This window comes from Lottia gigantea (genome assembly GCF_000327385.1).
Source record: "Lottia gigantea unplaced genomic scaffold LOTGIsca_37, whole genome shotgun sequence".
Lineage (NCBI taxonomy): Eukaryota > Metazoa > Mollusca > Gastropoda > Lottiidae > Lottia > Lottia gigantea.
In genome coordinates, this window is record NW_008709259.1 from 1,266,680 (window position 1) to 1,338,768 (window position 72,089).

At 33.8% G+C, this 72,089-nt stretch overlaps 6 protein-coding genes across 6 annotated transcripts; 4 read left to right on the forward strand and 2 right to left on the reverse strand.

Moving 5' to 3' along the window:
- Positions 1–2,514: 2,514 nt before the first annotated feature.
- Positions 2,515–3,072, reverse strand: LOTGIDRAFT_163012 (hypothetical protein; the record flags this gene model as incomplete). Its single annotated transcript, XM_009059067.1, has 2 exons — positions 2,515–2,939; positions 3,003–3,072. 2 exons carry the CDS (start codon positions 3,070–3,072, stop codon positions 2,515–2,517), a joined length of 495 nt encoding a protein of 164 aa, XP_009057315.1.
- A 1,825-nt stretch (positions 3,073–4,897) lies between these two features.
- Positions 4,898–15,883, forward strand: LOTGIDRAFT_163013 (hypothetical protein; the record flags this gene model as incomplete). The annotated part of the gene is made up of 9 exons (XM_009059068.1): positions 4,898–5,171; positions 5,549–5,695; positions 6,161–6,227; positions 6,341–6,551; positions 6,930–7,057; positions 7,548–7,753; positions 8,134–8,291; positions 14,891–15,093; positions 15,796–15,883. 9 exons carry the CDS (start codon positions 4,898–4,900, stop codon positions 15,881–15,883), a joined length of 1,482 nt encoding a protein of 493 aa, XP_009057316.1.
- Positions 15,884–17,199: 1,316 nt separating this feature from the next.
- Positions 17,200–21,187, forward strand: LOTGIDRAFT_121500 (hypothetical protein; the record flags this gene model as incomplete). Its single annotated transcript, XM_009059069.1, has 7 exons — positions 17,200–17,259; positions 17,995–18,152; positions 18,578–18,681; positions 19,204–19,275; positions 19,563–19,709; positions 20,144–20,386; positions 20,952–21,187. The coding sequence occupies 7 exons, from the start codon at positions 17,200–17,202 to the stop codon at positions 21,185–21,187; spliced, it is 1,020 nt and encodes a 339-aa protein (XP_009057317.1).
- A 2,710-nt stretch (positions 21,188–23,897) lies between these two features.
- Positions 23,898–27,722, forward strand: LOTGIDRAFT_233290 (hypothetical protein). The gene is made up of 6 exons (XM_009059070.1): positions 23,898–23,924; positions 24,984–25,160; positions 25,682–25,961; positions 26,291–26,448; positions 26,786–26,973; positions 27,157–27,722. Exons 2-6 carry the CDS (start codon positions 24,993–24,995, stop codon positions 27,233–27,235), a joined length of 873 nt encoding a protein of 290 aa, XP_009057318.1. The 5' UTR covers positions 23,898–23,924; positions 24,984–24,992; the 3' UTR covers positions 27,236–27,722.
- A 3,902-nt stretch (positions 27,723–31,624) lies between these two features.
- Positions 31,625–32,437, forward strand: LOTGIDRAFT_163017 (hypothetical protein; the record flags this gene model as incomplete). Its single annotated transcript, XM_009059071.1, has 2 exons — positions 31,625–31,699; positions 32,060–32,437. 2 exons carry the CDS (start codon positions 31,625–31,627, stop codon positions 32,435–32,437), a joined length of 453 nt encoding a protein of 150 aa, XP_009057319.1.
- Positions 32,438–35,565: 3,128 nt separating this feature from the next.
- On the reverse strand, positions 35,566–39,349 carry LOTGIDRAFT_163018 (hypothetical protein; the record flags this gene model as incomplete). The annotated part of the gene is made up of 5 exons (XM_009059072.1): positions 35,566–36,350; positions 37,118–37,170; positions 37,470–38,336; positions 39,118–39,232; positions 39,322–39,349. 5 exons carry the CDS (start codon positions 39,347–39,349, stop codon positions 35,566–35,568), a joined length of 1,848 nt encoding a protein of 615 aa, XP_009057320.1.
- Between the last annotated feature and the right edge of the window lie 32,740 nt (positions 39,350–72,089).

Sequence of the window (72,089 nt, forward strand, 5' to 3'; positions counted from 1 at the left end):
ACTGGTTCAATATATCTGAATGGAACATAACTTTTATCTTGTTACTAAATGTCTATCAAATTAACCAACATATACAACTCTAGGAATTCGGCACAATTCCAAAAAGCAACTGTCAAGAAGAGTTAGATTCATGCATCAATAACGAACGTTTTGATCTATCTGATCTAACAAAAATTCATACAGGCTAGACATAACTTCAATTGAATCATTGTATCCCCTCTGACAGCTAATAGAACCTTGATCTTATTCTGAGAAATCGATATTGTATAATAATTTTCAATTTCAGTATGCAAACATTTCCTCAGACTTAGTCACTCGTGAAATTAGCTAAACAAGAAAAGGATAACTGACAACAATGTGCAGAATATTAGCCATTTCGGAACTATACGTGCGCGTGCGCAACATGTTAATTGCCTACGTCCGCCTTTGGATAAACAACGTCGGTCTATGGAAAAGGATCTTATTCAAAGGATTTAATAAATTCACAATCGTCAGACTGCCTTCGACAACGTTCAAAATAATAAATTAGCAACTGTCATTGTAGTAAACCCTTTATATTATATTATTCATCGCTGGCCATGGGCTGCCATGTTAAATCGAGGTTGTTTATCCTAAGGCGGAAAAGGGAAATTAGCGATTAGAGTAGGATCGCCGATTCATTAATATTCAGGTTGTGCAATAGAAAAGACAAAATTTTTAATACGAAGTAAAGCAAAGAAGGTTTTTTTGAATCTTAGACCTGAAATGAAAAGTCATAAGATAATATAGATTAAATCAAGAATTATGACCACCCCAGTCTCCCAACGGTAAAATAATATGTAATGTTATTGTAATATTGCGCGGTGAATTTTAGTTTTTTTCATACATTAATGTCAATACAGGGAGTAATTCCAGTTTTATAAACTTCATTTGGTGATAACTTCAAAAAACTGTCTGATTTTGTTAAGTTTTTCCATCATAATATTAAGTTTTAATTCTGATATAAGACTATGATAAGACATATTTCAAAATATACTAGTTTGACAGATGACAAGGAAGTAAAATTCTGTCATTCATTTTCGTTTCTTCATATCACTTAGCATTGGAATTGATCTCTATTTACGACTTGTGCCTGGCACATGGGCCCTCACATAACACATTCATATAGATTTGATGAAATTTCAAAATTGCATGGAGCAATGACAGTAATTTAGAATTTGTTTTGGAAGCATTTTAAAAATAGCAGTTTTCAGATAAGCATATCCTTTGCAGTATTTCAATTGAACGAAATAATGTTTTTTTCGCTTGATCAGCGGCAATTCCAACCTGCTTTCACAAAGGAGCTTGACAGTAATTTTCACGTCTCTGAGTTGACAATGAGGTTGTTTGAATTTGCCTGATCTCTAATTCATCATTATTACGACATCATAAGTGATTCTATTTTAGTAAGAGTATTAAATATTTCAATTTCCAACGTAGCTCGTATACGGAATATTAAGATACATTCGAACATTTTACTCTATTACTCAATGAATTATAATTGAAACGGGTGACAATGAATGGTAGTCATTAAATTTGTGAGAGGAATAAGTATGATAGGTTGGAAGCCGATTTATGTGTTGAAGATCAATACACCTACTTACCCTCCAAAGTAGTATAAAAGCTGGATTGTTGAATCATCTCCATAGTTTAGGCGACTACTGACTCAACTTCAGCGGAATGGACCGCCTTTCATGACCATTATAACAAGAACAGTGTCAATGGTTACCCCAATACTCAAATAGTTTGCATCCTTCACTTGGTCTGTAGGTTGTAAATAGTCTTAAAGTCGTCACTAAGCTATAATCTAATATAAATTATCGATCTGCAATGAGATATTTGTTGGATAATAAAACGAACTGGGTTCCGATCCTACTTTTTTCTCATGAAATGGTCAATTGAAGGATTAATAACGTGCACACAGAACGCTTTTCAACAGAAAATATACCATAGCCGATGGCTAGTAAAAGGAGGCAAGTAATGTAATAAAAGCCAAGGTTTTAAAATATTTTATTCAGGTTTATTCAGTTCAGATTACTAAGGAATATGTTTCAAACAATAAACTTTCTTGAAACAAGTTGATGCAGGCGTCACACTGTCCAGAAATCCAATCGAAAGTGGATTTTTGAATTTTGTGCAAGATGACCCCGATCAGGATCAGTTTATTAACAGCCGAAGCAAGTACAAAGCCCACAGAAGATGCCCTCACTCTGGAAAAATGGATCCACTTATTCTAAACAATTTTTCTATATGACATTTTACAGGTTTTGATAACGCTCATGAAGTTGCTGTCGGTGCCTGACAAACTCAAAGACGGGTCATACGTTGGCTAAAGAAGTCCTTACTATCGGGCCGATTTTTTACGATCAGATCCTTCAGGGTTTTTTTTGGTGCAATTTTCGGGACAGTGTGACGCAGCTCTGAATAACAGCAAACTAAGCAAAGGTTACAATGTTAATATAATGTAATACATTGATTTAGAAAAGCTATCATGATTTAGGAATTTGCTTCATGGAGCAACAGTCCCATAAACGAATTCTTAGACCCAACATATTTGTAGAAATAGTTCTCCGAATATTGGCCACCAGTCTGAATCCACACATGATTCCCTTTCTTAACCTTACAAATGACAGTTTTGGAAACACTTGTAGAGCCAGCACTACTGTAATCATAGGCAACATCGATAACAAAATTATCTACTCGTAGCTCAGTATAAATATTCTTTTTGCTGGCAGTAAAAAGAGTCCACGAAAATTGGTAAAATCCTGTGACCGGAGCAACAAATATACCATCTCCTCGATTGTAGTTGTTATCGTAATCGTCAATTTCTTCATCAAATACGACTATTGAATTCATATTCAAGGTTTTTGTTCCACTCATCCTTGCAAAGAAGTGGACATTTGGACCGACTTTTACATTTCCTGAAATATAACAGTTTCAAGATAGTATAACGACTTTTTTTATATTATGACGACCTTGCATACCATATGATGTATATCTTGGTGACTGCGTTGGGGTAAAGTGGAGAGAAACTCCAAATTTGTGACGATTCATTGTGGTAGTGGTTAATATTCAATGATTAAGTATATTCTGTCTATAGCTTACCAGACAGTATTTGATCTTAAATTGAAATAATAATTAATAATAGAATAATTAATGAACACTCACCGTTTTGAAGAATATTGCTAATGTTTCCGAGTTGATCCTGAAGTTGGTGAACTTGAGTTTTTAAATTTGCGAGCTCGGTAACATTATCGGACAGCGATCTGGACAAACAAGCCGGTACCAGATATAGTAAGGTAACGAATTGAAAAGTATCCATCTTTCGATATGTTCGGCAAGGTGTAAAATGATAACTGATATTGAGGAATAAATTATAAATATGCTAAGATGAATGAGGGTGTATGAAAATGTTTTGCGGCTCACTGAGATAAAAGTTAGAATTCTTATTCAAGTGACATAAAAGCGTCAAACAGACTACCGAGAAGAACATCTAAAGTCACACCATTAATTAGCCCGACAAATCTAGCCCTATCCTTTCCTGCTTTGGTGTCATATTGGGCACAGGGACAATGTACAATATCGGGCGATGTCTTGATTTGCTCATACAAAGATGGCTTGTATATGGTTATATATGCTCAAGATACAAATTATGCTAAATATGTGACTTTTAGTAGAAGTTCTCAAGAACTAGCGATCTGAAAGTGTCTCGGAGCCATGAACAGTGACTATTTGCCTGGCTCTAAACATGCGGATATCCCGCTCCAAGGAACGGGTGGAGCTAGATTATTGGACTAAAGATTGATATTTTTAGAAAATAAGATTGGTTAATGCTTTGAAAGTGACAAAATTTGCACTTTGTTTTTGTTGAATTGTGGGAAAACCAGACTTAATATGTTAATTCTACGAAGTATCATTAAAACCACGAAAGTTAGTGTAGTGTAGTGTTCTCACTCTTTAATCACTTTTCAATCCATCCTCATATACCCACTTATGGTAAAGAGGTAGGAAATCTCGTAACATGTACCAGTTGGTGATAAATAAACATATCCTGCTTTACTTGTAGTGTTCTGCGAATTATAACGATGATGAATTACATTATATTAATAATGCACAGAGAAAAATATACATAATACTAACAGAACATGTTAAATCTAATATAAAGACGGAAAAAATGTATAGCATAATTTTATATATATAAAAAAAATATAAAACGACGAGTCGTCTTGAAATAAAGGGAAAAATAAATCACACGATAACGTGCAAACAGTAGGAAAAGCTACGTTTCGGGACTAATCCCTGTATCAAGCGAAAATAACAAAAATAGACGAGAAAGGTACTGCCTCTATGACGAACAACACTAATTTTATAGTACACGATAGACACAGTTTAATATAGGATATTTAATGCATATTGAACAAAATAAAATGAAAAATAAGAAAAAAACAAAACAACTTCAACGTTTTAATTTTCTTTTCTCAAAGCAAGAATGAATATAATTGCAGACCATCCTTGCATTTGTTCCTAAGAGGTGTTTTGGAACCCATGTCCGTCTGTCGTTCTCCTCCCCACGTTATTGATTTGTTTTCTGACTACAGAATTCTTCATAGTTTTTTTTTATAATACACGTTCGTCTTTTAAATTACTGGGTCAATTTTTACCCCTTTCGAAGAGTCTAATAAGATTTTGGCACTGTATTTCAGATATGCTGTCGATGACCTATATTCTCATCGATTGATCTATTAAACATTTGAAATTAATTTCATTATTTGAATCCCAGTATGTCAATTTCTATTATTTAAACCATGTTCCAGCTGATCAGTGTTAGTTAGTCTGTCGCAAACGCAAGATGTTCGTTGTGATTATTATATTGGTGCTAATGGTAGTTGGATCTAGATCATCTGTTCCAAACGCTTACTTTCAAGAAAGGGAAAGATTTATTGCTCAGGAAAGATGCCAGAGGACCGGAAATGACATAACATTGACTGAACGAGAGATTCGGGTAAACGAAAAGTTTATGAAAGAAAAGTTCCGAGTTACTGAAAGTTCCAGGCTCAATAACACCATATTCCCACCAGCACTGAATTTCTTTAAAACCAAGCCACTAATTGATGCCTCATCCATCTTTCACATGATCCGAGATATGCCGAAAGGTACGTTTTTCTTTTTATTTTTCATTGTTCAAAAGATATATTATAACAAAACTCGAATTTCGTAATATGTAATTTTACTGATACTCATATTGACGTTATCCACTTTTATTTTGTTCATTGTAATGTTAAAACTTTGTCTCTAAACTTGTGTATCAATGACACTGATAGAATCAATTTGCACCATTCAAATTTTCAGTTAAATGGTTCCCTAATTATCGAAATGCTTAATGTCGTCACTATCACAAAAGCTGCTGCTGATATCGAAGGGCGTTTGTGATAGTGACGTCATAAAACACCTAGATATAGTTTTCCTCACACACACAAAAACAACTTAAAAAATCTCTAAATATCCATTAGATATATAAGTATTTGTTTAGGTGCTGCCTTGCATGTCCACAGTATGTCAATAGTATCTACGGACTGGTTGGTTTACAATATTACATACAGGCCGCATTGTTACATGTGCCGAAATTCTGATGGGAAATACAAATTTCGTTTCTTTGATACTGCTCCGGAAAACTCAGGTTTGTTATTTTTTTAGTGACGACATACATTCGATTAAATTTTATTTGACTCTCTAACGTTAAAAACTAAATAAGGTCCACCAAAAGAGTGTCTCTCTTCTTGGTGCTTATGGAAAATGAGAATATTATAATGTAAAGGATGCCAAAAGAAAAAGGCTATTGCGAAATTCATATCCAGGACCTAGACGGTATAGAGTTTGATCCCTGTAAGGATAATAACCTCAAATAATACACTGAAATATTCCAAGCTGGTCGGCAGGATGACATTGACAAAAACGTCGCTTGGATGGGACAATAAATCTACGTTGCAGACTGAACTGTAACGATCTCTCGATATATAGAAATCGAGCGGTCCTGGCAAAACTGTATGTTGTTGCCCTTTCATTAGCCCAAAACCCAGTTAAATCACATGAAGACTTAAGCGTCACATGTTAGATATTAAACTTCTATGTGATTACATTACAGATTGTCCGTGGATCTCAATAGCTCAATCACGTCGTGAATCAAGGAATGTTAAAGCATTCGATCAAAGGTACAGTAAACAAATTTTCATGAATTTTTTTTTCTAAAATGAATGTAAACCTATTCTATCATAGTCAGTGAAGCAATTTCCCCCGAAGATTCGTCGTCATTTTCTTCTTACAGCCTCTATGACAAATTTTCGGTCGTGATTAGCGATCCAGAGATACAGCATGTTACAGTCAATGATGTATGGGATGATTTTGTAGAAGCTTTTACTATGATAGATGGTCTGATTCAGCACGCACCTGTTTTCCGAGATTATATTTGGGAGGCCATGAAACAATTCCAGGAAGACAATGTACAATATCTAGAAATAAGAGCTGATTTACCACATGTACGTAAATATTAGGTTGTTCTAGAAATAAGTTCAGCCTTCCTGGGTTGTTAACTCTCTGTCAGTGACGTTTGTCTGAAGGGTTGAAGGGGGTGAAATCGTGTACTTGCTGATTATAAAATTATCATTAAGACACAAGTCATATTCTGTATCGATGCCCTTAATAATTCTAAAATAGATTTTTTCTGTATTTTGAGCCCGTTTTCTCTGTGAGTAATGTGCCTCCTGAAGAAGGAATTGAAATGGACATATGCTTACTTCTTCAAAAGTACTGGTGTCATAAAGTCATAAGTCACATTCCTTATAGATGCCCTGTAAATATTCTAAAATTGAATTTATTTTTCGTGGTGAATATAAAAGTTTTCATTTCGTTGTTAGCTATATGAACTTGATGGAAGAACTCACCCCAGACATTACGGTATGCAGATTTATCAGGAGCAGCTCAATTCTTATCGTGCTGAAAATCCCGACTTCAATGGTATCAAAGTTATTTTGGCTGGAAACAGGTATATTAATTATGAGATAAATACAGTTTTAATTGTGAATGTGTCCTTGATTGAACATATTTATTTTTGCATTTGATCAAGAAAAGAAAGTAAGTAACAAGATTAACAACCTAGGTTCACTTAAAATCCTTCTACCAGCTGATCCTTGGTCAAACCTCCCGGATTATCAGTACTTGTTTACAGTTGAGTCGACTTGAAACAAGAGAAAAGAAGTCTTCTTCCAATTCACCAGACTTTCACACGCCGACTGAGATTAGAACCCATTAACACCATTTGTGCAACATAACCAAACAAATTACACCATGTAAAGTTTTTTTGGGTTTGAGACACATTTAGACTGGTATAGTGATAATGAACATAAATTAAAACTCATTAATCTTAAATGTCATTCTAAGCATGTTATTTAACATGAGCAACAATGACGTCTTCCGAATCTATTGGTGATACATCCTCACGTAAAGTCGACGTGAAAGTTACTTTTCTCCTTCAGACATTTATCAACAAGTGAAATACGTGAAGATGTGGAGTTAGCCATATCATTGATAGTTGCTTACCCCGATTTGATGGCAGGCTATGATCTGATATTTCAAGAAGGCAAGAGCAACCCTCATGTTTATTATATCAACGAACTGATGCTACCAAGTTCCTATAGTCCACCTATTGATCTACGATTTTTCTTTCACTCAGGAGAAACGAGTAAGATTTTTCTCTCATTACCTACGTTCCAAACCCCTTTGCGTTTAACTGCTTTACATTCACATACTCAAATCGTCCAAGGTGAAATGTTTAATCTTCAGTCCAAGACATAGCGGATCAATTGATGATTTTCACGTAACTTTTCAGAAGTTAAAAAACTTGAGACGGAAGTTTGCATATATAAAATGTAATTTCATTAACTTTATGTTTTTATGTAAGACCTTCAATATTGTTTTTAGAACTCACTTAAAAATAATCCGATAATTTAGAAGTGTCATTTATTATTTTCGTCAATTGCTCTTGCTCGTGAACACATAGATGTATATCTAATAAATTCATCTTAAATGGGGTATTCTATTTCTTATACACCTGAACAATAGATTGGCAAGGTACATCGATTGACGAGAACCTGATAGATGCTGTCCTGTTAAATTCTACGAGAATTGGACATGGTTTCGCTGTCACAAAGCATCCTAATGTTTTGAAAATGGTTAAAGACCGAGATATAGCTATTGAACTGAATCCAATATCGAATCAGGTCTGTGAAATCTAATCTCTTTGGTCTCTATCAACAGTTATTGCTAGCATCGTTATTGCACTTCGCCACTTAATTACTTTGACTGAAAGCGTATTGGATATGGGCGTTTATATAATCTAAAAAAGAGCTATGGTAGTGAACATTGCTTGGTTAAGAATCCAAACTACCACTTGCACCGTCAGCCATTTTCTTTCAAATCGACGGTCTTGAGGTGTAAATACAAAAGCCTTCAGCACATAACTATTTCGTGATACTGACTTCAAGACATTGCCAGTAAATTTCCAATAATTTGGAAACAATGCAAACGAAAATATGAAGAATACCCCTAGCATGAGTATTTTTATCATTGTACTTTAGATTGTCAAGGTCAAGAAGAATTGTGCATTATTTTGATTTCACTCTAACATTGGTATATAGCATAGCATAGTCGGATTGGAAATTAGTATGATACAAAAATAGGCTTGATAATTCCTGAAGATTCAATAACCTTAAACATATGCTATAACAGGTTTTACACTTGGTGCATGATTTAAGAAACCATCCTGGTACGTTCCTGATAGCACAAAACTATCCAGTGGTAATAAGCTCGGATGCTCCAGCTGTTTGGGACGCAACACCATTATCTCATGACTTCTATGAGACATTTATGGCATTGTGTGGTCAAGACGATGATATTAGAATAATTAAACAACTAGCGCTTAACTCCATAAAGTAAGTATTTAAGGTTTTTTTTTTGTAGTGGAATATGAACTTTGATTGGGATTAAAATCTGTGGTATCTAATCGCTTAGATATCGACAACCATGTGAACTATCCTACTAGATCATTGCATAGGAATATTAAACATAGCCGAATATCTTTTCTTGTTTTCTTTGCTGATATTTTAGGACTAATGACATCACAAATCAGTATTTATGTGAAACAAAACTCAAATTCATCTGAAGTTAAATAAAGTCGTATAAGGCTTCTATTCCCTTATGACATAGTGGCTGACTTCGTAATTGGTACCTTATGCATTGTACATCTGGATGTTCATTTCGTGGTTTTACAGTGTCTTACTAAACATGCGATCCATGATGGATGATCTAAGGAAATCATTCTTAAAATCATGCAAATAATGTAGCCAAAGTGTTTATAACGGAGCATTTGATTGGTTTTTAGATGACCTAGAACACCTAGATCTGCATTCCAATCAGACTGATATTTTATGTTTCAGATACAGTGTTATGTCGACTGAAGAAAAGGCGCTGGCTGTAGAAATATTTAACCAGAGTTGGCTTAGATTCATCAACAAATATGCATAAAATAGCATATCCACAGAATAAAAATTCATTTTCCATTTAATTGTTGAGTAATCCAAAAATACAAAAATGGATTTTAAAAATGATAAATCAAGTGTGTCTTCTTTATTAGTCTTTGCTGAAGATCCACATATGAAACGCTATAACTCACGACTACTGATCGTAATAATTTTTACGAAGTTCCTTCAAATGCAACTTTTTATGCTGTTATTATTCCAAAATCTTTTTGACAGGGAAGTCCAGTTGTAAAAACCCCCTGTTTCATTTCCAGTAAAAGCTGAGCTGCGGTACAAAAGTCGTCAGTTGAAAATTTAGACAAAAGTCAAAATGGCTACTGCTGAATTTTGTATATGATGATTTGGTTGTAAGGTTATGCAAATATTTTATCATCCATAAAGTTGTGTCTTGATATGTTTATTTGTATGCATTGTATACTGAGTCCTCCCTTCACAATACTTTCGTGGACATTTTGGTGCGTGTTGTTTTTTGGACTAAGCGACTCTTGATAGTAGATTATCGTCAGCGAACCAATTGACGCATAACCTTTACGACCATTCCAACTCATGGTCTTGATCGGTGTCTTGGTTTCCCGACATCCCCCAACTCCTCCGCCTCTCCGACAAGTCATTTTGAGTCTTGATATTCACGAATTGGAAAACACGAAAATCTAAAAAGAAATAACACGGAGCGCTTACTATAATTAACGATTAAACTCGACATAGTGGGGTGGTTAAATTTTGCTATCTTCACACTTACGATAATTATAGTCACAAAATTTTATGTTGAAAAATGAAAAGATTATTTATTGTTTCGTTTCATCATACATATTAAGAACATTCCAATTTTTTATTGCAGCAAGCGTCAAGAAAACGAATGTCAAGGCTCAAAATGACTTGTCGGAGTGGTGGAGGAGTCGGAGGATGTCGGAGAAACCAAGACATTGGGTCTTGATCCTTTCTGATCAATAACCAAGGCCAAGAGAAAATGTTTAAACCGAGAGTGGATTGAATTCTTTATCCAGTTTCTTTGTATTTTTAAGGCGTCGTTATAGGTTATATCATGAACAGAATATCAACTACAGAACTTCAACTGAAACATTACCTGGTCTTATCTCTTTTGATGTTACTCGGAGGATGGGGAACCTATTCCATCATTCAAAATCTTGGTCTTGATGCACTTTAGTCTTTTAAATTACTAGGTTAATTTTTTTACCCCTTTCGAAGAGTCCAATAAGATTTTGGCACTGTATTTCAGATATGCTGTCGATGACATATATTATTCTCATCGCTTGATCTATTAAACATTTGAAATTAATTTCGTTATTTGAATCCCAGTATGTCAATATCCGTTCAAAAGGTCAAAAATATACAAATTACAGTTTCTATTATTTTAACCATATTCCAGCTGATCAGTGTTAGTTAGTCTGTCGCAAACGCAAGATGTTCGTTGTGAATATTATATTGGTGCTAATGGTAGTTGGATCTAGATCGTCTGTTCCAAACGCTTACTTTCAAGAAAGGGAAAGATTTATTGCTCAGGAAAGATGCCAGAGGACCGGAAATGACATAACATTGACTGAACGAGAGATTCGTGTAAACGAAAAGTTTATGAAAGAAAAGTTCCGAGTTACTGAAAGTTCCAGGCTCAATAACACCATATTCCCACCAGCACTGAATTTCTTTAAAACCAAGCCACTGATTGATGCCTCATCCATCTTTCACATGATCCGGGATATGCCCAAAGGTACGTTTTTCTTTTTACTTTTCATTGTTCAAAAGATACAAAACAAAACTCGAATTTCGTAATATGTAATTTTACTGATACTCATATAAAAGCTGCTGATGATATCGAAGGGCGTTTGTGATAGTGACGTCATAAAACACCTAGATATAGTTTTCCTCATACACACAAAAAACAACTTAAAAAATCTCTAGATATCCATTAGATATATAAGTATTTGTTTAGGTGCTGCCTTGCATGTCCACAGTACGTCAATAGTATCTACGGACTGGTTGGTTTACAATATTACATACAGGCCGCATTGTTACATGTGCCGAACTTCTGATGGGAAATACAGATTTCGTTTCTTTGATACTGCTCCGGAAAACTCAGGTTTGTTGTTCTTTTTTAGTGACGACAAACATACATTCGATTAAATTTTATATGACTCTCTAACAAGAAAACATTCCATTAAAAACTAAGTAAGGTCCACCAGAAGAGTGACCCTCTTCTGCATGCATATGCAAAATATATGGAGAATATTTTAATGTAAAAAATGTCAAAAGGATAAGGCTATTGCAAAATTAATATCCAGGACCAAGAGGGTATAGAGTTTGATTCCTGTAAGGATAATACCCTCAAATAATACATTGAAAATATATTTCAAGCTGGTCGGCAGGAAGACATGGACAAAAACGTCGCTTGGATGGGACAATAAATCTACGTTGCAGACTGCGAACTGTAACGATCTATCGATATATGGAAATCGAGCGGCCGATGCCGCTGTCCTGGCAAATAGACTTTTCATTAGCCCAAAACCCAGTCATATCAAATGAAGACTTGAGCGTCACATGTTAGACATTAAACTTCTATATGTGATAACATTACAGATTGTCCGTGGATCTCAATAGCTCAAGCACGTCGTGAATCAAGGAATGTTAAAGCATTCGATCGAAGGTACAGTAAACAAATCTTCATTAAAATTGGGTGATTTTTTTCTAAAATAAATGTAACCCCATACTAACATAGTCAGTGAAGCAATTTTCCGGAAGATTCGTCGTCATTTAGTTTTCACTAACCTTTTGTTCTTACAGCCTCTATGACAAATTTTCGGTCGTGATTAGCAATCCAGAGATACAGCATGTTACAGTCAATGATGTATGGGATGATTTTGTAGAAGCTTTTACTATGATAGATGGTCTGATTCAGTACGCACCTGTTTTCCGAGATTATATTTGGGAGGCCATGAAACAATTCCAGGAAGACAATGTACAATATCTAGAAATAAGAGCTGATTTACCACATGTACGTAAATATTAGGTTGTTCTAGAAATAAAACGAAATTAAGTTCAGCTTGCCTGGATTGTTAACCCAGATCTCTCTGTCAGTGACGTTGGTCTGAAAGGTTGTTCGGTTGGTGCATTACGAGTACGAGTACTGATTATAAAGTTCTCATTTAGGCACAAGTCATATTCTGTATCGATGCCCTCAGTAATTCTAAAATAGATTTTTTTCGTGGTGAATTATTAAAGTATGCATTTCGTGTTCGTTTTTTCTGGCATTAATGCTCCTCCTCAGGAAGGGATTGAAATGAACATAGGTTTACTTCTTCAAAATTACTGGTGTCATAAAGTCATAAGTCACAATCCTTATAGATGCCCTGCAAATATTCTAAAATTGAATTTATTTTTCGTGGTGAATATTAAAGTTTTCATTTCGTTGTTAGCTATATGAACTTGATGGAAGAACTCACCCCAGACATTATGGTATGCAGATTTATCAGGAGCAGCTCAATTCTTATCGTGCTGAAAATCCCGATTTCAATGGTTTCAAAATTATTTTGGCTGGAAACAGGTATATTAATAAATACAAATCATTTATTGTGAATGTGTCTGAGCAGTTCCTTGATTGAACATATTTTTTTCCATGGAATCAAGAAAAGAAAGTAAGTAACAACTTTTGCACAAGAATAACAACTTAGGTTCATTTAGAATCCTTTTACCAGCTGTTCCCCCCGGATTATCAGTACCTGTTTAGAGCTGGGTCGACTTGAAAACAAAGAAAAGAAGCCTTCTTCCAGTTCACCAGACTTTCACACGCCGACTGAGATTACAACCCATAAGCATCATTTGTGCAACATAACCAAACAAATTACAAATTTTATAAATTAAAACTCATTTAACTTAAATGTCGTTCTAAGCATGTTATTTAACTTGACCAACAATGATGTCTTCCGGAGCTGAGGTTGGTGATACATCCTCACGTAAAGTTGACGTGAAAGTTATTCTTAGTTTTCTCCTTCAGGTATTTATCAACAAGTGAAATACGTGAAGATGTGGAGTTAGCCATATCATTGAAAATTGCATACCCCGATTTGATGGCAGGCTATGATCTGGTATTTCAAGAAGGCAAGGGCAACCCTCATGTCTATTATATCAACGAACTGATGCTACCAAGTTCCTATAGTCCACCTATTGATCTACGATTTTTCTTTCACTCAGGAGAAACGAGTAAGATTTTTCTCTTATTACCTACGTTACAAACCCTTTTGCTTTTAACTGCTTTACATTCACAAACCCAAATTGTCCAAAGTGAAATGTTTAATCTTCAGTCCAAGACGTAGCTGGATCGATTGGCGATTATCATGTAACACAACTTTTTCAAAATTGTATAAACGAGTTCCACGAACGTATGTATGCTTACAGCTAATTAAATTGAACAGATTATTTTTTATGAGAATTGGAATTACCTTTAGAATGGCATTGATAGTCTTAGAATGAATCTTCGTTGTCAAAACTAAAATCATTTTGAACATTTTTTTTACGACAGTAGTCTTTTGAAGTGTAAAAACTTGGGAGGGAAATTTGCATCTATAAAATATCATTTTACTAACTTTATGTTTTAATAAGCACGTTATCTATCTAATAAATTCAACTTAAATGGAGTATTCTAATTCTTATATACTTCAACATTTTAGATTGGCAAGGTACATCGATTGACAAGAACCTGATAGATGCTGTCCTGTTAAATTCTACGAGAATTGGACATGGTTTCGCTGTCACAAAGCATCCTAATGTTTTGAAAATGGTTAAAGACCGAGATATAGCTATTGAACTGAATCCAATATCGAATCAGGTCTGTGAAATCTAATCTCTCTGGTCTCTATCGACAGTTATTGCTAGCATCGTTATTGCCTTTGGTGATAAACATTTCGCCACAGAATGTCTTTGACTAAAAGCGCATTTAATTTGGGCGTTTATAGAAAAAGAGCTATGATAGTGAATATTGCTTGGTTAAAAATCCAGACTGCCACTTGCGATGTTTCCCTTTCAATTCACGGCATGATCTTGAGCTGCAAATACAAAGGCCTTTAGCACATAACTAGTTCGTGATGCTGACCGTAGAATGAGTATTTTCATTGTACATTAGATTGTCAAAGTCATAAGAAGAATTGTGCATTATTTTGATATCACTCTAACATTGGTATATAGCATAGCATAGTCGGATTGGAAATTAGTATGATACAAAGCGGCTTGATAATTCCTGAAAATTCAATAACCTTAAACATATGCTAAAACAGGTTTTACACTTGGTGCATGATTTAAGAAACCATCCTGGTACGTTCCTGATAGCACAAAACTATCCAGTGGTAATAAGCTCGGATGATCCAGCTGTTTGGGACGCGACACCATTATCTCATGACTTCTATGAGACATTTATGGCATTGTGTGGTCAAGACGATGATATTAGAATATTTAAACAACTAGCGCTTAACTCCATAAAGTAAGTATTTAAGGGTTTTTTTTGTAGTGGAATATGAACTTTGATTGGGATTAAAATCTGTGGTATCTAATCGCTTAGATATCGACAAGACAACCATGTGAAATATCCTACTAGATCATTGCATAGGAAGATTAAACATAGCCGGATATCTTTTCTTGTTTTCTTTGGTGATATTTTGTGGTATCTAATCGCTTAGATATCGACAAGACAACCATGTGAACGAACATACTATAATCATTGCACACAAAGATGATGCATAACCGAATATCAGATATGAAGATCTATGCGAACTAATACTCATTTTAAGTTAAATGAGGTCGTATTAGGCTTGGCAACACAATTTTCCATCCCTTATGACATAGTGCCTGACTTCGTAATTGGTACCTTATGCATTGTATGATTGTAATGTACATCTGGGTGTTCATTTCGTGGTTTTACAGTGGCTTACTAAACATGCGATCCATGATGGGTGATCTAAGAAAATTATTATTAAAATCATGCTCTGTTTAATACCTGTGATAACCAATGTGAATCATTGTTAAAAGTGGATTCACAGTGATTGCAAATTTTTAACAATGGAAATTCTAAATTTCTTCAAATAATTTAGCCAAACTGTTGATAACGATGCATTTGATTGGTTTTTTAAGATGACCTAGAACACCTAGATCTGCATTCCAATCAGACTGATATTTTATGTTTCAGATACAGTGTTATGTCGACTGAAGAAAAGGCGCTGGCTGTAGAAATATTTAACCAGAGTTGGCTTAGATTCATCAACAAATATGCATAGACATCCACAGAATGAAAGTTTATTTTTCAATTTTTTGTTATTATAGTAACTATAGTTGTGTAATCAAAAAAAAAAACGGATTTTAAAAATGATAAATCAGTTGTGTCTTCTTTATTTGTTGAGTTCATTTCCTTGCTGAAGATCCACATATCAGGAGCTGTAACTCGAAAATCCTTGATATGCAGCTTATTCTAATGTTATTATTCCAAAACTGTTTGACAAAGAAGTCCAGTTGTAATAACCCCCGGTTTCATTTCCAGTAGAGCTGAGTTGAGGTAGAAACGTCGTCAGTTCTAAGTTTAGACAAACGTTAGACATTATTTTAAATGGACAGGTGTGCCATTTTTGACCAATTATACCTCAGAAACGGGAATATTTTTAAAATTAAGGCAATCAGTGTTTACAGCCCATCGTCCAGATTTGAGCCTTCAAATCCATGTGGTTCTAGAATTATTCGTGTTTGAAAGTTAAAATGACGACACTGTCATATATAGAAAAATACATATGTAGAAATACGAAATAATTCCTAGTTTGAGATATTTCTGAAGGAATTATGCGATTTTCGAACATTTGTAGTACTTCTGAAGACCATTACATATATTCAAGGCTCAAATCAACCCCTTAAAATGGCGCAACTGTCTCTTTAATATGTAATAAGGAAATGAAGTTTATTTAATAATTTTTACTCTATTGACTCTATAAAACAAGAATGATAAATAGACGGGAAAATCACCATAAAATAAGAACTAAAATTTAACCTATTAATATTACAGTGGTCTGATTTTAAAGCAAAATGTTTGTTTTGATTGTTATCTCCCTTGAACATTGATTATTGCATGACCAACTGAATATCTCCACGTGGATTTATGTAAGAATGGTGATTTAGTCAACGAGTTATTAGTGATAATAATAGCTATTTCTCAGGTAATATCAATATATTGTATAAAATGCTGTGGAATGACTCTGGATTATTAGTAGATATTGATTTGCTCATAACGTTATAATTTTAGCTTTAGTTTAGACCTACACTTTAATACTTGGGCTGAATTTATATCTATGATCGGGATATTACATTTGCATTCTTGAAATTTACATAATTCGGTTCACTTATGCTGATGTTTTAGGGATCTAAGGCCTAATATCGTAAATTATTGAAAACGCAAATTGAAAGGGAAGTAACAAGTATTAAACGTAAGCAAACAGACCACTATTAAACCAAAGTTTTATTTATTTTCAATGCAACATATCACATTAAACAACAAAATTTTTGCATTTCATCCGGGACTTACATATGTTTTTAATTTTTCATAGGTAGAATGGATGATATTCACAAATATGGCATCTCAGTGATACAGACACTCCAAGGACATTTCAAGGTCTGCGCAGCTCACTCAAATGATTTTAAAAACAAATAATAATATATAATTCTATACTGATTAATATAGGGTTTTAAGCATCACTATTATGCATGTATATACGATCTCAGAATTCTAAAAGATGGGTTCTCTTATATTTATTTATGAAAATGAAAATGCTAATACTTATATTAATAGAAAGAATAGGTGTTCTAATGACATGAAAAATACCAGTTTGTCTCACATGTCCATAATTAATTCACGATTAACTAAATTAGAAAGAATTACATGCAGAATTCCAATCAGTGAATGATCAAGAAAGCTTAAAAAGTTGTTTATCCAGACTGTACATACATGGTCATTTATGATTAGAATTATTTGCAATAAGAACATAATAATATGATTAAGAATACATGATAATTCATTTGGAACACAATAAATTCAAAAGTTTGCTTCATTTGACGCTTAAAAATAAGGAAACCCATCTTTAAGTAGTTCCGTTTCGATTATGGCACTAAGAAAAAATTAAATTAAGAATTAATGACATATCCCATGTACAACAGACTAATATTGACGTTCGTAAAGCGTTCGATCGTGTTTTCATCTTTTATTGGTATGAGTCTAATATGAAGCAAAATGATATTGGTAACAAATAATGATGCAACTCAAATTATTACCGTAGGAAGCCTGAATTGCGACTGAAATAATACTCCATCCATTTGGAGTGGATCCAAATCATAGGAATTTTTATTTCAGAATGAGTCTTCTCATATGACATTGATCTCCCATCTAAGTGATCCAAAAAATGCATTCCTCATATATTTTCCTGTGGCATTCTGCCTTCATCAATCTGTTGGCAAACGGGTATTGTTAGTTGCCGCTGTTGCCGAGTGGTTGAATGCTGTGTTCAAGTGGTAAGTTTGTAACATAATTGTATTGGTGTCTCCGGCGGAAAACCATTACTAATAGTACCCAAAAAGATAGCTACCAAATTTTCAGTGCAGTAACTGACTTAAGTTTGTTTGGTAACAATTTTTTTTCTTCTTAGATTGAACTGTGGCATTTACATTCATTACGACATTCAAAAATGTTTTTATGTGTATCAGGGATATCTACATTTATTTTAGCTTCTATTAGTATCATGCCGATTTCTTGTTCGACGTGTGTGGTTCTTGCAATTCCAATAAAACATGAATCATAATGATGCAAATAAAAGAGTATAAAAATATACATACAAATATAGGCTAGAATATCTATTGAAGCTTTTGTGAATAGATGGAAGTACTCTGCAAGAATTGTATTACCTCAGTATTTCATATTTCGCATGATGATTACGCAGGATTCTACATGGTGAAAGACCATATTGGTGGGTTTATGAATCCGGAGTATATGAATCGCCTCCAACATTAGATCAATTTGATATCACCTGTGAAACGGGGCCAGGTAGGCCTTTGTTAATATTCTTATCAAGCAAATAAACAAAAATTTAATATTTACATGTAGAGTGAAGCCAGATATAAATTTATCAGAAGACACGAACGAGCGTCCATGAACTTCAATTGGATCTAAATATTCTTATATTGGATTCAATGGATTTGTTTTTTTAATTTGATGTTTTTCACTATCTGGACATTGTTCCGAAGCAAAATGCTTTCATGTTATGTCTGCATGTGTCACAGGTGCGAAGACTTGGCATCTTAAACAGATACAAGTTGTTGCCAAACTGTATCAACATTATGACTGCGAAGAGATAGAGACCATTTTCGGTCATATTTTATTCACGTATGGTGACAATGACGAAGTCAATTTGTTCTTCACGAGCTTCATCAAAACCTGGGACACATTGCTAAAGTTTTTATCGAGTTAAATGTTTTTCTTAAAACTCGAGACTGTATTACACCACTATGTAGGCCGTGTTATTTATTTTGTACTACATTTGCTTAGATATGTTTGTTTTGTTTTCAGGAAGTCCTTCTGGACATTGTATGGTGACCTCTTCTGTGATCTACATTCTAGTATCAGATTTTATATTTTATAGTCGCATAAAAAGGTAATCTTTAACCCTTTGGATTAAGAGAAGGCGGAATGATGTTGACCTCGAACCCCGCTTGCTTTTGGGTTTTAAGTTGTAATGTTGGTATATTATGATATTTCTGTCTCAAAGACAAGAACGCGAGTATGTTAACGAATAAGATTTATTAGACCAACAATTAAGTTGAGTGGTGGGCGTTGATATTTTCTCAGTATGACTTGATGGTGAATTATATGCCGTTTTCTAATCTTTAACCCGAAATGGTGGTGACACAGAAGACCATTTTATGCAGTGTTATTTCTTAAGCTAATTCATTTCAGTGTAGTACTTCGTTGTATATTATGGATTGTTTACGGGTTAGTACTGGTGTTAGTATGTTTATCCAGATGTTTTATAGCTGCCCATTTCCCTCATCAGGTCATTGCGGGAGTTATTGTTGGTACGTACAATCTGGTATATGAAGATATGCTTGCAAGGTTATGCAAGTATTTTATCATCCATAAAGTTGTGTCTTGATATCTTTATTGCATACCAATTCCTCCAGAATACATTACGTTTCGTACTCATATTTATGCTTGTTGTTTTGGACTGAACGACTCTTTATAGTAAATTATCGAAAGCAAATGTCTTTTGAAAGAGCGAACCAATCGGTGCATAATTGCTAGGTTTTTTTTAACACAGAATTAAATTTCAGAATATCAACTGAAACATTACCTAGTCTTATCTCTTCTGGTGCTACTAGGAGGATGGGGAACCTTTTCCGCCATTCCTAATCATGGTCTTGATCCTTTCTGATCAATAACCAAGGCCAAGAGAAAATGTTTAAACCCAGACTGGATTAAATTCTTTATCCAGTTTCTTTGTATTTTTAAGGCGTCGTTATAGGTTATATCATGAACAGAATATCAACTACAGAACTTCAACTGAAACATTACCTGGTCTTATCTCTTTTGATGTTACTCGGAGGATGGGGAACCTTTTCCATCATTCAAAATCTTGGTCTTGATCCTTTCTGGTCAATAACAAAGGCCAAGAGAAGATGTTTAAACCCAGATTGGATTCATCTAGACTCGAGCCTGTTCTTTTCCATCATCAGAGACGCTACGTCTTTAATAGGTTTGTTGAATCAGAAATTTATTTCGAACTATGTAAATGAAATCTAAGTGTTGGTCATAGGTCATAGTCGTAATTGAATGAACATTCTGTTACTTGAAACTACTTAAAATCAACATTATAGGACTGCATGTATGTTTTAGATGGGTTTCCTTATTTTTAGTGTCAATTTAAGCAAGGTGTTTCTATTCTTAATCATATCATCATGTTCTTATTGCATAAAGTAAAGAGTTTTAATCAATCATTTATGTCCATGTATGTACAGTCTGTAAACAAAAAACGACTTTTTGACCTTTCTTGATCGGTCACTCATTTGAATTCTGCTGGTAATTCTCTTCTAATTTAGCTAATTATGAATTAAGTATGGACATGTTAGACAAACTGGTATTTTCCCAAATCATTAGAATATCTCTACTTTCCGTTCATATACGTATTAGCATTTTCAATTTCATAAATCAAAATATGGGGAGCCATCTCAAAAGATGTTGACTCAATATTTTCATCACCTTTCTGGCATTTATTACACATATTAAAGGTATTGTACACGTACTTATGTTTTTATTTCCAGGTCTGGGACTTGGTATTACTTTTGCAAAGAAGAGCAATTCTGCTTCTCTGGGTGTGCAAGCAATACAACTCGCTACCTCACTTACATTGGCATTGGGATCAGAATGGATAGAGCTACCGAAAGACCCTGTTATGTTATTCTACGGTCTTTCAAGTGTCAAAATCATTTGTATATTTTTTGTTATTGTTTCAATTATTCCAAGAATATTTATGAATAATAATAAAAAGATTAAATAAGTTAACCCATCGATTTAAAAAAAACGTTTGCCGCCATTAATAGGTTCACTGGTTGTTATAATCTCTCGTACAGAGTTGTCGTTCCTTGCAATCCCTTTGATTCACTTTTTATTAACTCGCCACTTAAAACGTCTAAATTAGTAGATTATTAATAGTGAGTAGATTTCAAATACTACTCAGTAGGGTGAACTGTTTTTAAACACAACTCATCACTTAAAACGTCTAAATGAGTAGATTATTAATAGTGAGTAGATTTCAAACACTACTGAGTAGGATGAACTGTTTTTAACCATAACTCATCACTTAAAACGTCTAAATTAGTAGATTATTAATAGTGAGTAGATTTCAAACACTACTGAGTAGGATGAACTGTTTTTAAACACAACTCATCACTTAAAACATCTAAATTAGTAGATTATTAATAGTGAGTAGATTTCAAACACTACTGAGTAGGATGAACTGTTTTTAAACACAACTCATCACTTAAAACATCTAAATTAGTAGATTATTAATAGTGAGTAGATTTCAAACACTACTGAGTAGGATGAACTGTTTTTAAACACAACTCATCACTTAAAACATCTAAATTAGTAGATTATTGATAGTGAGTAGATTTCAAACACTACTCAGTAGGGTGAACTGCTTTTAACTACAACTCATCACTTAAAACGTCTAAATTAGTAGATTATTAATAGTAAGTAGATTTCAAACACTACTCAGTAGGGTGAACTGTTTTTAAACATAGTTCATCACATAAATCACTTAAATTAGTAGATTATTGATGGTGAGTAGATTGCAAACACTACTCAGTAGGGTGAACTGTTTTTAAACATAGTTCATCACATAAATCACTTAAATTAGTAAATTATTAATAGTGAGTAGATTTCAAATACTACTCAGTAGGGTGAACTGTTTTTAAACACAACTCATCACTTAAAATGCTTAAATGAGTAGATTATTGATAGTTAGTAGATTTCAAACACTACTCAGTAGGGTGAACTGTTTTTAAACATAGTTCATCACATAAATCACTTAAATTAGTAGATTATTGATGGTGAGTAGATTGCAAACACTACTCAGTAGGGTGAACTGTTTTTAAACATAGTTCATCACATAAATCACTTAAATTAGTAGATTATTGATGGTGAGTAGATTGCAAACACTACTCAGTAGGGTGAACTGTTTTTAAACATAGTTCATCACATAAATCACTTAAATTAGTAGATTATTGATAGTGAGTAGATTGCAAACAATACTCATTAGATTAAACTGTTTTTAAACATGACTCAGCATTTAAAGTAGCACTTTTGAAACAAACAAATCATAAAATATGGAAGTGCCTTGAATTACAAATATAAGTGTCTATCACTTACTATATAATAATATGTTATAATAGTATTCTTTTGCCTAGCAAATGTGTATAACATTATTTGTGGCCTCGGTCAGTGCTTCCCATAGGAGTTTATCTGAGCTTCCTCACTCCTTATTAATATTATTGTTATAAATTTGTCAGCATGGGTTTAAATGGTATTGAATATTGAACATAGACTTATAGATACAATTTCGTTTCATGAAAGTTTAATTTTATTTAATTTTTTTTTTTCTTAAAATATCTATCTTAAACGGCCTTTTATCTAGACTAATTCCGACTAATCCATCTCAAAGACTGAGGTGACAAGCAATATGTACTCAAGCATTAAAAGTGTTATTTAAGGGTTTTTTCCGAGCTGAATTTGCGCTAAAGGCTGTGCACAAATTTGGGAATGTGGACTCTGTCAATCATATAAGATTTGGATATCGATGGCGATATTCAATGTTGATGATGATAAGATACTAATTAATAAATCAATTAAATTCAGCTTACTAAAATTACCGTAGGTAAAAGAAAAATTGTATTGAATTCGTTGTCATTCTCTAATTTGTGCACAGCCTTTGACAAAAGTTTTGTAAGGTTTGTCTGACCCCATTCGAACAATTCGGAGAGTTCGGAATTCGCAGTTTTATACCCACCAAATTGCCTTAAAGCCATGTGCTCCAGTCCTTGCCCGTTTAGAATATTGTTAAAAATCGGCCCTCCTGCTGTCTCGACTAAATTACACACATATTGTAGCCATTCTCCACAACCCCTATCTTGAGTGGAGCATTATAGTAGGACGTGCTAGGACGTGATAGGACTGCCACTGTATGGATAACCGTCGCTCAACATGTTTTTAAATCTCTTTTGCTTCATCCGATTCTCTGCAACCTATAGGCATAGTGGACAGTCATAGCATTACTAAGTAGGATTAAGCGCTTAAATTTCAAAGCCGTCGCTTGTAGTTTGAATCACACTGATTCAGTTATAAATAGTTATTTCATAGATCAAGAGAAGTTATTTTTCAACTTTTGGGTATCTACATTGCGTGGGTACTGAGTACACATTTCAATGAATTTGTATTTTTTTTTTTCGATCTTGACTGAAAAGACATTGCTTAAGCGTGACGGAAACATTTCTGCGACTTTGTGAGGTAATTTATAGGGAATTCCAATTAAAGTATTTAAAGGGATCATAATCTCTCGCGATGAATCAATTTCCAAGAATTCGTGGGAAGAGAAATTCCAAATAAAGTATTTATAGATTGTCAATAGTAAAATATCTACGTATTTTATCGTGAATAATCTACTTTCGTTTTCAAAGATATATATTAAGATAACATTATCATCAGTCAGTCACTCTTTTCATGTTGTACACTAGAAGGTAAGACATTTTAATTTCATAATATTTCGTATATCAATTATAGACGTAATGACTCACCTGAGGATCTGGATTTCGATTCCACAATAAGTCGAACATTTTTTGGAGGATTTCTCGATTTTGGGGTCAACACTTCTCTGAAAAAACGCCTGGCGTTAGCCATGATTATCCCGCTGTGATCGAGCTTATTTTGTACCATTCTCTCACGTATTTATTTTTTTATCTCTATCATAATAAAAATGCTGATTCTTTTTGCATTATTTGCCTAAAGTCTCATTTCATTTGCGTCAGGATATAAATTTGGCTAATAATAGATAAACACCTGTAATACCTTCTCGATTGCTTCATCTTAAAAGTGAAAGTAAAAGTAGACCTTCATTTTCCCCGAAGACGATAGTTTCGTCAAGAATGTCACGTCCGCGTGTTTTCATATCAATTATTGTATGTCAGTTGAACAAGAAGGTAAGTAAATTTGTACTAAATGTTTACATATCTTTGCTATACATATACAACATGGACATTATAGATATACAACATGGACATTATAGATATACAACATGGACATTATAGATATACAACATGGACATTATATATATACAACATGAACTTTATAAATATATAACATAGACATTATAAATATATAACATGGACATTATAAATATATAACATGGACATTATAAATATACAACATGAACATTACAATTATACAACATGAACATTACAATTATACAACATGAACATTATAATTATACAAAATGAATATTATAAATATGCAACACGAACATAATTTGATATGTGGACTCTCACGAGTATTAAAGTAGTCTTAGATTGACATCAGATGTTTTTGAAGTGTAAGCACACCTGACATTGAATTTATTTTAGTACAGCTTAAATTCAATAAAGATTTTGGACTCCTGAATTCAAGCCTATTATACAGTGATTTATTTCACTTTTAATGTCATGTTATGGGCATTTGGCAAGGATTAGACCACTTCATAATTTCCCAGGCTATTATTTTCAATATTTATTGCCGCTGTTAAAAACTCAACAATACTTTTTCAGATATAAATAATGGCGACTGGTGTACCTGGAATCCGCGTTGGTGAAACTTTGGAATCTTTTATAGATCGTCAGTTGCGTGCACCAGAGGCATACAGAGAAAGAATGAGTCAAGCCGTTGAAAGCATTGTTCGTCATCTGCAACATATGCCTAATTATAGTATCAAGGAGGTCGTTAAGGTATTCTCCCTTCTCATATTACTAAACGATTCACGAATTGTGATGAGACATGAGAATCTATGAACCTGGAGGGTGTAATATTTTCCTGAAGATTCTTGTCAGATTTTGACTTGCTGAAATTGTTTACTATCACCTAAGGATCAACCTATATTATGGAATATAAATATTAAAAAGCACGTAAAAATACTTGCTAGCAAACGCATAATATATAGAATTATTCTGACAATACATTAAAAACAAATATTTGATGAGTTACTGTCCTTGTTATCGAAAAACGTTTGTAAACAGCAAACGGCGTTATTCTTGGTTTGGACAATTATTCATTATCACTTAAAGAAAATACATGTCAAAAACATGTCAAGAAAAATTGTAATAGTAAATGTTGAATATTTCATACAGGTCATTGTTACTGTTCTACCAAATATTGTATCACAGTGGGCGTATATTGCCTGGCAAGCTTTCTTTTAGTACAAATTAAATTACTGAAAAATTTGTTTTTTTTTTTCAATTTAATATTTTAGTCTGGATCACTTGGTAAAGGAACAACGGTTGGTAATAATGCAGATGCTGATTTGGTGATATTTTTTAATGGCTATCAAACTATGGAAGAATTAATCGCTGCCAAGCCAAAAATCATATCTGATATTTCGACTTACATGAATAGATTTGATCGATCTGTGTTTAGTGCCTGTATTAAGTTACGAGAAAACGGATACTTAGGCCAGTATAAATTAAAGCATATAGCAACGAACACCTTCGTGGAAGTAGATATTTTGCCTGCTTTAGATGTCGTCGCACTACGTAGGTTTTTACATTCCATGTTTGTTAAAACTTAATATTTTGGTGAAAAAGTTTGAAAATCGGATATACAACGCTGATTCCTCCTTGTTTCGAAATTAGCGAAAACAAGGATTTTTAAACAATGTTAACAAAATTTATAAATATATTTGTGCATTTTTTTAGAAATTATTGATACATTTAGCAATGTAGAAATCACAAGAGTTCAAAGAAATAATGGGTTATACATAGAATGTAAAGCAAATATTTTATTGACGTATGTTTCGGGATGTCTTTTCCCTCTATTCATATGAAACTTCTAATAGTGGCTTCTTGTTTTAAAATTTTACCAGGCGGTTCTGTCGAAGGTGTCATAGAAGAGATGAGATATAAACCTCAAATAGTTAGAGGTCACTATTCTGTATGCTTCTGTAAAGAACAATTAAGATTAATCAGAGCCAAACCAGCAAAGGTTAAAGACTTGATCAGACTGATGAAATATTGGAAAAATGTAAGTATTACTTATTTTAAAAAAGACTGATTTTACCCTATCTGGCAATTTTTATGTCTCGTGCAGTTTGATGCAAAACCTATTAATATCACTAGCGGATACTGCTTATCAATATTACATTGTATATTGGTCAACGTCGCATTTTCAATGGGAAAAGCTGGTCCAAAATCTAATTTTGTCGTTTATTGATCGAAATGTATACAGCTTGGGAGACGATGATGCTGCATGCATAGATAGATATTTTCATTTTAAAGTTGATTCTCCATTGCCATTGTGTATCACGCAAGTTTGTGTACAGGTGGTCGAAACTAGCATAACTTTTAATTATTTAATCTAGAGTAATAGCCTGCCAATAAGATCTTACTGTTGTGAAGTGGTATGTTTGTATGTTCATGATAAATTCCTTGGTCAGCAAACAAACTTTAACATGAAAGAAGGTTTCAATCGAGTGCTGAGATTTTTGATAGAAACTCAAACACTACATACTGTAATTGACCCTATGTATTATTACAACACAAGAGACTGGTAAGTAAAAGTAATTGCTTCATTATACAATGGAGCGCTCTATCGTTTATCGGAAATGCTAAAATAGTATCTAAAGTTCTTTCAAGGAATGATGAGACCAAAAGAGCCTTCAAACATAGATGATATTGATCAATCTGTACGGAAATAAATGTCACTTATTTTCAAATGAAATTTTTTTTTCAGGTTTTCAGTATTTCCCACACTACAAGAGGCAGCCAGGATTCGTCAAGTAGCTAAACAAACAGTTGCAGCTTTAGGATAAGAAGATAAAATTATCATACTTTCTTACTTATTGATCTACGACATAAAGTAGCTATAAAAGTAGAAAATGAAATGTGATTATTTCTCTAAAACCACATGTAGTTTAGAAGTAGTAATTACCACTGTGAATAATGAATTTTCTCTATCACTTTACAAATATTCCAATAAAACGTTTCCATTGTGTATTTTCCTTTATCTTAGTCAAACAATATGCACATCTGAATCTGATTTTGATATGATAGCAAAATATTTTTATGTAGAAAGCATAATCTTAAATCTTAATATTGTGTTTGTGTTTATACTTTGAATCGTACCAAGTGCATAAATTTATTTGTTTCACTTAAGACAGACTTATAACGTAGATATTATCGATAAATTTCTTTGTTGGACATTTCAATAAAACACGATGAAACTTTTAAGACTTTCAGCACTTGTACCAAGGATATCCCCTTTTAGAATGGAAAAAAAATTTAATGTCTCAAACTTGATATACAAGTGTATATATTCATCAGTTGCGCTTATCAGGTGCCGTAACTAAAGAATGGAATCTCTATATCAGACGATATATCCATTAAACTAAATAATTATTGAAACACGCTTCGAAGTATGTTTCAAAATTACTTAATACTTAGTTTTATTGAATTATAGAGGGATTTGTTTTGTACATTTATGTCACCAGGTATGATCACTGAACACGGTGAACTGTTTTTAAACACAGATCATCACTTAAAACGTCTAAATTAGTAGATTATTGATAGTGAGTAGATTTCAAACATTACTTAGTAAGATGAACTGTTTTTAAACACAACTCATCACCTAAAACATTCTAATTAGTAGATTATTGATAGTGAGTAGATTTCAAACACTACTCAGTAGGGTGAACCGTTTATAAACAAAACTCATCACTTAAAACACTTAAATTAGTAGATTATTGATAGTGAGTAGATTTCAAACACTACTCAGTAGGATAAACTGTTTTTAAACACAACTCATCAATTAAAACACTTAAATTAGTAAATTATTGATAGTGAGTAGATTTCAAACACTACTCAGTAGGGTGAACTGTTTTTAAACACAACTCATCACTTAAAACATCTAAATTAGTAGATTATTAATAGTGAGTAGATTTCAAACACTACTCAGTAGGGTGAACTGTTTCTAAACACAACTCATCACTTAAAACACTTAAATTAGTAGATTATTAATAGTAAGTGGATTTAAACACTACTCAGTAGGGTGAACTGTTTTTAAACACAACTCATCACTTAAAACATCTAAATTAGTAGATTATTGATAGTGAGTAGATTTCAAACACTACTCAGTAGGGTGAACTGTTTTTAAACACAACTCATCACTTAAAACATTCTAATTAGTAGATTATTGATAGTAAGTAGATTTCAAACACTACTCAGTAGAGTGAACTGTTTATAAACACAACTCATCACTTAAAACATCTAAATTAGTAGATTATTGATAGTGAGTAGATTTCAAACAATAAAGCTAGGTTATTGGTCGTGAAAGTTTATTAAATTCCGTTAAATTAACTACACTTGAATAATTATTTCATTCGATGGGTTGCAATATTGAAATATTTTACAATCTCTTTACAAACGTAATTCGATAATTATACAATTTGTTTTCTCAAAATACATTGTATTCACTGCATCAGTGACTGATCAATTAATAACTATTTTATAGGTCACGTTATTTTCAGACATTCTAGAATGAACTTAGCGTAAGCACTGGGTTATTTCCAAATATTAATGGGGAATTCCATTTGAAGTATTTACAGGTATATGTAATTGCATTGCATTTCGTTTTCGACAATATAAATTATATTCACTAAATTGTAATTATTGACAGATCAATCAATAATTATTTAATAACTCACAATAAGTGGTTTTCGAACATTCTAGAATAAACTTGGCATAAATACTGGGTTATTTCCAAATATTAATAGGGAATTCCATTTGAAGTATTTACAGCTATTATCGCGTGAAAAATCGATTTGACGCCTTTTTTGATGTCATGTTATTTATTTATTGCAATGTTTTAGAAATTTGGTTAGATCACCCAGGTAATACTGCACAAGTCACATAGTCACCTTTTCGATTTATAATTTTAAACAGTTCTGTCACGTGAAATAATTTACATACGCGGGCACACATGGCTTTGAAGGCTCAAATTTTGAGGGTAAGCTTTGAACACTATTACCAATTGACTTAGCTAAAATAATTCCCGTTTCTGAGACTAAGGTACCATTGGTCAAAAAAGCACTTCTGAGCCTTTAACGGATTATCAGATTGCTTTTGGTGTCAATGGCAAGTACAATCTATGGCAAGTAAGTTGTAGTTATTTGATTTTTTAATTTCGATTATTGATGATTACCAAACATTCATGGCTTGAATCTTGTGACCTTGCCATTTGCGTTTGGTGACCTTATGACCCGAATAAAAGTAATAGCCTGCTGCAAGATCTATCTCATTATATCTTCATTTTTGTTGTACGATGTTTACTCCCTGAGTTATATCTATTTGAAAATTGACAATTTTTATTTTTAAACAGTCCCGTCATGTACATAGTGCAAAATATTATAATATTCATTTGTACCATGCATGATGTCCTCTTTCCAATGATGTACAATATTTGATATTTCGATCAAATTCGCGGCTTATGAAATGCTAAATTCAAACAGACAATTGACTTCTAATTATATTATTCGTTTAAGCGATCTGCATAATATAAAAATGTAGCGACTGATGTGAATTTAAAATATAGATTTCTTAAATGATGATGGAGTGGGCGAAGAGAGGTAACGGGGAGATATATGAAGAAGGGAAGAATAGGGCAGCGTTTGTAATGAAATCCAAAGAAGTTCTCATATTATATCAACAATTCTAATGTGCATCTATTTTAAGAACTTTTTTGTGTACTTTGCTAAAAGAACGAAAATGATATAGCTTTCTGTTGTGATTGTTTATTTTAACTTCAAGGACAATTATATTTTTGCGCAACCGGAAGTGACGTATTACATAACATGTAAAATAAATCATCTTATTTCTGGACCGATTTACTCCGGACTTTATTATGTTCTATGTATCAAGACGTATCTATTGTGTCCCGAAAAATATTCAAAATTTATATTTTTTAAAGAAAAAAAATTTGCATGAAAAATTTCAAAATTTTCGAATCGGTCATGAATTATTGGATCGATCTGAAATTTACAGTGTATAGACAGAATGTCAAAACAAAACTATAAAAATCATTTCCGGTTTGTGCGTGGGAACTTCCGGTGTCTCAAAATCACATTGGATGACCCTGTTTTCGGTTTAATTCAAAAATATTAGCTCAAATGAGAATTAGCCCAAGTGAGAATGAGCCCAAACGGATAGACAATATTACAAGGTTTTGAACATAAATAATGGGAATTGTAATAATTGCAATGAAGTTTTTTATTTCGTTAATAAATCTAGGTTTTTCCCAATTTATCAAGATTTAAGAGTTTTAAGTTGTTGTTGTTTAATGGTAGGCTATTTTTAATCTCAGAAAATTATTTCTTTAACATTTCCCTTGGGCGAATATATGCCATTATTAAATTGATGTCGCTAAAACATAATAATTACGCCAGCATTGAAAAATAGCACGTTATGCCAAACCAAGACAAAATATTGGGGTCTATAATGGATATTAACATATATTCAAGATATAAATGGTCAAGGCTTATTGGTATATATTATTGAAGTCAGACTTTGTCCCCGCCCATCGAATACCGCCCGTTGAATACCATAACTATTCGTCCTAAAATGTTTCTTTGTGAAGTGAAGTGAAAGTAGACCTGCATATTATTCTAGAATACAACGCCCTCAGTTTTTCATGTAATGACATTTGACCTAGGTTATTAAGTAGGAAAGTCGATATTTCTACGGACTCAATGTTAGAGAGGCATAGTCATAATTGATTATTGAAAGGATTTATTTTACTAATTTTTAGTATTCTATAGAATGTGTGCTTGTTACATTAACTTTCCTACATAAACATGAGCTATTTCGACTCTCCGGAAGGAATGCCGCGATAACAGACCCAGACCTAGATCAGCATGCCCGGCCTCGCCAGTGAAATCTGTAGCAGTTTTTATTTTAGTGTAGCTCAACTTCAATACAGCATTTGGACTCTGGACTAATATTTTATTATTGATAAAGAATTGTATCGGTTCATGATCTCTTATGTCTATGTCTCTCAATATTTGTCGAGCATTGAAAATCTAACAATATTCTTTTCTATTCCACAGATATAAATAATGGAGACTTTTTTACCTGGATATCATTCTGATGATACTTTGGGTTCCTTTATGCATCGTGATTTGCGTTCACCAAGGATTTACAGGGGAACAATGAAAAAAGCTGTTGATAGTATTGTTCGCCAACTGCACCATATGCCTGATTATAGCATCAAGGAGGTTGTAAAGGTAAAATCCATCCATATGCAACTAACATAATGTATCATTCGGGTCAATCACATTGGAAATTCTATTAAATTAAGCGTTTGTAAAAGTATAGATATTGTTTTCTTCATTGTGAAATCTTAAATATGTTGTAAGACATGCCATTTCTAAGCGCAATTCTAGCTACTTAGAGAATCTTTAGAGAATAAAGTCGTCTTATTATTGCATTAGCAGCAAGGATTTGTTGAATTGCAATCGAATCAAACGCAATTGACCTCGTTTATCTTTGAAAGCAAATATTAAGAAGAGTGTATTGGTTTATCACTTTCAATTTTTCTTCTTTCTTTATGTTTAAAATTTGCCAATTCGAATTTGATATTTTAGTCTGGATCACTTGGTAAAGGAACAACGGTTGGTGATACCGCAGATGCTGATTTGGTGATATTTTTTAATGGCTACCAAACTATGGAGGAATTAATCGCTGCCAAACCAAAAATCATATCTGATATTGCGACTTACATGAATAGATTTGATCAATCTGTGTTCAGTAAATGTGAAAAGATTCGAGAAAACGAATATTTAGGCCAGTTTAGATTTCAGCATACAGAAACAAACAGATTCGTGGAAGTGGATATATTGCCAGCATTAGATGTCGTAGCACAACGTATGTTTATTTTTTTAAAAAGAAGTTCAGTTCTGTCATTTAATATCGAAAAACTTCCAATTGCCTTCGCACTGGCAAATCAGCTTGTTCGATTATAACTAGAAGTTATCCAGAAAGAAAAACTTACCTCAAGAGGTGAATTTAGTCTGGATACGATCTAGATAGTTGCAGTGCGAAACAAAACAAGAAGTTATTCGGATAAGAATATCAAAATGACGTCTCCTGTTGGCGGGGACAATCTAATAGAAATACTTGAAAAGCAAAAGAAAAAGATTAATAAAGTACATGAATATGCATCGGAAGAGGAAACAGAAAATTATATGGTTATTATGTGCTATTTTATAATGATGAACATTGTAGTTCAATTCCATCATCATCATTTTTTTTCTGCAGTACCAAAGCAGACATACAGATAGGATAGCAGTGCGAAAGCAAATAGAACCGAATCGAACCAAACTGAATCTTATTTTCGGTTATAACCGAATTCAATCATCCAGTTGTGCCGTGCGAAAGGGGTATACTTAATGGATTCGGTGCCTTGGGTTAAAATACCACCTTTAAAGTTTTTTTTACCACTTACGCCGAAACGAAAACTTAACAGAAACGAAAACGAAAAAAGATCTTATTAATTATTAAAAAAAGATAGAAATTATTTCAAACTTTTACAAATGCAGTAATCACATTTCAACAAAAGCTTTTCATATTTTTTTTTAATTTAAATTTTACTAGGTGGGACAGTCGACAACGTACATAAGGAGATGGGTCGTATACCCCGATCAGTTCGACAGCACTATTCTGTATGCTTCTGTAAGGAACAATTAGCAACAAGACGTAAACCATCAAAAGTAAAAGACTTGATCAGACTGGTGAAATATTGGAAAACTGTAGGTATTTCTTACTTTATGCGAGTTTGAATAAGCCATGTGTATACAAATAGTCCCAAATCCCTATCTTAAAATATATAGCACTATAAACACGCAATGACCATCTGTAAAGGTGAAAGGTTTATGCTATTAAAAGAAAAATAATATTTGAGATAGTTATGCATAGGACACAATATTATCGGCAGCGACCGAAAAAACATCCGGACAGACAAGTAGTGTTCTCGGGTGATGGTCTCAAACCTTAAAAATTTTCTGGCAAACCAGACTGTCGCCCCCCCCCCCCAAAAGTACGCCTATGTAGTCATGTTTGAAAGGGTTCCCTATAAGCAATCTGAAAAATCCTCTTTTAAGTCAAAGTGAACGTAATATTGATTGTGTTATATTTATACCGTATTTAATGTAATGTAATATTTTATGTACTTTTCTATACATGTACGTGTATTTATTTATCGATCAATTGTACATGGTTTATGAAAGTGGTCGTAACCTAATATACTAAATATATTTAATCTAGAGCAACAATCTACCAATAAGATCCTACTGTTGTGAAGTGGTATGTCTACATGTTCATGAAAAATTCCTTGGTGAGAAAACAAAGTTTAACATGAAGGAAGGTTTCGATCAAACACTGCAATATTTAATAAATACTGAAACACCACATACCGAAATAAAACCACAGTTTTATTACAACGAAAGAGATTGGTAAGTTAAAAAGATTGTATCAATATTTATCTAAAATGTACTGAATTTCTTGTAACGTGACGTGCATCACGTTTCAGGAGAAACTTATCTACTTCATCTACAAGTAATCGTTCAAACGAGCATGTGCCCCCATAGCAGAATATCGCAATTATAAAACCCGAAAGCTTTGAAACCGATTCTCTTTCCTATCCAAACAACGTAACGATGATGACGACGAAGTACGGAACAAATGTCATTTATCTTTGAATGAAATGTATTTTATACAGGTTTTCAGTATTTCCCACACTACAAGAGGCAGCCAAGATTCGTAAAGTAGCTAAACAAACAGTTGCAGCTTTAGAGTAAGTTTTGGAATGAATCTTAAAAGAAATATGTAATCGTATTAATTGATATGTATTAATTTCATGTTATCTTGTTTCACAGTGCAAAATTGTATAGAGGCCTTGAACCTAATTTTTCCACCCTTTTTATCCTCGTATTATTACAAAAATATGTTCGCTCGAATCTTTACCATAACATTACAATTAACTCAATCAAAATATTGATCACCTGAAACTTATTCTACTGCTGTCAACTTAAATATAAAAAAAATATATTTTTTTGTATTCGTCCCATTGTAATCTGAACGTGTATTGCCGTTACCCCTGATTGGTTTGGCAAAACGATTGAGTTTGATCTTCATAAAATTGTGCGATTATATTCAGACCTGAGACAAGTTAGAATTTGGGGATCAATCAACAAATATGTTTTTAGTTACTGCCTTTGATGTGATAAGGGTGACTTGAGATGGAGGCCACTGTTTTCGTCAATATTGTATCAAATCTAGTGTGTAGCTTTGTATTCGCAAGATCTCGAATGAGTTCGAGTCGGAGTATATTAGATAAAGATGTAGAGGGTTACAGCCCTTGCTATACTGTAAATATGCTAAAAATGGCTTGTGAAAGCGACAGTTTTAACAGATTTTTGTTTTATCAAATTTAATGTAGCTTTATTTTTATAAGAAGTGAGATGCTTGCGAATCACGTCTCCATTTAACAAATATATTTACAGTCTTTGATTTGTGGACTCGATAGAGATCAGAATTTTCGATTATATCCTGATTTTATAATCATTACTAATATTTGCCGCTGACATTTTCTTTTTCCTTTTCAGTAGTGTTCCTAAGTGCAGACCACGACGATAAGGGCCAACAAAGGATTGTTAGTTTTCGTGTCAGGTTTTAATCATAAGATTAAATGAGGGTTTTATGAAAGATCATCTTTTAAGGCTTTCCAGAATCTAATTTGGTATATTATGTCGCTAAATACATTATTGGTCTAGAACACCTTTAATCGGCTTTTACTTGAGCATATATCAGACAGAACAGTTTTATAGATACAAATTTCTATTTATTATTTGATTTTTGTTTCATTACAAATACAGTAAATGTTCTCAAGTCAAGTGTAATGAAACGTTTGTTTAAATGATAAGTTTATATCTATAAAACTGTTGTTTCTTAATGTGCTGTGGTACTTCTAAATGCCTTTCATGGATTATATCATGATCACTTTCAGCTTCTCTTCTTCCTGTGTCATGTGTACTACTTTCCTTATACACGTGGTCAACCAATACAATAATTATAAACTAAAGAAGGTTGTACTTTATTTGCAAACCAACCCAAGCAAATGACGAATATGTTCCCATACTGTAGATTGTGGTGGGTGAATGCCATAATTTTCCACAGCTTGAGTCATCTCCCAATAATTTAAAAATATCACAGAGTCCTTGAATTCGGCAAATTCCTTGTGGAGAATTTCTATAAATAACTTTCCATGATAATCATTTAATGTGGACATACAGTCCGATGAATAAAACACATAGGGAGACTTGATAGCTATTGTCAATTCCTTATTTCTCTTGAGAGCATTTCTAACTGAAGATTTTAACGAGATGACGTGGTCCCAATATAGTGAATAATGCTGTCTCGTGATATGGGCATACAAATGAAACACAAAGATAATCCTACCATTAGCCGGTAATTGATCAAGATGTGTACTGACCGATCTCAGGTTCAATTTGCCTCCCGGAACTCTTGACCCTTTTGAAAACGGCAGTATTTGCGGTAGCCATTTTATAGTAAAATCCAATTTTGTATCAACACATTCCGAGTTATCATACCATTTTCTTCCAGACCATTTTTGAGTCACTAATTTGCACTTTGTAAGCTGTGTCACAATATACGAGTACCACTGACGTGTGGTGGAGTCCCCATATAAAACTAAAGTAGTATTTCTTAAACACAACGGAGCTGTTTTAAGGTTGACGAAATTATTACACTTAAAATTTATCCATTGGCCTTTAAGGGCGAATCCTGATGGCATTTTTGTGTCCCATGTTTCTTTAGGTTGCATTTGATTGCAGTTCTTTTTCTTAATTGAGTTTCTAGCTGAAAAAGAAGTAACATAACGTCATATTGAACGATAGCTAGGATATCTTTACCACTAATTCTTAATAACACTAAGCCATTATTAACTTGATTTCTGTGAAATAAATGAAAAAGCTGTATGCCATTTTCACACCATCTTCCGGTTTGACTGGGTAATCCAACTAGAGGTTAACAGTGGACAGAGGTTAAAACCATATACAATGATTTGTTGTGCAGTTGCCTGAATCACTTGCTAAAAATGTTAGCTTCTCCATGGTGCCTCAAGATGCCACGAATTGATTGCACACCTTCAATATCACATACCAAAGTGGCTTCTGGATACAGTAGAATCAGCAACACAAAATATTGCTTTGTGATAGGTTCGTCAACGACATGCAGAAAGTCCAACCCAATTACATACATTTTGATGTATCTATTGATTGATATAGAATTTGATTCGATTGGTCTATTTTGTCGCCATGTAACCAAGAATCGTCTTGTTTTCCAACATTTTATTTCACATGTATTGCGGAATTAAGAAGCTTCCGCAAGGAAATGACTGACAGAAGAGTTTTTTTTTAAATCTTTCCAGAACAGAGGCACCTTCCAGACTATTCTATGTAGACATTGCTTGTGTCAATTGAGTTCGTTACCTAGAAAAAACTACGCTCGAGTATAGAGATGTACCGAGACCTGCGGGTAAGGGATCAAGTGGTTGTTCTACAGGAAAATACGTGAAAATGTCGATTGCGATCTTGAATATGAGAAATTTCATGTCTATACATTACCTCTGACGGCGTGCAATTGAATTTTTGAAGTTATCTTCATATTCATATTTTTCCTGAAATAGATAAGCAATTGAGCTATCATTTTTGCAATTACAGGAACAACATGGATGGGAAATCTGCCATCTATCGATACAAATACAAGAGCTAATTAGGCTCTATAATAATAATTGCAATGGTTAATTTTGTTATTACAATAGCCACACGTCTGGTTGAAAGGTTGAAAAAATCTTTTGCAAATCTCTAAGGTGCAGATCGAAAATAAAATGCAACAATAGGGCCTCTTTCACTGGTGACGATACTTGGAAAATCCATGATGTTTTTATTCTTAACAGTATAATAGTAAATGCCTTACCTAGCAAAAGTAGAATACAAAGCATTATTCACTGGTATTTCAGAAAAATCTAAGTCATGAATGGAAACTAAATTATCACAATTCAGAGCAGTGTTCAATGGCTGTCCACAAAACCATGGTAATCCATCATTCACTAACGCCAGGTCACACAGTCTCGTATATCCAGGAATAGTAGAAAATGGAGAACAAACGGTGTATTCTTGTAAATTGCCCAATTTGAAGTATCCATAATAATAAAACACAGTTTTATATTGGCGTCGCCATTTCAACATGGTAGCTATTATCTCCCTTGTATAAGGTACACTTATAGATATAGAGCTATTTCCTTCCCATAACATAATGAATGTTACCAAGTAGCTTCCATTTTTTAAATCAACAACGTCAGCACAAGCTTTATATTCCAAATTTTGTGACTGAATCAACACTCTGACGTCATCACCACCTACTGTCCGTGGTCTTCCTGCTTTATCAATCAAATCCATTCGTACTTTTACAACATCACCAACATTGAGAGACTTGTTGGGATTTTCAAAATGGAACTTAGTATCCTCTACACTTGTGGTTTGAGACATATCGAAAAAATCTGCATCGTTCATTGTCTCCGTTTCAATAGGTAACACTTTATTAGCAGGTGGAAAATTTTTGTCCTGCAAAGGAATGTCAGTTAAGGTAACCTCAGTGGGAAAACAGGCCGTTACTATATCGATAGATTGATTAACACCAAGATGATAGATAGAATTTGGACCAACACAGTGTGGTTTAGACTTTTTCATTGAGCAATATTTGGGCTTAAATGATCTGTAAACAAGTTGTTTTTCAGTCTTGGCCATTTGAACCTCATCGGGTTTTGGTCTGTGATTTGACGATCTAGAAAAGAAAAATAAAGAAGATGTCGCATGCAACTTGCTATATTCGGAATAAGATTATGGAGATACAGACGCATAACTAAATTCGACATTATGACGTGCGTATTGTATTTCTCGCCATAAGAAAAGCTACTTGCAAATAAACTAACTGTGCGAGAATAAGACGACACAATTTTCGTATGACAAAATTTTTCATTTCGAAAAAGTTTTTTTGTCTTATACCCTCTACATCGAATAATGAAAGTTTTTGTTCTTATTTTTTTTTTTTTTATATCAATATTTCAGCTTCTATAATTTGTTTGTTTAAAATTATTTATACGCAATTACAGTGGCATCCTGTTTGTTTTTCTCAATTTTTAACTTTAAAGTAAGCAATTTTTAGTTCCAAAACAACTTTCAAAGTTTACGTAAACAGTTTAACGTCGCTATGTGTTTTGGTTTGTATAGAAAAACTAATGCACGAATTTCAGAAAAATAAACGCCAAATTGTAGAGAAATGTGTCTCCTACTTATTCATCAGCTTCCAACTGAAAATATCGTGCCCTAATTAGGCCAAACCCCAAAACTAGATCAAACAGCTTACTTAACAATTATAACACTCCGTTTTTTATTAGCCCTTTTCAAATACAAATTCAGGTTGATCAAGTAGATACATAGCAGTAGAGAAAACACATTTTTGACAACTTTTCGAGTATAGTTGACATCAATTAATAATGAATGCAAAATAAGAATGCCCTTAAAATTACGTAATAAAAAGTATAAAATGATTTTGCCGAACTTACGATAAAATAATTGGTTTGCATATAGTACAGCCACACGGTGAAGAATGTGGTACCAAATACAAAACAATTGACACCACCAATATTATACAGAAAAATGTTAGATATCTATGTACACCTACAATATTTACAAAAAATAGATTATATTAGTTGCCCTAGCGTGTATAGGAACAAAACTAAAAAATATGAAATGACAAGGGGACAAACCTGTATGATAACGAATGAAATCACTCATATCGAGTTATCCAAAAATTGAAAACAACTTGCCAGGCAAGATAATATACGCCCACTGGCAGCTTTGATTTTAAATAAAAATATTTGGCATCGGTGACGGCATAAAACAAGTATTTTTTGTAAGTTCATGTCGACAAGCGGTATTGGGGTGTTCACGGCGAGCATGGGCGAAAGTCTCATAATTTGAAAATTGACCGGATGCCAGCAACTTGGTTGCACATTAATGCCTGAAAAGGCTGCTCATTTATTCGGTCGTCAATCTCTCTGCTTTAAATTTTTAACGAAAAGATCACATATAAATTTGAACTTAAGAGTGGTGCATAAAATAGAATGCGATGAATAGACAGTTCAATGTAAATATGTGACCTTCGCTCCTCTGAGTTTTATGTTAAAAAACCACTATAAATGAATATTATAAATTCTTACTTGAATATGGAGCTGCACAATTCATCTTGTAACTGTGGCTACTAGTCTACTCCTAAAAAATAATGTTTATTATTTACACAAAATATTTTCTAAAACCATACAGGACTATGTTCACGAGCCTAATCCAAAATTGTTTGTTTACACTTATATTATTTTATTACCTTAAAGGGAAATCAAGAACCGTTAAGAAACACGTGACAATCCAGAAAAGAAGTAAAAATAATTATGTATCGAAAACAATCCACACCCTAGACTATAGTGATAAAGTACATGTAATTTTTCCTGCTGACTCAATTCTGTGGAGCCGCGGTAGCCCAGTGATCTACACGCTAAGCGAATCCATACACAATTTTATCCTTTGTCAGACAGGAATCTGTATTAGGGACAGAAGCGGCATATTGGGGGTTGATTTTAGTTTTGAATACATGAAAATAATTCTCAGTAGTACCAGAAATCTACGAAAATCGCATAATTCCTTTAAAAATACTTCAAACTAGGAATTTTGCTCACTATTTCTATACATGTCTTTTCTATATATCACAGAGTATCTTAAATTGACGAGTTGTCAATTTATCATTCAAATGCGGTTAATTCTGGACACATGGATTTGAAGGCTCAAATTTCGACAGTGAGCTGTGAACACTATTACTGATTGGCTTAGGTAAAAAAAAATCCTGTTTCTGTGTCTAAAGTATGATTGGTCAAAAACAATGGCACAGCTGTCCCTGTAAGAGAACCCAAAATGCATAACTCAACGTTAGCTAAAGCATTTTTCAGTTTTATTATATCCCCGACTTGTGTTTATTGTAAAATAAATTTTGCCACCATGTATTGAATTTACATAATTTAATCATTCAATATGTAAATATTTCTTTAGTTCAGTTGTTTTTACTAAAGATTTAAAGTTTTTAAGTGAAAATACCAGACTGGTCGTGTTTATGTTTGGATTCAGACACGGTACTTAATATAATATATATGCATGACTCGACCTTCACTCAGTCCTTAAAGGGATATACTGGTCGTGTTTATGTTTGGATTCAGACACGGTACTAAATCTAATATATATGCATGACTCGACCTTCACTCAGTCCTTAAAGGGATATTCCATTTTATTGTAGGTCAAAATTTTTTGGTTCAAATTTTAGAACAAATTCAGTTTGATCAAGAAGATTCATAGATATAATTAGCATATTTTAGAAATAATTTCAGGTATAATTTACATCGCTTTTGATTATTAAAACATTTTACAAAAAAGCGAAATGTCCTTTTAATAGCCCCGAGACGCTGTCTTTACTTAGCTTCTGCTGCGTTAGCTCAGAACATGTTTCGCCAAAAATGATAAAATGGGCTTGCGATATGCCATACAGTTATTTTTTTTTAAATAATGCCATTACAGTTAAATATCTTCCTAGTAACCCACCCTTTCACTCGTTTGTTACAAAATATTTCTTGAATGGAATACGAAAAATAGCAAATTCGAGTAACGACCTTTTCTCTAAAGGAGACACTGGAAAGACGTATTCTTGGAATCCAAGATGCTATCCTAAATAAGACATTGATAGTATACACTTAGATACATGCCCGGATATTCCGCTCGACGAACTATAATCCAAAAGGACACATTTGCTCCTTTATCCTCTCTAACCTTCCCTTTGGTGCAGAACAATTCACTCAAAAGTCATTTTAATCCTTTTATTAGATTTATTGGCCAAACTTTGTTGAAGTGACATGGTACGAGTTTCATGATGATTTATCTGACCTAGTGTATTTATTATTGAATTTAAAAATCATTTATACCAATATGGTCTGGCTTGTGACAGAAAACATTACCACAAAAAAGACGGAACTGTAAAATATCTTTAGATAAGACTAGCAAGTTATATTGTATTTACGCAATCCTATGTTTTGTTCCTAAATATTGTGCAGCATTGTATGACAGTCTTTATTTACAATCGCCAATCGTGTAAACGGAAATTAGAACTTGCTATGTTAAACCCAGTTATTTTTTTCAATCTCCAACTATACAGGCATCTTCAACTTACACATATTGTAGCACACGGGGAATTATTGTCGTATGTAAACGAATAAGTGTTTTTTTTTTTCATTTTGGAAGATGTTGAAATGAAATGACGTGAAGCACAAATTAATAGGAGGGAGGAGGTCATGATAAATATAAATCGTCTCACAAAACTTTAAGAAGTTCATAAAAATAAGTACGATCGTATAAATAGGCTTAAGCCTTATTTTCTCAAAATGCAGAAATAAAAATATTCCAAACCATCTAAAATAAAAAAACAATTGCGTTTGTTGTTCAAACTGAATATTAAAGAGACAGATGCGCTATACTTCAGTCTCAGAAACGGGAATTTTTTTTAGCTAAGCCAAACAGTAATAGTGAATAGTGTTCATAGCCCACCAGCGAAATTTGAGCCATTAAATCCATGTGTGTCCAGAATTATCCGCTTTTGAATGCTAAAATGACGTCTCGTCATTTTAAGATACTCTGTGATATACAGAAAATAGTGAGTAAAATTCCTAGTTCGAAGTATTTTTAAAGGAATCATGCAATTTGTGTACATTTCTAGTACTTCTGAATTAGAAATAATTTCAAGACTAAAATTGCCCCCCGCCCCCCACAAATGTCGCATCTGTCCCTTTAAACGCTAGAATCTCGTGACATCCACTCTAACGTTGTTGTTAGAAATATAACAGAACCTTCGTCATACCGTGTAAGCAACATAGAAAATAAACACACTCCTGAAGTATCATTGATTCTCAAATTAATCTGGAACAAATTGTTGTTGATTCAAACAAATCTTATCAAATCACGTTTATTCAATAAAAAAATTCTCGTTGATAACTCTATAGAAAGGTTAAAAACGGTAATGGAATTATAAAAGAGTTATTCTGGAGATACGACTTGTTGAAAGCTTTCTTTCATTAAGGGGTTGTTCATGTCACAAAGTTTCATCATTTTGGAATCATGTGAAGCAAATTGATCGCTAATCTCACCATTTCTAAAGAACCTTTCGATATTTATTGAAGCCAATTTCCTCTTCATTGAAGACTTATCCCAATCAGGACATTCAAGAAAATAGTAAAATACCCTCTATTCGGTTCAAAATCACTCCTGGAAAATCACTTGTAAATTAAGTCTTGATGAAGTCTTGTAGCAAACGACAATTCAGACCGGAAGTCGAATCGAGTCGTCATTGATCCTCGAGACTATGGAAAATTGTCGTCTGCTAAAATCTTCCATTTGCTCAATAGACATCACGCAGATTCCCGCTTTTTTCTAAATGGACTAACCATGTTTTCTTTTGGATTAAACAAGAAAATTAGCATCTAGAACCAATAAAGGACTTCAATAGTTTTATAGTCAGTCGATTTGGAATCCTGTACCAGAACAGACAGTAAAGGACTTTTATATACAACAATATATCTAAGGACTATTGGTTAATAAAGGACCTTATATGATATAACGTCAGGTAAGTAACTTACCTTAATACCTATATATTAAATAATAGACAAAAATACGTCGGAACTGCATATCGTGTGTTAAGGTTGATGGATTCAGTTTCATTCCCATTTTCCAGAAGTTTTGTCTAATGTATCGCGTATTTCTGTAATTATTTAATGTGTCTTGTGTGGAATGGGGTAAACTTTAAGGTTTATTTACCATAATAATTTAGGAAAAAAATACCAAGAATTGATTAAGATATTGATATTTTTGGGGGCTTTGTTGCCTATTATTCTGTATTTTAATGAAATGAGCTTTGCTACCTGGATTCTATCTTCATCTGATTGTGCAACAGAATCGGAACGTCATACAACGTACAATGATGGAATTTTGACAGGACAATGGCATTATCCCGTATTCTTTCCAACTCTCAAGGGATCTTTATCGTTCTCAACATGAGTATCACGTGGTGTGACCCAACCGAAAAAATAGTTGCCCTTTTAATGTCAGCTACTCCGACCTAAGTCACTGACATGGGTATAACAAGTTTGAAAAATCTGATGGTATTGTGGCGACCTTATCTGCGATTTAACTTTGGTCTTTCAAGTAAATTAGGTGGCGTATTTCTCACTCAGCCACCGTAGTCTTACAACCTGCAGCCCCTGCCACCTTTATTACCCTTGGAGCTATAGTTGCATTTCTACTCTTTTTTAATTGCGTTACGCGAGCAGACGCACTGCACACAGTTTGTCCCATGACCAATAGAAGCTGCCTCAGTTAATGGAGGATTTGTTCTGCATATAGATATACAGATATAAAACCCAAATTCAAAAATGCTGTGAGAAATTGTGGCTTAATTGTTAGAATATTAGAACGAATATTCCAGAAAATAGTGTCATTTTTGTACGCGAAAATAAGTAAAATCCGATAATCTTTAATCCTGTAAAAGTAGCTTTTACTTGAGAAATAAAAAATAAGTTCCTCATTGGTCATAAATATTCATTCATTTTCTTAAAAGTTTTTGTAGAATTTTATCTATATTCATATTTTATAGACAAGTGTTTCGTGTTACATTTTCAACAGATAATAATCTTTATTTTTTTCATATTGAAACCACCAGACTATCGACCTTTTACATAAACATTCATTAATTTACAAAATTAAGCCTTATCTTATTCGGTTAGGATTGATTTGAAAATAGGATTTCATAAGCTTAACGTGCCTTTCAAACGATTGATAATGTCATCACAAATTCCATGATATCTTTACAAATGATTGAAATCCCATTAACCTCTATGTCAAACATCAATTCCAACAATGTGAAAAGTTTTTTTTTATGTGAACTGTGGGAAGACGTCGATATATTTTGAAACTGGTATCTAGAAAGCATTTGGAAAGTGTGATGTACAGAAAAGGGAACGGTTTATCAACATTTCAATGTGTTCTGCTTGCTATCATCTTGGGGCAGCTAATAAGGAGACAAATATTTATGTGTGAGGGCATCAGAGTTTGGCGCTTGCTCGGTAAATTGCAATTTTGGGTAGATTCTAACATAGAGAGCCCTATATTTGTATTTTGCTACGCGGACTCAGTCTTACAGGGTTGCAGAGTATCAAGAAAACAAAGATTTATGTTTGAGGGCCCCAGTGAGATTGCGCTTGCTCGGTAAATTACAATGTCACTGTCAATAAATGACGATATTATATGTCTGCATTAACATATAGTAAGGGGATGTGCAAGTAACTGTCCATCTTGCTTTGCAATGGGCCTTACATCCACTATTAAGAAAATGTTCATTTGTTTAACAATGTAAAAACACGTGAGTCGCGGTAGCTAAGTGAGTTAGAAGCTTGCTCACTCACTTCGAGATCCAGGGTCCGATTCCGACGTTGGTCAAGATAATAACCAGGATTTTTCAACCCGGTTTCCCCTGTCAATGATGAAGTGCTGGTAAAGAAAAAGCGTCCAGTCGTTCGGGTGGTACAACAAACCGCGGCCCCGATGCTACAGGCTAACATACCTGCCCTCTCATTGCACACTGCATTGGGTTGCACGTCTTCATTAGCGTAATAAGGTGCAGAAAAGAGAACATTAAACTCCATTCATTTAATTTTTTCTGTAATAAATACGTTGACGACCTTTGAAGAAAAACAATCGCTTATTTTATCTAAAATACTGTTAAAGTTACGGATTCTGAACTTTCGAGGACATTCGTATGGTTGAATAGTTAAGCCATTATATACATCACAGTCAATTAGGATCGGCTATAATTAAATAGTAGCGAATTTCTTTGATCAATCAAAATCAGTTCCAATGAACTAGTTTTATAATTGTTTTAAAGGGCAGGTCAAGACGTGACTAGGTGTTGAAGAAATTTATATCTAAACTCCCAACTATTAAAGATAAAAGACTCCCAAACAATAGCTCATTGTACGAATAACGGCTTAGGTCAGATCATGGACCAATTGGTGGACACTATCCACGAAGCCAAAAGTTATATGTTAAAACCTTATTCTTTGCAATAATTTAGAATAGGAAAAGATGTAAGGTAAATTAAGTCCTACCTTTATGCCTATTTTTGCGCTGTAGTATTTTGTGTGGTTTTGCCAAAACATGATTTTAACCGTCTCATTTTTTTTTATTTCAAACTGGCGAAGAATTGTTTACGAGCAAATCCTGTAGCTCTGGGGTGAAACCCAGCAACACTGAGAGGATAAACGCGTCAATCGGTATATCTTGGTAGGCCGGAGTTGCTTTTAGAACGACTGTTAACAAATGGCGGCATTGGATTCTATTCAATCGACGACCTCGACAACCTCGGAAACATAATCAGTCAAAATAGAACTTTTCGGCGTTTCGAGTGGTCGGAATCCAGATCATGACATCGCAGTTACCAGTATGTGGTTAATATTTCGATACGAGTGTTTTTCTAGTGTTATGTAGAGTGCGACGGATTCGATGAGGTGCTTTGAATCGCTAGTCGATTTTAGCCCACATTAAGATTTTCTAGACACAGTGAAAGGTCGACCTTTCTTGATCATACCATACATTCTCTGATATTATCTGACATTATCTGACCGAGTTATTGTACCGTTGAAATACAATCAGTAAAACCTTTTTTACAAATAACGTATATTAATACCAACATACGATAATGTGAGTTTTATAGCCAATTCCAAACTCTTCTTGAATAATAATTGGTAGTTACACACAGAGACCTATAAAACTTCTTGAATATTACCTTATAATGATTCTAAGTTAAAATCGAATACAGGATCTTAAGTGTCTGAGTGATTTTGAAATTTCACATTTCTTTTTTGTTGATTGTATTTAATAACCAGACCGGACTGCGACCATTTGCGATCTTACGGCGACCGAAAATTTCTAAGTTGCGGTCAAACATTAGGAAACCTAAAAAAATACAAAGTTAAAAACATTCGACCTCATACCGCGAGTTATGCGACCATATTCCCTTCTGGCGTATTTGAAGCGTCTTAGCCATGCATGTACTGAGTTTTTCTGCCGCTCACCTTCTGATGACCTTCTCGATCACTCAGCGCGTACAGATCGCCGTACCTTGGCGCTTGTTTTGAACGTGTCCAAAAAAAAAAGTGCCGTGACTTGGCCAATAGTGGCGACAATTGTACGATGTCTGGCGTGTCCTACATTCTGATGATGACCTTAACACGCTCTGAGCCAATTTTCCGTCGCCGTAGCAGCGCAGTAAGACGTCATAAACTATCTCTTTAAAAGACCGCGAGATATTTGGCACAATAATCATAAGTCTCCTATGTGCGTAGTTAATGTAGATACAGACATGTAATAGCATAAGTAGTGTTCTCACGATGTTGGCTCGGTCATTGTCTTATTCACAGAAAACTTTAATAAGATTCAGACATAAATTGACGCCACATGTCATTGAATATTCCTACAAAGTCAGTAGTTCAGTTCTTATCACATTTAAGATCGCGCAATACCCCCACCCCACTCTCGGTTCGTCGGTTTATATCAATCCAACACATTATACATATGTTACCTGGAAACTTTGAAAAATTGACCAAAATAATTAAACTATAATGGGGAAGAATATTATGAAATACAGCCATATAAACATTGAACATTTAGTTGAAAATTATTTTTTTTTAGACAAATAAAGTTATCTTGCGAAGGGGATGGACCCCGAAACGACGACCCCGGAGCCTCTAAGGATTGATGTCGATTTAGCCTTTTGTTGTCTAAAACCAAAGAAAAAGGTTCAGTAAATGTATTAAAACACCCACTGTTGTCCACACTTAACGTTGACCGATCACATCCGTGTAAACTCTATTTTGAGATTTAAATAAATGATTAGAACTGACACGGTTTTGTTTTTTCTACTCATTGAGACGTTCCAGAGAGTCATTCTTCAATGTCGACCTAGGATCAAATCAAGGTTCATTCTTATTAGAAAAATAATCCTGTGTTAATTGAATGAGGCCGAGCGAGTATCCATACCTTCATTTGTCTTACAATAATTGATTTCTGTGGTTCATTCAGAGAATTTTCCTTCATTCAGATCAATTACATTGTCTATAAATTTCCTAGCTTTTCAAGTCAAATCGAGTTTTTAAAATTTATTTAAAGATTATTTAGCCTCGAGAGACGACTTTTTCTCAACTCCAAAGGAGATAAAACTTTGTCTTGTTTAAACGTCATGATTGCATGCTAAAAGCTTTTATAATAGACCGTCTTGTTCAGCTGAAATTAACTGTGGAATTGTGAAAAAATGTCGACTTGAAGAGGAACAGCATCAGACATAAATCTCCGTTGAAAACCATATCAATACACAATAAGTCCTATATAATATTGCACTTAATCAATCTCGGTCATATTTATTAAAGATAGCTCGCAAACTGATTTATTCTCTCATGATTTAGTAAAATTGCATCTGATATTAGCATTGAGCAACCCTCTGTTTTTTAATATCAAAACATTCTATTTGGTTTGCCAATGACGACGCTTAAAGGCGTCTAGATCAATCATTCTAAAGCTGTTTCTTTTACTTTCCGGGTTGATCACGCAGTTCGCATCATTTAATTTCTACCCACGTCATGCTGGGGAACTTGAGTTTTGCTCGTTAAGTTCTTCCCCAGGGGGGTCACCTCTTCCACTGCCACTGTGGGTTCCAGGCAATGCGTGGATTGTGGACCTGTCCTCAACGCGGGATTTTACCAATACAATCCCACTTTCCAATACAGTTTAAGCCTTTGTACCAAGCATGAGTCATTTTTGCACCAAATGCAACATTTCAAGAGAATGTCTAAGCAATGTGGTAAAGTGATAATGGCCAACGTTTATCTATCTATTTCTCTGTCAACTTGATAATGATGAGGTGGACTGTTAAGTCAATAGTATGGCGATTGCTGTGTAATGGTCAGAAAGATTGATGACACCAATCTTTAATCAAACATTAACCTTTGGGAATCTCTTAACTAACCATGTCTTTCCGTATACAATCTCGCTTGTTAATCTCTTGCTGTTGACCAAACGACGTTCAAATATACGTCAAGCCACATCACGTTCCTTGCGATTTTTCCGTGCAATTTAATGAAGTATTAAAGAATACTTGAAGTTATTGTTATCATTATTTAATAGTGTTCTTTTTTTATTCTCTTACTGTTTTTCCGATATATATTCACATATCGGGTTGAAGTTCTGGATGAAAAATTATCCATATCATAAGGACTAACTATATTAAGTTTCTATAAAAACTAAGTATGCATAGACACATATATCAAACCAAACTACGGCAGTATTCAGTAGTTGCTTATGTAGTCAGAATTGGTATGTTCTTGCATACCAAGGTTTTGTCAACAAGTACAATAATACAAAAATATAATAATATAAAACTTGCTTACCTTGAAATAATAAATAGATAGTTAAGTATCAGTAGAATGTTTATAATGAAGACTAAAGCGGTGCACCGTTTTAAAAGGCTTGTGAGGCTTCCCAAAATGCATAGGAAACTGTAAGAACCCATTGGCCAATAACAGGATTAAATCCACTTGGTTAATTAATCTGCCAGCATTAATCCTTTGATAAGTTTAACGTTCTTGACTACATTAAACAATCTACTAATCAAATACCGTCTCTTGGTTAATTATCTCAAGGCAGCTTAGTTTTTTCTGATTACATGTATTGTTCATTTTGTATATATAATAGTTCATAAAACAATGGCGTAAATGGACTGTTACAATACTCCTCCCTACCGTTTTGCTTTTGTCCTCAAAAGCTTGAGTAAGAGGGGCTGACATGGAAAAAAGCGTCTAGTCGTTCGGATGGGACAATAAACCGAGGCCCCGTGTGCTACAGGCTGTGCACGTTTAAAGATCCCTCGACAGTTGGAAATCGAAAAAGAGCAGGCTAATGCCACTGTCCTGGCAAAATTTCCCTCATGGCACCCTGCATGGCGTTGCCCGTCTTCATTAGCCCACAAGGTGCAGAAGAGTAGGACGTAAAACTCCATTCATTTCATTTTTCTCAAAAGCTTGAATGAAATATACTGCCAATGTGGATTATATACTATACATGAAATGCAAAATGAATATACATACATAAACATAAATACATGAAAAAATGAATATATATACATAAAATAAAACAATATTATATCATACTTAACATAAAGACAAGGTACTATAATTCTAACTTTTGAAGGTACATGTAGTTATAATTCATTATAAATAACTGAGTAAATTGTCAATTGAAGATGGGAGTATTATTTGATAATGGGAAGGGCAAAGAGGAAGGCACAGATCAAATCAGAAAACCGACTGAAACGTGACAGAATGAGGTATTAACAATTTAAAGAGAAGAGAGCATATATTCGATACAGTACCACGTCCACTTAAATATTAGATAGTGGTCGAGAAACAGGCGATGTTTCAATTCAAACAGCAGAAATTACAATATCTACCAGTGAAAATGGCAGTCAAACTCCTAATATAATTCAGCACGATAAAGATAAAACCGCAACACCATTAACCAGCACCATATCTTCTCAGACAGATGAAGCTTTAATAAGAAGGTTAGATGGTGACACTGAATATTTCGTAAAATGGACTGGTTTGCCATCTACTATGAACTCGTGGGTTCTTGAACAGAACTTGGACGATAACGTTTGTCAAGAGTGTGGTGGTTATGATTATGAGGATAGAGTTAATCATTTTTAATCACGTGTGTGCTGATTTTTCTTCTTTTACGGAAGGGGCGTTTATGATAGTAGAATATTATAGTAAAGTATCATCGTAGTAGTCCCAATATTAATTGCAATAATTCACTTATACCTTATCAACTCAGTCAAGTGTCATAGTTGGTAATTCTCATTTAATCTGTCATAATCTTTTATGTTTTAATTGTCGATTGTTGTACTAAATCTACATTTTAATCTGTTGTATGTTTCCATGGTCGATTGTTAATCAATGTCATTGTACAATTTTATTATAAATACGGAATGTTATGTTAATGGGCATCTTGGATTGACCAGACCACCTATACAGACGGACAACGCCGATGTATTGTAAATATTGTAACCAGTTATTATCAAACAGTTTCAAGTTATTTTCATAGTTTTAGTGTAATTCTTCACTACTCCAATATCATTGCCTCAAACTGGTTATAACGACCAACGTTGTAATGATTCACTTTTGGAAAGCAGGATATCATTTTCATCAAAATCTTACGAATGATATTTGTCGTCATTTTAATTTTCGATTTTTCCATTTCTTACGTTAAATTTTCATGATATTTCTAAAGGCTCAAACTAAGGCAATTAGGATCTAGCCTGTGGGTTTCCATTACACAATCGTTAGCATAATCTAATAAAATTATCTTGCCGGTTAGATAATACCTAAATTGTATTAAAATCCCAAACTCTTCCGTCTGGAATGTCATACCACATTAACCTTACTCGAACGATTCATAAATTATTTTGACAATATTCCTTTTTATAAAATAGGATCCATGTCTCCCGAGAGTCTACTTCGAAAATGAATAAAATATCTTTTGTAATTATTTACTGCTCGAGACTGAGACAAATTAATCCGTAACTTCTTTGAGTGTATTAAATGTTCTTCATAAAGATATAAACAGTTGTCCACTCAACAACAAATTTCGCTGCAGAATCGCAAGACGGCTGAATCGTGCTGAAATACCACCAGTCCGTCGACTGTAATAGTTATGTAAGTGCGCAATGAAAGCTGTGCAAAATGACACATCCAGGTTTCAGAAAGCCTGAAATTTTTTGACGTATACTAAAAACCAATTGTTTGGATTCGAATGTTATGTTTCTACACCATGTTTGCACACCATGTTTGACCAAAATGTCGTAGCTACAGCTTAGCTAAGAGGTTACGTTTTATGATGTGGGTGTCCCACGAAGTAAAATAAAAACTGGACATTTTTATTAACAGTTTATTAATATGTACATTGGGTACAACCAAACCCTCTCATTCCGAAAGAATAATGATGGACGTATGAATAAATGAAATTAAGAACAGTTTCAACATGTAGCGACAACCAGAAAGGAACTTTCGGTAAGCTGCTAACGATTTAATTTTGCATTTGACAGATATGGTTCAACACAAAATTATCAGGCGCAATAACTTGCATATTTTAAAATTCATATGTTTATTGTTGTGCAAATTAAAGTACTGTTCCTTAGCAACGATAACAAAAATGCGAGATATGATGTGCCAATCTATACATGGCACCTCAGATATCTGGCAAGTCTTTATTCGGGTAAATGTACCTTTAACAATTTTACGAAGTCAATTTGTAAATATTACGGACTAACGCAGGTAATAAAAAGAGAAATTTACGGATTTGATGGAGCCAATATTGGTCTTAAAGTTTATTAGCCTAATAACTTTAGGAAATTAACTATCAAATCTCTGCTTTGATTTATATTTAAAATCCACAATAAGATAAAGAGGAATATTCCGTGATAAACTTTGTCTGGCAAACTGAGACATAAATCTTGCGTTCTTCCAGTCCATTAAATACAAGCTAATGAATTTTTCGAAACAATGAATGAAATTTAAAGGAAATTCAACGATGGCGCATATTTAAAATTCTTCTGACCACGATATGTATATTTTGTCTTTTTGCAGCATGCTAATAAAAACATTAACATTATGAGTTATCTTTTTCTATGGAGAGGGGGTAGACCTATACTGAATATAAAACTGTTTGTTACTAACAAGGGGTATTCAACTTTTATCTCGTCAGACATACCAGCTATCAAGTTATCATTAACTATATTTCCAAAAGGTTACTGAGAAATAGAATTATCTATCTCCTAAGATCATTTTCAATTTGTACTTCTTGATACTTCATTTCACTATAATAGCTATAAGCTCGCGTCACACACAGCTAGAGATTTAACGTTAAAGGATGTACGTGTGTCGAAGGTGTGGGAGGATGCAAGCTTCATGGAAAAAAATGTTGCTGGTAATAATGGAAAGTTAAGCCTTCTGGAGAGAGGGGATAATAACACTGACATTTGCACAAATCATGTCTCCGAAATGCCACATAGAAGCTGTGGGAAGGTGTGCAGCGAAGCGCAGAATTTTTCCGCATTGGCACACTTTAACACGCACCACACTACTTGTTTGCGCAAAGTTAATGTATTGTTTGGCATAGTTCACGTTTTGTTCACGTGACGCAGTGTTTTCGCCAATTTTGCCCTGTGTTAACGCATTGGCTACCAGAGTGGCAGGAAAGTTTGTCCTGTAACATTTGCACACTCTTCGCGCTTTTTCACGAAGGCTTTGATCTTTGGCATACCAAAGTACAAACAGATATAGTGCAAGTGTTAGAGTGACATGTAAACAGTTGGATGCTCAAGCTGTAGTACAGTTAATTTTCTAGACCAGGAAGAGCTTTATTCTTTCCTTTAGCACTAACTTCAAATCGTTCCTTATGACTGGAAAGATTATTGAATGCGACATCTCAATTCCATAATTCTATGAATATGAAAATAAAGTTGATTATGAAGCCATACCATCAATAATTTCTATGGTTGGCTTCTTTGTACTGAACTACTTTTAACATCATCTTGAATGGATTGATACCTATTAAAGCAATATTTAATACAAGTATTTGCGTCGCTAACATATAGTGCTTATATTTCGACTATCTGTGTCACCTTGCAAAATGGAAACCAGACATCTACAATTATATTAATAAAAGCCTACTGTCGAATAAGACGAAAGTTCAAGTTCAACTGTTTTTATACATTCTACCGATTTTATGCAGAAATAATAGTGACGAAGATAACTTGAACTTCGTCATTTCCCTTTTATGTACAATGTATTATATTGTTATCAAGGGAAAACTAGTATAATGTAAGTAACATTTAATTAAAATAATGAATGATGTTGGTGGCAAGTAGTAATTAACCCTTCAATGCCAATGAATAAACCGGAACAGGTATTTTTTAAAACACTCCAAGTCATAATTGATTGTGACAGACTAAAGTAATTGGTAGGGTAGACACATCAGATGACTTTGCCAAATTGTCTTGAATTGCTCACAATTTACAATCTTCTTATGAAAAATGCATTTGTAAGAAAATACGCATCCCAAGGAATCAATTGAGACATAACATTGACGACATGTGTCCAATTGTTAGCTATAGGTGTCCATTAAAACATTTCGAAAGTCATCTGAAAAGAATTTGAAAACATAAAATAGATCTGATAACGGTCTCCTCGACATTATATTGCACCTACGGTTGTGAAATCTTGGCTAAGAAATGAAATGAATGGAGTTTTACGTCCTACTTCTCTTCTCACTCCTGTCTTCACTTATGAAAATAGGAAACGCCAGGGAAGTTTGATAGGAGAGCTACGTAAGCAAGTTCTGAAAAACTCCCCCATCGACTTGCATCACTGACGGACACGAGGAAACTGGTTTGAAAATCCCCAAATTATTATCTGTTACTATGGTGGGATTGAACCCTTGCACTTCAGAATACCAAGCAAGTGTCGAACTCACTGAACCACCACAGCTAATCGAGACATATAACTCGAAGTATACTCTAAATTGTACCATTGTTTCACCAGCTCTTCAGTTCTATGAAGTTTTAGGCGTAGTAAAATCTTTTAATTGAATATTCTGATTGATTTTAAGTAACAGAATAAGAATAAGTAAGCAGACTTTTATCTCATAAATCAGAGATGCAGAAATGTTACAGAGTGTGAGCTTTGAGCATGCTATTGATCATTATTCATTATCATGTTACATGAAATCTTGTTGATGTAATCTACTTTAATTAACTTTCAATTATCAACTACATCTCACGTCGTTATCAATGAAAACAAAATAATATTGACTTGAACTTAATCTGAAAGATCGCAATTAATTCCATGTTGAATCTCTAGAGCATGCCACTATTCACGATATTCCTATATCAAGAACCGAGATGAAAATTAAGGATGGGCACATTGTCATAATAATTTGAAAGAAACGTCATATCTTTTACTTAGACTGATAATTAAATTCCATTTATATCATATGATACATATATAGGTTATACACTACTCTTGAACATAGTTCATAACGGCGAGGCAGCTCCAGTCGACCTTGCGACTAGAAGCTTCTTAAAGCATCTATGATAATCTGATCAAGTGTTTGATTCACTTCCGACTGAAAAATCGTTTCCAAGAAGTCGTTATTTTTGAGATATGAGCGTTTTTCTCATGTTGACTGCTATGGATCCGATACATTCAACCGTCATTCTACCTGAGCCCACCTTCAGGGATCTGCCAACCGGAAGTTCCTTTGTCAAACCTCTTGGCAATTATTTTCACGTCAACATCCGTACCCATTTGTTACTGTCGGGTTTAAAGCGTTATGACAAAATTTAAGTACACAAAAATTTGTTCGGCATGTGAAATGTTTGTGACCTTAAATATCTTTCTTCACTGCTTAGAAACGAGATAATTCTGAATCAGATGTCATAAGATTTTAAGAACTGTAGCCGAAACTAGAGCTCTCCTAAAAGTAAGCGGAGGAGAAATTAATCGAATAGCCTCTAAAGTCAAATTAAAAGATCCTTAGATAATATAGTTGCGTAATATCCATTTATTCCTTATGACCAGACAATAAAAAGAATCGAAGCCAAACAGATATTTGTATTGGATGTAGGATCGGCATTATATAGCTTTATTAAAGAAATCTCAATTCCTTGAACACTTTTTGTTGTGTTGAGATAAGATGCCTTGATCCGTTTGAAGTCGTTTTATTGAATTTCCTGGTTAAGCCTTTCAGTCAATCTGTACGCATACTTTAATATCCTGCTACAAACTTGAATGAGCATCTTATGACCATATTAAATCGCTCGAGTATTGTTCGTAAAATAAAAAATCAATTCTCCTTGATCTATTATTTCGTTCCAGAGAGGAAATTCATGTCTGTAGTTTAAGAAATAACATAATGGTTTCTCCATTCTTTTAGTGACTATGAAAATGAAGTCAAATGAAATAGTTACTTCTATTCTGCATATCATTGGGCCAACGAATATGAGAAACGCCGGGATTTTGTGAAAACTTGACTCAACTGCATAACTTCAATGCAACTGCAATGGAAAACCGCGTTGAAAAAACAAATGGTATTGACAAAAGTTTCTGCAAGATGAAAGCAAATGCTCTTAACTAGCGATCAGAAATTGATGTGACGTCCCATGACAATTCATACTACTTTGATGCCGGTCCTTACGATTCCATGACCCGTTTGTCCGGGTCAAACTTCCCAAAATGAAAAAAGGGAACTAGCCGGTTACCATTTTTCTAGTTTTTATGGATGAATTTTTAGGGTCGCTTTGACCTGCATTCAAACCTAGCAGGAGATTATGTTGGGAAATAAATGAAAACGACTTGTTAAGGATCTTAGGCTTAAAACTTTCCACCCACTCCTCGTAGACCTGTCTCGATGAGTGTGTGTTGTCAATGTTACTGAAATATATTCTGATTGTATAGACAATCCAGATATACTCGTGATACAGTCTACGATACAATATTGGTTTCAGTGGTTTATTTTGGCTGAAAAAAGACCAATTGTGAATATCAATTAGGAAGCTAAAACTAATCTAGTAAAGTATCAAATAGTTTTAGTCAGATTATCGATTGATATTGTAAAAGTAATTGATAATATCCTTGTTGAATTAGTTTCTCTAATAGATCAACCTGCAAAGAATATCAAGTAGGTACATCTGTTCTGGATGTGAAAGAACGAAGGTTATGGGTACAGCATGGGTTTTCTCAATTCGCGGCGCACACCAAATGTATTGTACATCATCGCTTGTAAAATGGTGCTCGGAGGTGGAATGAGAGTTCCAAGCCAGTATTTTCATATTTGCTGTACTGCGAGCTGAGAGTAATAAAGAATCTGAGTTCATGATTTATCATGGAAGATAATATAAGCTCTAAGAGGGAGATTTTTCAGCCATTTTAAAACACTTTTACCCTACTCCACGACGTTACGCAAAATACACATGAGAGGTCTTGTAACATTTCTGGAGAAATAACTATCTGATTTGATTTATTTTGTGTTTTGATTTATTTTTTTGTCTGCAAGTTTCTCCTGTGCTATTAATGAATTCATGTCGATGTCAGTCTTGCCATGCTTATCATTTAAAACGCGGCTGTATAACGTACCATACACAAGGTTTGTACCGGTCATGTATTATAGCAGAATTTCTCACATATGGTAGACAAAACTTTCCCGGTACAAAGCATTTGATTGGTCTAATATTATAAATACTATGCATTATCATTTCCCTACGGGAGTTCCACAAAAGAAATTGAAATTTAGTCATTACTCGACGGATCTCATTACCCGACTTAATTAGTCGTGACGGTCCTACGATTTGAAATAACACTGTATAATTTTTTTTCTTTTCACTATAATTATCATCTAAATCCATGTTCGGACATGCATATTGATACGGCCGTGAATATGTATGCAAAAAACATAAGTATTATTCACATGGATTTATTTTGTCTATATTCTTTTTATCTACGTTATACTAAGTGTAACTGTTATTATGCTATTAAACACGGTTCAGGTACTTTAACCCTGCATTCAAACGTTCGAAACAGTAAATAATACAAGGTAGCACACCCTGTGTTGACATGAAGACATTCTCGGAGAGCTTAGCTGCTCTAGATGGAGACCGTTGTCAAAGTAGTGTGCGCATTGTTGTTTGCAATAGAGTCATCTTTCATAGTCGCATTGAAATGTCGTAACAAAGCCTTTTATCAGATAATTCGATTTATCGTGTCAGTGAACGTTTTGACATGTCGTGTCGCAATCTACCCAATATGTGTAGTCTTTTTTGTGGTGTCTTAAGGTGACTGGTGTACAAGGATCTTTAGGATTTACACACCCTCACAAAGTTTTAATATCGTTTTCAGATAAATAAATTAATACTGCTGCCTTGACAACTTTGACTAACCTTTTTCCTGCTCTCAAGTTGATAGCTACTTTCTAATATTCTTAACATGTCATAAAGTATGGCATGCCAGTGTGATTACTGTAAGTTAATAAGCTGGGAGTAATAAATTTGCCATGATCAGATAATAACTATAAAGTTATTCCACCAACAAAATGAGCTTAATGTTCGATAGATTTCGCCATTATTAACACATATAAACTAGATTTGTAAACAAGAAATTGAAGTTAAATTGAGTTTTACATCCTACTGCTCAGTATCACGTGAAGGAAAATAAACCTCGACAAGGCAACAATTTGTCTACTATGGTTTAATGAGAATAATTTTTTATCGAATCAAATGAATTGATTTAATGCCTCCAGATTCTCGCCGTTTTCCCACTAGCAGGAATGCAGGTCGGGCGTCTGGAATTGAAATAAACCAAATGTGGTCAGGCGGTGCACGTTACGGAACACTCGACAGATGCAATTCAAAAAAGAGTTGGCTTAAACCACTGTTGTTTGCTTACTGTATGACTAATCTTTTGCACTTAATTGAGCTAATGAAGACAATGCCATGCAGTCCCTCTTACCAGCAAGGTGTAACTTGGTTGTAAAAGGTATTACCTCGACCTATGCCAGAATTGAACCCTGGACTTTGAGGTTAGTGATCAAGCGTGCAACTCACTGAGTCACTTTAACCATCTTCATGGGCTCATTCAGGTGCAGAAGAGTAATATCAACTGTAATTATATTTCTACCATTGAATATTTTCAAGGTTGATTTGACATCACGCAACGTTCATTGAATTATTTTTCTTAAGGAATGGTTTCTGGTGGGAGTTGAAAAAAAAGATCTGTCAATGCGTAATCTTATTCAAGATGTAATACAATAGTTAGAAGACAGCAGAATAAATTGACACAACATAAAAGATATGATAAAGGATAATTTTCTCTCAGTTTAAAGCCACAATATGTCTTAAAATTGTTGAGTCACTAACGTATTGTGTTCGACTCATTACAATCACTACCATTGACTGAGCGTTTGAATATGCAGGTTAGGTCATGAACAACCAATGATAAGCCACAAAATGTCTTCAAATTCTGAAATGAGTCATTAGCGTATGGCGTTTGACTTTTTATGACTCTTTAACACCGACTGAGCGTTTGAATAACAAAGTTTGACACACGATTGCCGTTAGACATCATTTAATAAGCCACAAAATGTATTCAAATTCAATCATTCGATTATTATGTTTTGACTCTTTATAGTCACTATCATCGACTGAGAGTTTCAAGCAGGTTATGAAACGTTAGGCGACAGCCACCATTGATGCCTAGAACACCTGATACGATGGTTGGATTTGATACAATCACAGTATTGGTAGTGATTTCACCTACACATGTTAAAAGTTACGGCATCACATTGCAAAATGCAAACAATTCCTTGTACAACAGTTTGTAATATTAGGAAAGGTCAAGAAAAGCTTTTACTTCAAATTCTGTGTCCAAAAAAGTGGTTAGCTCTTACTCAGTGGCTGTACCTTAGCGCCATGGTCGTTTTCTATTCTACATGCACCAAAGATCGAAAAACCTGGTGAAACCCTGTGTTGTACACTTTGAAAAATATGTGAAGTCAAAAGAATGATTTGTTAATAACAAAAGCTTTCAGCTTACGTATCCACTGTAATTTATGAGTCTGCAGATTTCACGAAAGTATGATACAATTATTCAATTGCGTCTTATTCCATGAATTTGTCTGGATTTTAAAATGAGATTACAGGTATTTAGCTCAGCAGAATTCCGCTTCCGTCGTCCGATAATCGATCAACCATTCAACACGTCAATAAAAACGTTAAGTTAAAAAAATCTTTTCTTCTTCAAACATTACTTATCACTTAACGGTACATGTCATACGGTCATTAAATAGGTAGTAGTCTTTCATGGAATCAAATTAGTCTCAGATAAATCCAGGCCCTTACAGTCCAGTACTTGATTGATCTGTTTTTAAGAAGATGGTATATTGACAAAGACGAAAGTAATATGTTTTCCCATGAAAGCAGATGTTTTAGAATGTAATCGGTATTTCTAATAATCGTGTTGAGAATACAATATAATTTAAGTATGGTTTCATCATTCAAGACATGATAGTGAATGTAGTCTTTACTATTGCCTAATGTTCTGGTACGCTAAATTCCAATGCAAATAAATAATACAAAGCTTTTCGTTTTCTTATAAGTGAAAAGCTACGTAAGCGTACTGTGGTCACTTAAATTTTCTGTTGCAAAATCCGCCTGTTTTGACCTGTTAGATCGATATTAAGAAGTCGAATTTCGGTCGAAAACCCTCATTTCCCACAAAGGATAATTCAAAATCTAAATATTTATGGCTATTCCTCGTGAAATATTTCAGTTAAGTTTTGAAGTTCTGATAAATGAATCTAGGTAAAGAATCTGATAAATCCGTTACAGTAGTAATTTAAAAGACATTTTCAACTGTTAATATACTTTTTATTTAGTGTAATTGGAATAAATATAATTTTATATTTTACAATAAAGCGAACTAAAGGTTATTGTGCCTCTCATCGTCTAGAATACTTGACTTATCTTAGTATTAAAATAAGACAATATAAGAAGAATATGACATATCAAATATTGAAATCGTGACCGTTTAATTATCAATATTAACCACCAAATCCATATTGAATATGATTGACAAAGGTATTACCTTGACTCTGCTGAAATCACAGTATGCCAAATGTAACTCTCTCTCGACTTCGACAAAATTTGGAATTAAATGCAATATTGAAGAATAAGACGAAGAATATTCCATTTCCGGTTTGTGGCAAACCGGAAGTGTGTGGTTGCTGTAGGGTGTATTAAAGAATATAGTCTGTCAAATAACGGGCGGAAAGTATTGACTTTAGAGAAATAAAATCCATGTCAACCTTGTGGAATCAAGATTTCAACGCAGTTGTTAACTCCTAGATGCGGAGGTGGCGTTTAGTACAGCCCCTTCAATATTAAATTTGTTAATTGTGGAATATCTCTTGAGTCTTGACTCATCTTAAAGCTTCATCAGCGTTAGTACGGCAAATGGTTGCATTGGCGAGATGATTCACATATGCACTTTTTCTTTACTTGTAGAGAAACGAGATGACTTACTTATACCCGATTTCAGAACCATAACCAAATTTTAGTCATAGCAATCATAGAGATCATCTGAGCTGGAAGTTATGATTGTCCACATATTTCTTCGGTGGTAAATGATTAGATTTTTAACTCTCGCAATTGAAGACCTTTGTTTTGTATTTCCTGAAACTTTGTTACTCTTCTTTCAAACTGATATCTGTCCCATCCCCGAAATCAAAGAGTATCCGTGTACTCTCTATTGCAGCCCTTTGCGTCATATTCGTATATATTTGTCATGCTTCGAAGTCGCATAATTTTTTTCGTAACTATTCCAGAAGAGTCGTTAACCCAATCTCACCAACTGTCCTACAATTAGTTAGCAAGGACAGAAAGTGACATAATGGTTGATTAGAGCTAGATCTATTGACTGATGTTGATTTTCTACCGTTCTCATTCATCATGTTGAATCAACAGGTATAATAGACTCTTAACTTTCTTCTGATTTAATTGCCACAAACAAGTTGAGTCTCTGTGGAATTAGTAGGACATAGTCAAGGATTTGAGAGCTTCATGTAAGTTTTTTTTTAATTTATAAAACCCATTGTTAATTAAAGTTTAGGTCTGCTGTTTATTGTGCAAACTCTTCAGTGAATGGTTGCATGGATAATTTGTTCAGCAAGTTCGATGGTCAGCGGGTTATAGGACCAAACATTGAAAAAGTCAGTGTCTGGTCGTTCGAATGTAACAAAAAACCGCCGCCCTTTGTTCTTCAAGCTGATCAGGGCAATAATCCCGATATGGAATTATTTAATATTTCCACTATAACTGAAAATTAAATTCGTCTCAAGCCCAATGAGATGAAGAAAACTAAGAAGAACAATTTCATTTCATTTAAAAACTGTCAACGATGTTAGGCATTGTCTATGACACCGTACTGAGTGCTTTGTGGTGAGAGGATTCCATGCTCCTTGCAAGACACTGCATACTTTGTACATGTCGTGAAAAATGTTCTAGTAATTCCACAGAGCTATGAAGGCCTCACTGGGATCCCAGTTTTACAGTCCGAGGTTGTAACATGGTTTTACTGAAAGTAGCTACTTAAATGTACAATCAAGAAACTATACAAATTCTCTAGAATGTTAATGTGTGTTTTAAAAGAGAAACCTTGACAGACTATAGTTTGAAAATATTCTTGTAACATTATTGAATTCAGTACAAAGACGTATTTTTTGTTCTCTTAGGAGGACTTTGTCGTTATCGCATAATAATATTTCAGAAATATGAAATGCACAAGGGGTTTCTTAATCACTGATTATAAAATAAATATTTTCTGTTGCCAGAAAAACATGAACATTTTTATCGCATTTCTTGTCATTTATTTTGTCTAGAAAATACAATGCTTAAATCTTGAAAAATATTAATGCTTTTAAAAAATTTGTTTTCTTTCTATTTGATAAATGGACACAAACGTTGTTTTTAAATTGTTAAGATGTTGTTCTTAGAAACACTATTCATATCATTGTGCTTCCAACGTCTGAACGGTTGTGGTTTGGGGCTGATCAGTTACTGGTAGTGTGAGCCCCCAATTTTGTGACCCCTATTTAATGTATATCGATTCCCAGAAACGCAACTGGGTGTCTCAAAAGAGCCTCTACTGTCAAAATACTTAGGATGGGGTCATTTTCAATAAAAGTCTTTGGACTCAAACTTTTAGGCTGAAGGATGGACAATCTTGTTAAGCATAGTTGTTGGAGTAGGTGGTATGCAATAAAACTTTTTCAATTATACGCAATATTAGCTATGTGTATTTTGAATATATGTATAAATGACCACGTTCCTAATATAAGGGCTTTAATTACGTGCTAAAATTGCATTAACGTGTTTCAAGTAAACTAAGTTGTTTTTATCGTGCTAAGATTTTCTGAACAACCACAGTACATATTGTGCAAAAGAAACTATGTGTATTTTGAACGTATGTATTCATGACAAATTGGACATTTGCAATGTCTTGCTGTTAGATGGACGCAAATGTTCATAATATAATGGCTTTAATTAACTGCTAAAATTGCATTAACGTGTTTAAGGTTTTTATCGTGCTAAGATTTTCTGAACAACCACAGTACAAAAGAAACTATGTGTATTTTGAACGTATGTATTCATGACAAATTGGACATTTGCAATGTCTTGCTGTTAGATGGACGCAAAAGTTCGTAATATAATGGCTTTAATTAACTGCTAAAATTGCATTAACGTGTTTAAGGTTTTTATCGTGCTAAGATTTTCTGAACAACCACAGTACATATTCTGCAAAAGAAACTATGTGTATTTTGAATGTATGTCTACATGACCATAGAAATTCCCCGAGGTTAATGGATGCAAATGACATAGCTGCGAATAACATGGTCTTTAGGAGAGCCCCTTGGCCCACCCCATAAATACGACAATGGTTTTGACGAAGTTTTGACGAAGTTTGGTATGCTGATTTTGATTCAAAAATATTTGCTCTTTAAGAATGTGCCTATTTGGCGACCGCTCATTCGAATTTCCTGTCCCCGATTTGACAGACTTCATTACTGGTGTGAAATAAATTTTTTTCAAATATACGCAGTATTAGCAATGTGTATTTTGAATGTATGTATACATGAGTAATTAGCCATAGCAATGTCTTAGATGGATGGATCAAGTTCCCAATATAAGGGCTATTATTAATTGCTAAATTTGAATTAAAAGTCACCAACGTGTTAAACGTGAACTAAGTGGTTTTTAAGTGTTAAGATTTTCTGAGAACCACAGTACATATTGTGCAAAATAAACTGTGTATTTTGAAAGTATGTCTACATGACCATAGAAATTCCCTGATGTTAATGGATGCAACTGACATAGCCTCGAATGACATGGTCTTTAAAGGGACAGATTCGCCAACTTCAGGGCTGACATGGGTTATGAATATATGTCAATAGCCTTCAGAAGTACTAGAACTGCACGAATAATTCCTTCTAAGATACCTCAAACTAATACTAATTTTTGTATTTCTATATGTCTTTTCTATATATGTTAGTCTCAAGAAAAAACGAGTCGTCTTTTTAACTTTCTAACGCGGATAATTCTGGAAACGCATGGATTTGAAGACTCCAATTTCGAGAGTAAGCTGTGAATACTATTTCTGATTAGCTAAGCCTAAAAATTCCCATTTCTGAGACTAAGGTACAATTGGTCAAACGTTGGCGAATCTGTCCCTAAGGGTTTTAATTAATTGCTATAATTGAATTAATAGTCACTAACGTGTTCAAGTGGTTTTTAACGTGCTAAGATTATCTGAAAAACCACACCAACAAATTGTCCAGTTCGGATAAAGTGCCAAGATAAACACTAAGCGATTATCTGTAATCAATGGAAGGAACAGTGTTATAGTCTGTACATATTCTTCACTCGAAAGATTCTTGTAATTCATCTTCATTTAAGAGAAATTATATAAAAATCACCATCACCAAAAAACCCCCAGATTATTCTATACAATAAGCTTACTTTATTCGGTTAATGTCCCTTAGGAAGTGAATTTAAATTTCAGTTATGTGTGACAGGTACTACATCATTTATAAATGGCATTTAAAAATACTTTGGCATCCCACGTTCTATTATGGACGTATATATTATATTATGTTCGTCTGATTTCCCGTTCTTCTGAACGCAATAGAACAGTGGGAGCTGTTCAGATGAAATCTGTGTACTTTCGTAGATTGCATCAGTAAATTGCCATTGATACGAAATTGCATATTGGCCTACAGTTTTGAACAGTGCGAATGTAAAAAATGTCTCAGGCCATAAACAAGAGGTGTCTCTCTGGGGCGAAGACCGAATGGCTGAAGCCCTATGAGGAAGGGAGGTCGGATTTTAGACGACCGGAGGTTGTTTTGACATGGTCTTTAGGAGAGCCCCTTGGCCCACCCCATAAATACGACAATGGTTTTGACCAAGTATGCTGATTTTGATTCAAAAATTATTGCTCTTTAAGAATGTGCCTATAAGGCGACCGCTCGTTCGAATTCCCTGTCCCCAATTGTTGCTCTAAAACTGAACCGCTAAAGAGATCTTCTCTGACTATGGTTGTGAAGTAATCGTCTGTGTTACTGAATTGAAGGGGTATCTGTTAAAATACCAAGTTCTATCGAAGATGGTTCATCTTATTTCTATCAGAGTCATGTTGTTCCGACTTGTCAAACTGTTAGACTAATTAGCGAGATATTTTAATCCAGAAGTCTATTCCTGACAGGTATTCGTTGATGTGACACTGGACAGTTGTAAGTAGGATAAAGAGGAAATTAAATACGATATTTCTTCTTCATCAATCAATGTAACGATCAACTTAATGACCTCTCGTTATCTCTCCAGCATAGGCATTGGAATCTAGTATAATTTATTATTAAAAGACGGGGAAGGGTCTCAAATTATAAAATTCTACAATGAAGGGCTTTATTGCAATCATTACCAGAGAAAGGTTCATTGGGCATACTAAAACCTAAGTGTTCCCTCTTCTCTCCTATATATGCTTACATAACAGTTGCACAGGGCAGAGGTGGTTTAATCCTTAGCCATGTGTCTAAGGCGAGGATAGGGTTAAATTTCAGCTCGTCCCTTTCAGTTATACAAGTAACCTACAAGAATTGCTATAAAAGTGTCTATTTGTTTTGATAGGGCCATGATTCCCAACAAGTCTCAGAGAATCTCAAAACCTTAATACTGAATATGTGGCACGTTGTCAAAGAAAAATACACTCAAAGATTCTCAAGACTTGTGGTATTCAATATGAATATAAATACTTGAAGTAAGATGATATTTTCTACCTGAAGTAAAGTGATATTTCTACCTGAAAGATGATATTTTCAACGTAATATGATAATTCTACCTGAAGTAAGATGATATTTCTACCTAAAGTAAGATGATATTTCTACCTAAAGTAAGATGATATTTCTACCTGAAGTAAGATGATATTTCTACCTGAAGTATGATTTTTCACCTGAAGTAAGATGATAATTCTACCTGAAGTAAGATGATATTTCTACCTAAAGTGAGATGATATTTCTACCTAAAGTGAGATGATATTTCTACCTAAAGTAAGATGATATTCCTACCTGAAGTAAGATGATATTTCTACCTAAAGTAAGATGATATTTCTACCTGGAGTAAGATGATATTTCTATCTGAAGTAAGATGATATTTCTACCTGAAGTAAGATGATATTTTCTACCTGAAGTAAGATGATATTTCTATCTGAAGTAAGATGATATTTCTACCTGAAGTAAGATGATAATTCTACCTGAAGTAAGATGATATTTCTACCTGGAGTAAGATGATATTTCTATCTGAAGTAAGATGATATTTCTACCTGAAGTAAGATGATATTTTCTACCTGAAGTAAGATGATATTTCTACCTGGAGTAAGATGATATTTCTACCTAAATTGAGATGATATTTCTACCTAAATTGAGATGATATTTCTACCTGAAGTAAGATGATATTTCTATCTGGAGTAAGATGATATTTTCTACCTGAAGTAAGATGATATTTCTGCCTGAAGTAAGATGATATTTCTACCTGAAGTAAGATGATAATTCTACCTGAAGTAAGATGATATTTCTACCTAAATTGAGATGATATTTCTACCTAAAGTAAGATGATATTTCTACCTGAAGTAAGATGATATTTTCTACCTGAAGTAAGATGATAATTCTATCTGAAGTAAGATGATATTTCTACCTGAAGTAAGCTGATAATTCTACCTGGAGTAAGATGATATTTCTACCTGGAGTAAGATGATATTTCTACCTGAAGTAAGATAATGTTTCTACCTGAAGTAAGATGATATTTCTGCCTGAAGTAAGATAATGTTTCTATCTGAAGTAAGATGATATTTCTATCTGAAGTAAGATGATATTTCTACCTGAAGTAAGATGATATTTCTACCTGAAGTAAGATAATGTTTCTATCTGAAGTAAGATGATATTTCTACCTGAAGTAAGATGATATTTTCTACCTAAAGTAAGAAGATATTTCTACCTAAAGTAAGATGATATTTCTATCTGAAGTAAGATAATGTTTCTATCTGAAGTAAGATAATGTTTCTATCTGAAGTAAGATAATGTTTCTATCTGAAGTAAGAAGATATTTCTACCTAAAGTAAGATGATATTTCTACCTGAAGTAAGATGATATTTATATCATTTTCTACCTGAAGTAAGATGATATTTATACCTGAAGTAAGATGATAATTCTACCTAAAGTGAGATGATATTTCTACCTAAAGTGAGATGATATTTCTACCTAAAGTAAGATGATATTTCTGCCTGAAGTAAGATAATGTTTCTATCTGAAGTAAGATGATATTTTCTACCTGAAGTAAGATGATATTTATACCTGAAGTAAGATGATAATTCTACCTAAAGTGAGATGATATTTCTACCTGAATTAAGATGATATTTCTACCTGAAGTAAGATGATATTTCTACCTGAGGGAAGATGAAAGTTCTACTTGAATTAAGATGATATTTCTAGCTGAAGTAAGATGATATTTTCTATCTGAAGTAAGCTGATATTTCTACCTGAAGTAAGATGATATTTTTACCTGAAGTAAGATGATATTTCTACCTAAAGTGAGATGATATTTCTACCTAAAGTAAGATGATAATTCTACCTAAAGTAAGATGATATTTCTACCTAAAGTAAGATGATATTTCTACCTAAAGTAAGATATATTTTCTACCTGAAGTAAGATGATATTTCTACCTAAAGTAAGATGATATTTTCTACCTAAAGTAAGAAGATATTTCTACCTGAAGTAAGATGATATTTCTACCTGAAATAAATGATATTTCTACCTGAAGTATGATATTTCTACCTGAAGTATGATATTTCTATAAGAAGTAAGTTGATATTTTCTACCTGAATTAAGATGATATTTTCTTCCTACAGTAAGATGAAATTTTTACCCGCAGTAAGATGATATTAACCTATATTTTTATGAGATGGTTTTGTAGTTCAGTTCAAAAGCAGATAAGAGCAGGAACATATTTAATTGAGGAAATGTCCCTGATAATTCAAAACAATTTAGAAGAGCAAGTGAACAAGTGAAATGAAGATGTGGAAATTTAAAATCGATATAAGATTGTTTGTTAAACAGCCCAAGGTAACAGAGAATGTCTAATGGAGGGTTTGAATTACTCTTAAAGAGAGAAAAATACGGTAGTTTTACTGAAACTGTGTGACTATTAGCATTTCAAACTCAACATGATTGCTGTCTTTGGAAGGCAATTTGGAGACTATTGAGATTTATAATAAGCTGTGAAATATTCTTGCTGCAGTTATTTGTTAATTTTAAGAGAAGTTTTCATATCCTTAAAACTCTTAAAGTTAAAGGAGACTTGACGACTGCCACAGACATGTGGGTCAAAGAATATCAAAACTCCATTCTTAAAAAAAAGTTTAACATTATTCAAGACCTTTCTCAAAAACGCCAGAAAATGATTGCAATGTTTAGATTTGGTATGAAGCTGCTGTGTTATAGAAAATTATGAATATTTTCCACAATATTCGTTATTTCATTAAAAATAAAGTAAATGTGCTTTTGTCTCTGTTCAGTCCAACAGCAGCTTCTTTGAATAATATTCAGGTATTTGTGAAGGTATATTATGCGATTTTTGTTCATTTCTTGTGCTTCTTACATTTACATACATTCAAGACCCGAAAATCGCGAACCCTGGCATTTTAAACTTGGTGCTGTTGAAGCATAACTGTTTGGTTCCACTTAAAAACAAGGAATTCATAAGATACGCGAGTTACAAATAAATGATAAAACATGTATAAAACAGAAATTTAACTACTCGTAGCACTTCAATCTCAGTAAGTGAAGTGGTTGGATTTAAAATCGGTCTTTTTGACTTTTCTTGAGAAATTGTCCAATTGAGACCACTATCTCCCTTTACGCCACTGTTGTAAAGTTGGTAAAATCTGAACAAATAGAAACTGCAGAAAGAACGTATGTTTTCATAACACAACTTTATTCTTAGAATATCACATTATCGGTATTCAATAATGAATAATGTATGCTTACGGCCCACTTTAAATGACATTATGTAACAAAGTATGTACTATTGATTATCAGCATCTGTCAATTTGATTAAAAGCAATCAGTCAAATTTATATACAAGTTTGAATAAATAGCTGCGACATCTGAAAATGTCTATTCTTCTTCCAACACAACTAGCTACTTAGCTCAGAATTTTAGACGTTATTATTTATTATATAATTATAAATGTTATTTATTATTCAATCTAACTAAAATTAAATTACAATTTCGTTTCGTTATTATTTCTCGTCGGTCTCCTTTGTAATCTAAATAGATTTATACCTGAAGGTCACGAACTGTTGACGTGCATTTCAACCAATCACAGCGCGTCGTGCAAAATTGTGTTGAAATGCCGACTATGAATTGTGGGAAAGCGAAACTAAAAGTAGAGCGATATGCTCAATGAAATTACGAGACTGTCGATGGTAAAAGTTTCTGATCGGGAGAATGGCGCGTAATTGACTGCTAAATATAGACTGAAACGTAACCAGCAGGTGACCTAGGTATAAATATTGTTAGATTAGAATTTATTAGAGATTCCAAATGAAGAAAATAATGCAGGAAATGCTTAAAAGGATACTACCTCTTAGAATGGACATAAAATTGATAGTCTCAAATTTTTCAACAAGTGTATATATTCATCAGTTGGACTTACCAGGCGCCATGACTAAAGAATAGAAACTCTATATAAGCTGATATATCCATTTAACTAAATTGAACACGCATCTAAGCATGTTTCAAAATTGATAAGAATAACGAATTATTGCATAGTTTTTTGGATTTATTGGATTATAGAGGGATTCTGTTGTATAAGTTATGACACCAGGTAAGTCAACTGATGGACAAAGACTCATTTCAACCAAGTTTAAAAATTTCAATTTATTGTTCATCCTAAGAGGTAGTATACCTTTAAAGTTTACCTTTCTATCTGGGCAATTATTCCTAATTGATTGGTGTGATTGGAATTTAATACCTCCCCTTTGACGCAAATGGTTACGAAGCTGTGCTGTAAATAACCGGGTGCGTATATGTACCTCGGCTAACTTCTATCATTATCAGGGTTGTCTTTATTGCTTTTCGCCCTTTTAATTTGATGTTTTCACATACTTTAATAGTATCAGAATGTTTGGATGAGTCTCTAAAAATAATCAGAAATTATATAAAATGGATATTTGGCCTATTGATCTTGCAGACTGAGTTGCTTGCCCTTGTTTGATTAAAGACATCGGTTAGCTCCCTTATCGTTTATAGAAGCTCGCAGATAGTTCCGGTTGAATTCAAAACTTTATTGAGATAATGGTTCTTTATTTATTCTTTTATTTACTATAGTCTGGATTTAATTGCGTTTTACTGTAGCGGAACCATTGTATAATACTTACTCTTAACGTAACACGGGATACAAATTCCGTGAAGTTTTGATTCAATAATAAACAGGTCGGTTACTTGGTTCCAACTCTTTCAAATGAATCTTCATAAATACAGAAAGGGTAATTCATAATACAATATTCCATGACCTTCGGCCTTCGAGACTCCCTGTATTAAACCCTCTGATGGTTTTACCCGTCCGCAGTGAGGCACAATGCACCGTGATGGGTCGATTGCATTGCCTGGCATCCGGAACACCCATCATCTACTTTAGAGACCTGTTACACCTGTTTGCATTATCCTTGGCGATTTCTTTAAAGCATACATCCCGAAGTTCAATGAACAGGCACCGCCTGCTTGGATCAAAGAATACTGTATAAATCGATGAACTGGTTTCTATGCCAATGATATGCTCAAGTTCGAACTTAAGAGTATCAATCTTCAAAAATCGTATGACGACTGTAGCCTCTATCTCAACAAACAATTTGTAATCACAAATTTGTTCTACGAAATGACATCGTCAGAGATATTCAAACCTTTATCTATACCATCCAAATAGGATGAAAACAGTACTGTATTCAACAACACCCAAATCAAATGAAAATTCTGGAATCCCCATCCTAATTTTCATGGTTAAAAAATATTTTTTTATAACCTTTTTTATTGGCTGCCAAACTGACATGACGAATTCAAGAATATCAATGTGAATCATATGATGGCAGGCGAATCTCCTATATGTTTGTCCTCCATTCTCCAGTCAGTGGTCCGTTGATAAGAAAAATTATCCAAATATAGCAGTAATTCTACTCTGAGTGGCTATTGAAGACATAACAATAATTGGAAACAACGATCAATAAGTATATTTAATCCTCTAAACATATTGTAACTTTGTCATAAAAGTCTTGATTAAGTACCATACTTAGTTAATATTCTTTCGTTCTTTCATGTTAACAGTCGCCATCATTCTGGTTAGATTTCTTACAATTGCTTTTAAACAAAATACAAAATTACTGTCGTTAACGTTACGTTGTTGGAATCTTCTATGTCGAGGTGTCATAGCCAGTCGTAGAATGACGGATCTGACCCAAGTTGACCATTGATTGCTTCCTCGTAAAGACATCATTTCGTACCATTATTTGTTAGGTTTTCCTAGTTCCTGAACGTTATCGTTTGCCATATACTTTGTAAGAATTCTATTTTTCAGTTCTACACCAAATACATTCTTAGATTTCTGTCTACTCAGAGCTAGAACGTACATGTCCACCTATCGATGTTTTATACTTACACGGTTTTAAGTCTTAATGTTAGCAATATTCATGGTGTTCAACATTCAATGTTGTGCATGAAGGGACACTGTTCGTTGTTGGAATTTCCAATGTCGAGGTGTCGTGGCCAGTCGTAGAATGGCAGATCTGACCAAGGTTAACAGTTCCTACCATCACTGATCAGTACTTGCTAGTGATAAAATGTTAACATCCACTGTACAATTTCTTACTTGACTGGAACTGAGCGGTTCAGTTTTATGTACAGGCTAAAGGAACCGCAAATATATTATGCTTACTCCATTATACATCGTACATCAGAGTTTTGGCATCAATGTTGTCCATGTGAGGGTCTTAACAATTCATTTTATGAGAAGAACATATTTATCAAAACGGAAAAGCATTACTGTGAAATAAGTTATCTGAAATTTCTCAGTAAGTTTCTTCGATTTAGCTTAGGGGCAATTCTTGCTGTGTGCCTTTTCAGAAGATCATCTATTACACGGAT

Excerpts from the sequence above, each read along its gene's own strand:
- LOTGIDRAFT_233290 (XM_009059070.1), top strand. The coding sequence starts at position 24,993 with ATGGCGACTGGTGTACCTGGAATCCGCGTTGGTGAAACTTTGGAATCT. Across the intron at positions 25,962-26,290 it reads TTTAGATGTCGTCGCACTAC|GCGGTTCTGTCGAAGGTGTC; the intron begins GTAGGTTTTTAC and ends AAATTTTACCAG. Across the intron at positions 26,449-26,785 it reads TGATGAAATATTGGAAAAAT|AGTAATAGCCTGCCAATAAG; the intron begins GTAAGTATTACT and ends TATTTAATCTAG.